This window comes from Hibiscus syriacus, unplaced genomic scaffold (assembly GCF_006381635.1).
Source record: "Hibiscus syriacus cultivar Baekdansim isolate YM2019G1 unplaced genomic scaffold, ASM638163v2 tig00110430_pilon, whole genome shotgun sequence".
Classification (NCBI taxonomy): domain Eukaryota; kingdom Viridiplantae; phylum Streptophyta; class Magnoliopsida; order Malvales; family Malvaceae; genus Hibiscus; species Hibiscus syriacus.
In genome coordinates this window covers 528,260-592,303 of record NW_024062734.1, presented here as the reverse complement: position 1 = coordinate 592,303, position 64,044 = coordinate 528,260, and the positions used below count along the sequence as shown (strand labels likewise).

Here is a 64,044-nt window from a genome sequence, read left to right as displayed (position 1 = left end):
CATTGGATTACATGAAATTTTAGCAAACATGAGGCCTCAAATTACACACACATTCATAATCACTCAATGAGTCAAGCTGAGCATACCAGATACCAGTGATCTTCACATCCTTTGGAGTCTTGGCTACCAAGTCAGTGTCCGATAGCTGAAGGCTCTCAAACACACCGATCACTTCACCGGTCTCCGGCTTGCTTTTCGTAACACTCAATGTGATTTTCCCCGATGAACTAGCCGCACTCTTGTTGTTCTCCTTAGCTAGCTCTTCCTCGTCTCCTCTCCCGCCGGCAGGCAAGGCAACGGCATTGTCGTAACCGGTTGAACCGCCCCTTCCTTTTGGGTCCAAGAAAGACGAACCACGGTAGGAGGGTAAGAGAAAGTCTCCACCGAAGCTCTCGGGTTTGCCTGATGCAACCAGTTGCTTGATGGTGAAAAGGAATGGCACACGTTTTCCACCAGGGAGCTGAACTGTAACAGCAGCGTAATAGATTCCATCTTTCTCCTCGAATTTGACAGTGCTATCGGTAGAAACTTCAAAAGGACTCTCGATTTCGTCGAGGGTGTAGGTTAAACGAGCCATCAGTTTGGTGTTCTGGAACTCTGGAGGGGCATTCTTGCTAACACCCTCAGCTTTGACAGTGAAAGAACAAAGAAGTGGGTTCTAAGCAAAATTTCTTGGCGTAGTATTTGCTGGTTTGAAGGCGAATGAGTCGACACCACCGTCAATGGTGGGGCACTGGTTAGCAGTTCCTGTTCCCTTTACTTCCATGTATGTTTTGCTTTGGATTTCATCATAGGTTAGCCTCTTTGGAACTCCTTCAGCACTAGCTCCCTAGTCCCTTCACAAACAAGGGTTCTAATTATCACTACAGTACATCGAAAATTTGCAAGATTTCCGACCTATTAATTAAGAATTACTTATATATGCTAAGAAAATTCTGAACTATTAACAAAAACGAAAGTGAAAAAAACTATACCGAGACAACAAGAGCATAAGTAGCAAGAGCGAAACCAGCAATCTTGGTAGCATCAACGCACTTTTGGGCCAAGTCTTTAAAGTCAGTTTGCAAAGAGCAATTTAGCCTAGAACAGCAGGCTCCAAACTAAATGCCTTAAAAACGCTGGGGGAGGACCTGAGCTGCAGCAAGCTAGTCCTAGATGGAACACCGACCTTGGCTGGTTGCATGAGGGTTGCTGCTGCTTGTAGTGAGGCTGCCATTGTTCAAAATTTTTACAGAAAAAAAAAGAACTCTTTTTTCTATATTTATGTGGAGAAACTTATATTTGTGGGAAATATTTGGGGTATAAGATAAGGGGATCGGATAAGAGGTGATCTTATCGGTGGAATGAAATACAGAGAGCAACGTAAATGGGATAAAAGATACTGTTGGTTCATAGGGAGATGATGCGGAGAAAACTCGAGATTTCTATGGCTTTCGGGCCATATAAATTTTGGTTGGTTGTCCTTACTTCAATTCAGGGTCACTGTATAATGTATATTGTCATCCCAGGCTGAACTGGGCAAAGTCCAAATCTCTTTCATCGTCTTTGATGTGGTAATTTTAGTTAGGGTTAACTACATAGTTGATCACTTATATTTGTGTTTTATCTACATTTCCTCACTGATTTCCAAAAATATAATATATGGTCACTTTCGTTTTTATTTAATTAAGAAGTGGTCATCACGAGCTAACTATCGTTAATAGTTGATAGATTAGGCGACGTGACAGTTAAATATTTTTATATATTCACACATTTGGTCTCTATTATTTACATATTCTCTCAATTTAATTATACTTTTAATAAATTAAAATAAAGTTAATCCTCCAATCGAATTATGCCATGTGTCATAATAATAAAATATATTTTTAAAAGTTTAGATAAGAATAAAATATATATTTTTAAATAAAAATAAAACATCTTTAAATTAAGTTAATAATAAAATTTATTTAATAAATTAATATAAAAATATCTTTTAAAGTTAATATATATAAAATATTATGAATTTAAGTTAAGTATTTATATAAAAACATATTTTTTTAAAGTTAATATATATAAATAATGGCACGTGGCATCATTTGATTGGAAGGTTAAATTTATTTTAATTTATTAAAAATATAATTAAATTGATAGAATATATAAATAACATGGACTAAATGTGTGATTATACCAAAATATCACGTCACCTAATCTATTAACTATTAACGATAGTTAATCCATAGTGACTATATCTTAATTAAATAAAAACGAAAGTGATTGTATATTATGTTTTTTGAAATCAGTGAGGAAAAGTGGACAAAACAAAAATATAAGTGATCAACCATGTAGTTAACCCTTTTAGTTAATAATTTTGCCTGGTAATTTTAGTTAATAATTTAACAATTACTACTCGAAACAAGATTAAAATAAAATGATAAAATTAGAGAATTTTATTAAATTTACAATTTATGCATAGTATGAGACTAATTGCAAAATAGAAATATTCAAAAAGAGCAAAGATTAAATTAATAATTTATAATTATTAGAGGGCCTAATATCATAATTTGACCAAGTCCAATTTAACATCCTATCGCTTCTAAAAATTATCATATTATTATATAACGATTAAATTGCCTTCAAAATAATTTGATTCTCGCTTGCATAATTTCCTCCAAATTAAAATATTTAATTTTCAAATTTTAAATTCTATTACTTGATAAGATATTTTTAATAATATAAAATAATTTATAAGATAATATATATTTATAATTTTCTTAATCAATTAATAACACATATATTATACAAATGTAATTGTTCAAATTCAAGATCTTTAGAAAGAATAATATTTTCTTTTACCACTGATATCACTTATAGGTTCAATTTAAATATAAGTTAAAATTATAGATAGATTCAGTAAAATTTCTTAAATAACGCAACAGGAAAAAAGAATGACACAAATAGGATGATGATGAATTTCTTTTCATCAATTAGGATGTTTGTTACAATACAAATAGAAAGATTTGGGGAGCACATCGCGAAGATGTTTGAACGACCTAACGATTTTTAAACTGTACAATTTACCTAATTGTATATAATGGAGGAAGACATGTGTCTTCCATACATCCTAAGGCATCATGTCATCTCAAAAACGTCAAATACTCCTCACATTTTTCTATCTATATTATAAACAAATATATATCTTAGTTAAAAAAAAATTAAATTCTTCGTCATCTCATTTAAGCCATTCTTTTTCACACTAGATTATCTAAGAAAGTTTGCCTGCTACATATATGCTTTCTTCACACTCTGACAGATTCCTCTCCCTATGTTTGCTTTTTCAAAATTTGATGAATACATAAAAGATAAATATTATCTGCACTAGAAATGTTATTTCCACTCAAATAAGTAAATAATTTTGACTTGGTGAAATAACAGTTAAAGTAAAGAACTTGGAATAATAATTTATTTATACAACAACAACAACAACAACAAAACCCAATTCCCATATGTATGGGGAATAATTTATTTATGATATTTATTTTGTAAGTTAATTATTACATAAATAGGATATATGTACATTTGGATAGCTTATAATGTTATTCCCACTCAAATAATTGAATTATTCAATAATAAAAGAGAGTACTGTTATTTTTAGAGATTTTAAATTAAAACAATCAATTACATCACGTTGTGAATGACTTAAAAAAGTTTTAAACTAGTATTATATTACTTCAAACTATTAAAAAAATAAAAGAAAAAACAAATAAAATAAATGGTACGAAAATTGAATGGTGGAAATAATAAAAATAAAAATTTTAATTATTCAAATCAAATCAATTATCTAGATAAATAAATAAATCAATTTATTTTTCGCTAAAATTGGAGTTAATTAAATTTATTTAACTGACTGAAGTAGCCAGTTGCACATCACCGGATATAAAAATTTAAAATCATTAAAAATATAGCGGTTGAAAGAAAAAGCAGAGATTCAAAATTAATAGTGATTGAATCTCATCACATCAATTTCATTAAAAATATAGACATTCAGAATGATTAGGAGGTGATTGGTCATCACAAATCTCAGACTTCAACTAATTCGTCCTCATTATGCCTTGCACAAAACTAATCCACTTTTTTAAAAACGAAAAAATGAATTTCTCTCAGACAAATGCCTCGAATTGTCGTCACGATTTGAAAGAATGGAAAATCGGACTCGTCATCGTATTCGATCATCACAGGGAAATCGTAATCTTTCAGTTCAATAAAAACTCTGAAAACGGAAGAGATAGCAAGGGGAAAAATACTTTCCCGTAGGACTCGTCAGATTTAAGCAGGAAAAAAACTAAAGTGAGGCTATGACAAGAATTGCTTCAGAGTTTATTATATAGACGAGATGGGATTTAGGGTTAGGGTTTCCACTTTCTACCGTCTTTCAAAATTTTCCTACTTATTGGCCTCATTTCATGGCCCCTGCTTTAAGCTGTGAGGATGTGGCCCAACCAAGTTCAATCCTCATATTTTTTTTTGGGTAAACTATGTATTTAGTCACCCAACTATATAATATGCTCCACTGCAGTCATTCAACTATTTTTTATTTCAAAATCATACATAATATTACGTTTTGATTTCATTTTGGTCACTTACCATTAAAAAAGTAATACAATTGCATTTTTTTAAATTTTTTTCAATAATGACATGAAATTATCTTATGATAACACGTCAGTATCAACATTAATTTTTGGCTTAATGTAAAATTAAGTACCTAAAGTTAACTTTATATGCCTAAAGAATTTTTACTTAAAATAAGTGTTTAATATTTCTAACGTTATACTTTTAGGTATATATACATAAGGGTCGTAAAAAATGTTATCTGACACGTGTTGTGTTTATATTTTTTAAATTTTAAAAAAAACAAAAATATTATCTAAAAAATTTAACCCCCACGTGTCTCCTACCTCCCTTCCCTTGCGCCGCGGTTGGTGTCACCAGCCAAACGAAGCAGAAATTCTTCCTGTCGTTCATGTGGTGTTAGGATTAAATTGCAAACGATTGGCCACGCATATGCGAATTCCCCGTCATATTTTGTGCTAGTCCCCCCGCCCGCGTTCATATATACCCATTAAAGTGTGCTAGTTCCCCCGCCCCCGTTCATATCTACCCATTAAAGCATACCAAAAATTAATGAAATCCCTTGTGTTCATGTCTACCCATTAATTAAAGGTTATGGAGCTTGACTAAATCCCCTTGGTTTGTGTGTGACCGGTGAAACTCCTATGGAAAATCTCGCTTGCTTTGTGCATGGTCGGTGAAACTCTGATGTGGGTATATTATGGGTTTTAAAACTTTAGGAAATTAGGGTGTAAGGATTTAGTGATTTTGGGTGACGGAAAGAACAATGGTAAGTTAGTGGTTCGACGTTCAACGGTAGAGATGGTTGCCGGAGATGATCGGCGACGACTGGAAATATGATTTGAAATTAAAGATTTTAGGATTTTGGATTTAAAAAAAAAAAGAATTAGGTCTTTTTTTAAAAATAATAATATTTTTAATATAAATTTTTCAAAATAAAATATAAACATGACATGTGTCAAATAATAATTTTTTAACGATAATTACAGTATAGACACCTAAACGTGTAACGTTGAACATTTTAGGCACCTATCTTGAGCGAAATTTTTTTAGGCATCTAATGTTAACTTTAGGTTTGTTTAGGCAGTTATTTTTACATTAATCCTTAATTTTTTAAGGGTAGATGAACAAAATGTAACAAAAAATTTACGTTAGATATGATTTTGAAACAAAAAAATAGTTAAATGATCAAAACAAAACCGCAAGAATAAATAAATGACTAAATATGTAGTTTACCTTATATTTTTTAGAAATAAGCATATCACCTAAATTTAAATTGAATTATTATTTGGTACAGAAGTTATCTAAATTTTATTTTATATAATTTATTTATTTAAATCTTAAATTTCAATATATTGAGTCCTGAATTTAGACCTTAAATTCTAAAATAATGTTATCTTCATAAAAAAAATTAAAACATATAGTATATGTGAATAATAAAATCCCACATTTACAATGAATAATAATTGTAATAGTTGGATTGGAATAATATTTATTCTTTCAACAGAAGTCCCAACTACATATACAAATGAAAGTTTCCAAGTGATTTACTTTCCTGTACACATTTGCAATGCACCATGCACAAGATTATATAACTAATAGTACTTTGATTTTATTCATCCATACATTTTGAAAAGGAAAAAAAAAGAAGGTTACTGTCAACAGTACATTGACAATTATGAAGCAGAATTACAATGTTTTTAATTTATGGAGCACCCGACATGCACTCAGAGCACTTATGAAGATCGCTAGTTGCCTGCAAAAGAAAAATCCATATGTAATTACAACAATGCTTTTTAATTGGAGCTGTAAGTAAAAAAAAACTAATTAGAAAAGAAAAAACCAATAATACTTGAAGCTCGAGTTGCAGTGGCTGCTTGATTGGTGTTTGTTGCATTATTTGTGGATGGGGTGATGGCAACAACGCCGGGCCATGATCGGCACATGCAGCGTTTTCCTTCATCGATGCTCGCATATAGCGTCGACAAGTGCTTGCTGCAACCGGCCCAAGAGTATTTGCCACATTGCTTGCAATCCACTTTATAACACATTTTTTTTTCTCTCAAACAATTATCTGATATCAAAGATGGTGCCGATACTGGTGTTCGTTTCCGATTTTATAGTGAAAACATTTTGCTTTGATGTAATCGACCCATTTTGTCACATTGTTGGCTTAATTAATTAGCTGAAACAATTAATCGCTTAGGCCTTACTGGTTGTATCGCTTTGCTTAGTTTAGATTCTTTTATTGGATATGATCGAAAGATTGGGATTGACACCTTCTAAGCTCGAATTTCAGACCCTTCCAACATTAGCACTATACCTTAACAAGCACTGCTCCTACTACACCTACAGCACATGTGTAATGCTCATGGATGATCAAATTATTTGAATTTGACATGTTTGACTTAATTTGATATAATCCTATATGATCATGATTATTTTAAAATTTTGGTTTAGGACAAATTTTGTGAAGAAAAGAGAAAATCAAGATTAGAATAAAAAAATCATAAATTAACCCAATTCAACAAGAAATAATTATAAAAAATATCTTATATATATTTAAGGATAATTATTATAGTATATATATATATTCAATTATCTCTATGTAACGCCTCGATTTTCTAAGTCAATGTGTGAAGGTTGACTTGAGAGATATACGGAACGCGTGGAGTTGATAATTGAAGTCGTTCGGTTGAATATGGACCCAATTATATGTAAATTGAGCTCTATTGAGTATTGACCATAAAATTGATTTTTAAATATAAGGCAAACGAGAAAGGACATATAGTGCAATTAAACCCTTGTTAAAAAATAATGTAGATTTTGTAGGATTACGGGAAAAGGTGACGAGCTTTTATATCTCTCACCGGCTTCTTCTTCTTTTTCTCATTTTTCTTCCCCAAGTGACATAGTTCAAAGGCAAGTGTTATGATTTCCATTCATGCTACTTTAAGCTCTAAAACTCGTCTTATAGTCTTCTTACAACATCTTTAGTAATTAAGAAGTCATTCTTTTCTTGTTGCTAGAGAAAATTGGGGAAGAATATTTAAGTTTAAGAGGATTTGAGTATTTAATCATTTTTAAGGGTTTTGCATGATCCATACTATAGATGACGTTTATATTGTCAAGTTTGTGTTTTTATGGTATTCGATGACCTTATATATGTAACTCCTTTAAGTTTTAGAAAATGATTTTTGCTTAAACTAGAGTATTTAGAAGAGTTTTAAGGTTATTTTGAGCCTTATTTTGAGTTTTTTTTGTATTATCGATATCATATGAAGTTAGCCTTAAAATATGATTTTATAAAAATATTATCAATTTTGGTTCATATAATATCGATATTATTCATAGAGTTTCAATATTCCATTCAATAGAATGAGTACTGCTCACTTCATAGATTTTTTTTTGTATTAATACCATTAGTATTAATATTCCTAATTTGGTATTGATTCTATTAAGCGAATATTGATGTCTTTAGTGGTCAATTTTTTAATTTTCTCCTTTTTTTCATAGACAAGAAATACATTATGGTCAACTCAAAATATGTTTGGATTAGACATTGATACCCATTATGAGTGTAGCTACGTTGGACAATGCTTAATTAGTACTAAATAGATTATGAACTAATATGATTGTGAAGAACGCTCATTATTTCAATAATGTTTTTATCCAAAATGTTATGAATCTATAAATATCTAAATAACAAGTAAGAACAATAATTTTAGGGTGAATTCACGAGATAATGTTCTCGATTTTTTTTTTCACGATATGGTGCACATCCCAGATTAATTGCTGGAATGGGGTGAATTCAACAGTGATCGCCATAGGACGCCATGTAGTCCCGGCGATCTTGTAAGACGCCATGCAATCCAGGCGACATACGGGGTGACAATACGAGGGTGACATATGAGCCATAAACGAGCCATACGGGGTGACATACGAGGGTGACATACGAGCCATATACGAGGGGAGCATGCAGGAATAGAGAGGTCGCCATGCAGCCTAGGCGACCTTGTAGGTCGCCATGTAGTCCCGGCGACCTTGTAGGTCGCCATGTAGTCCCGACGACCCTCTAGGTCGCCATGTAGTCCCGACGCCATTCCCATCATCCATGCACAACCACATAGATTCCTTCACGTGCTCCCCGCTGCATGCCTACAGCTCCCAATGCATGCATGTGAACCATTTGAGCCAATGCATGCATGTGAACCGTTTGAGCCGTGAATTATTGGTACAATAATTGAACCATTGCTGCGTGAAATCAGCTGATGCTATCATAACTGCAATTGTACAATTATTGGTGAAATAATTGAGACAGCCGGTTATAAAAGAAAAAAAGAAATGGAGAAGAGATTGCAGAAGAAAGGCAGCCGGGACTACATGGCGACCTATGGCGATCACTGTTGAATTCACCCTATTCCAGCAATTAATCTGGGATGTGCACCATATCGTGAAAAAAAAAATTCGAGAACATTATCTCGTGAATTCACCCAACTTAGTAAGGATACAAAATAAAGACATAAGATAAAGTCAAAACTGCAATAAATATACAGGGTGCTTCTCCTAGAATCGAAGACCATAAGCCTCTTCAAGAAGAGAGTAACTTTTAAGTAGTCTGCTTCATCGTCAAGCTCACATAAGCATGTTTAATCTCACTCCCATGGCGATATCTGGGTTTGTTTTTAGCCTTTCATTTCAGGGGCAAGTGAAAGCATCACCCATTTCCATCCACTTCTCTTGACCTTGTCCCGAGCTTTCAATCAAAGCCTGAAAAGCGCTTTGCACTTTGCTTTTACGCTTGTGGTAACGGATACGCCTGAGAACAACTCCCTTGTCGAGGCCTTCAGATGAAGATCGACCTGAGGCTTTTATCTGAAGCTGCCTGCTGACTCCATTAATGACTGCTTGAGAACCATCGTTTTCTTCTGGGCTATAATCCACGTATCTCTGAGCTTTGGAAACCATGAATTCCATTTTCCATGTTAGGAAGAAACTAAAAAGAGTGTGATGAGTGAAGATAATTAATGGCAGATGGGGGCTGTATTTATAGGCAAAGATTGGGTTTAATAGTTCGGTGATGTTTGGCCGTTTTCTGGTTTTTTGTTTTGTTGCATGCCCCCATGGTTTTTTGGGAAGTTAGTGTTCTCCAAACCAGTGGCGAATAGAGTGGTATAGGTATTATGAGATTGGCCAACTGAAAGTGACAAGGATGCATACCACGGCTGGAGCCATGGGTGGGTTACTTGAAACCTGGGGCTATGGGCCTATAGAGGCGGCTCACTGCTGTTGCTGTTGAGGACAAAGATGGCGACGTAATGTTTGTGTTGGGGTACTTGAAATTTTGGTTCAATCTGTTTCGAATTTCAATAAATTTTATGTTATATTTATGTATGAAATTTTGTGGTTGAATATTTAATTTTGTTATTTTTAATTACGAATTTTAGTGGATATTGTGAAATTAGTTTATTATTGGGTTTATGGACTTATTTAATATTAGGTTTGATTTTGATCAAAAGAGAAAATTAGTTGGATTGGGAACTTTTATATTTAAAATTTAAATATTTTATTTAGATCATATTTGAATTTGTGTATTTTAATTTGAATTCAGACTTAGATTAACTTGAAATTCCAATTGTTAATTGAATCAAATTTAAACTTAACAAAATTTGATTCGTATCCAATCAATTGCCATCCTTATTTCACTTTTGATTCATTAAAGCCAACAATTTGTTGAAACTCATTTAAGATGTCGTTTGGTTCATAGAATGTAATATTATCATTAGAAATGAGATTATCAAAATGTTACATTACTTAACACATTACTGAGAATTTTGTATTATCTCGTTTGGTTTATTTGGTAGGAATGTAAGATTTCAGTTTTTAGTTGAAATAATATAAGATAAGAAAAATGTATATTTTATGAAATTGTCCTTAATATATATTTTCTTTTTTAACAAATTGAATTTTTATATTAAAGTTAAAATATTTACACGAAAGTTCATAAAATTTGTACACAAATAATTTAATATAATTTTTTGTTTTTAATTTTTTATTTCTTTGAGAATACAAAAACATACTTACACCGGTGCAACTTGTAAGTATGTGTTAATTGCTACGCTTTTTTATTTTATTTATGTTACATGTACGAGTTGTATAACAAAATATCATGTCAAATTATTTGATGAAATTAATAGAAAATATAAAAAATTTAATATGGAAAACCTTTTATTTTATGCGTCATATTAATTTATAATAAGTATTAAAAAATTAGAACTACAATAAAATAAATTTATACCAAAATAATAATATTTTTCTTTATAATATCCAAAATTATATAATATCTAACCTAAAACAACGACTAAAGGAGAAAGTAAATTATAGAACTAGGGATTATCATATGATTTAAAGGAATAAAGGATATGATAGTTTTGAAATAATTCATTTGTTTAGTAGTAATTTTGTCCAACCCAATGAGAATTGACAAATACCTGAGAAATTAGAGGGAATGAGATTCCGGAAATCTAAGCCAAAATAACTACTCTAGGTAATGTTTCATTACTTCCATAAAAGAATGTTTTTGAACCAAACATGGTATATGATTCCGAAAAAGATTATTAAGATTATTTCCCTAATAATCTTTTCTTTGATTATTAAACAAAAAAACAGACAATATTTATTAGGGTCTTTGGCTCTATATTTTTAAATATTTAAAAATATTGTTTCAATATAGATATTATAAAAGTATAATATTTTATAATTATGCATGTACAATTATTGGTTTAATTATCTATTAGAAGAAAATAATTGACGACAAGAGTATAATTTTACTTCAAAATCAGTTTAATTATTGGTGCTACGAATATGTAAATATTTATAGTGGAGAAGGGAAAAAGATTGTCATTCGAAAGAGCAAGGATTGCATATACTAGTACCTCCAAATCCTCTCCAGGGACTTCCTAATCTTCCGGTCAGACTCCCGGATTATTTAGCAAGTGATTTTGAATTGCTAAATTTCAGAAGTTATGTCTCGGATTCTTCTGTGACAGTTGGGTGTACCCTCTCTGATGAAAACCGGGTTAAGGAACTTTGCCACAAAGACCCACAACTTATAGACATCCTCAAAATTAGTAAGGAAGCCGAGTGAAGCTGTAACGACTTCAACTCTAATAAACCCACTCTTCCCATTATGTTGACCATTTTTCAACGTGCACAGCTCTATATCCTCCAAATTCGAAGATGCTCGTTGTCGTGGGCTATCTAGTATCCGTACGTGATTGAGGAAACCAATACCAAGAGAGATACCTTCCCTTTAAGCCAACTTCAGTACAATCTCTGGATTAATGAGTCCCCGGTTTCGATCCCTCACATTGAAAGCCACTGCTGCACCCCTTTCATACTTTATTTTTGGGCCATAAATGTAAACAAGATTCACCCTGCCATCTCCATCTGAATTAGGTAACTTGAGATGCAGTAACGAGGTTACAAGCCAATTAATCAAAAGCCGTAATCTAATACTGGTTTTATTGAGCCCTAACATATTAATTTGATCAAGATGCCGACAAGTTATCTCAGGTTCCCTCCTGTCCCAATCTTGCCCATGACCATATTCTCCATCACTACTGGTTTCTTCATTATCAAGGCTGGTTCCAGATGCTTCTCCTGGCTCCAAAAATACGAGTTATGTGCTCTTGATGACTATCCTCTATGCTAAAAGAGACCCTTCTTCCCCTACTAGGATGTTCATCTTCTAACCCTAAAAATCTACCTCCATTATACTTATTTCCTTCCCTACTCCCCAGTAACCTAAATTCACCTTCAGTTTCTCTTCTTATGGCACTGTCTTTAATCTCGGAGGAAATTTCCGATGTTAAGCCATTATACCGAAAGACAGAAGAACTAGATACAGACTCTACAGACAGTGGTTTGCTGGTACCCTGCTCTTCCTGGATTTCCAGAAGATGCGAGCCGTCTGAAGCCTTCTTATGATTTCGTGGGGCAATGCTAGTTCCTGCAAATTGTGCTTCACCGGGGATATCCGCTGTGCGGTCCAGTTCCTGCGAAACTGATCGAATGGCAGAATCAAATGATAACACATGCTGATTGTCATACCCGATAGTAAGATCTTTATCATCATATATCGAGCTGCTATATATAGTTGATGTTGGCTTCGAAGAGAGCTGCTTGTGGTTCTTCCTGCCACTAAACCAAAATGGTGGCGAAGGGGAGGATATTTTCTGTTTATTCCACTGGCCTGCATTATCAGACCCCAACGGAGTCTGACCCAAATCAATCCAGAATGAGTTGTCCAAAGACTCGTCTACACTGAAGATGGGGCTTTTCATCACTTCTCCGAAAGAAATACTCTCCGTTTCTTCAAATATGGTGCTTGCACCATCTCTGTCAGTACTATTATCTTGATCCATTTCCGTCTCAAATACGTCCTGTACTTGAGCAGGCGTGTAGGCACCAGAAAAGGCAGGCAACTGCGTTTCTGGATTTCTGAGGGCTTATCACCATTCGCACCAACTTCATTGTCCGTGATCCCACTCAACTCGTCAAGATCATCCACAGAATCACTCTGATAGAGAGGATAGTCGGGGGTAATCTTCACCATTCCAGAACCAGTCGATCCAGACTGGTTCTGAAGGCTTCCCATGACTGATTTCTTTATAAGAAGGCATCCAAAGCCGGTTGGATCATATCCAAACACTCTATAGAATGACGTGATAATGAAATCCGGACCAAACAATGACATGCCAAGTGAATCCATGTCTTTTGGACCCAATGAACCAGCAGCATCAAGCAAGACATGCCAATTGTTCTGCTGAGCCAATGCCATCCACTGGTAGGAATACTTATGCCCCGTAACTCTAGACTGCACCGGAAAAACAAAAAGGCCAATAACACAATCCTTCTTCCTCCTCTTTTTATTCGAAATCGCTTTCACAAATCAGCAGAACAAAGTTTAAGAGTTGGCCGTTTAAACCAAGAACTGTATACTTTTGCACCCTTTTCCCGAGCACTCTGAACCATCCAATTCACCGACTGACTCTCGTAATCAAACATCGTCAACAATTTCTTATTCGTTTGAAATGGATAAGAATCAGCCAGCAACTTAAAAGCGGACCCTCTACTTACAGTAAACACAAGACCATATCTATGCTCGGGAATATTCAAATAATCCATTATCCTACTCTTTATATCGTACTCGACAGTGCCTTTCTCAGCAGCACCATAAAGTGTATGGTTACTCAAATTTGCAGTAATCTCAGACAAGCTAAACGTAGAGGACTCCCAGTAATGCAAAGTTTGAACATATGAGAAAAGCCCGAACCCACAATAATCAAGGCACACCTTCGGTGACAAATGTGAATACTCATCCGATCTCAATTGATCAAATTTCTCTGATGACTGGTACTTTGGGTACATTGTGAGGAACTTACCGAATGCCTCGTGGACATCAGGGATGGAATCTTCACTCTCGAATGTGCGCTCGGCAGCGAGAGCGGTGGCTCGCAAGAATTCACGCTAAGCATTGAGCCTTGCAAGGGATCTTTATCGTCCCAAGCTCTCATCTTGATTGGCTAGGGAATCGGTTCAATGTCCTAGGACTTGAACAAAGACCCTTCTTCAGGCGCCTCTTCGAGAGCTTCCCTGAGCTTGTTTTCATGGAGTTTCTGAATAATTGAAGGGTTCTGCTTGGTTTCAGCATCTGATTCAGACCCATCCCTTCTCTTGTTCTTCTTGTCTAAGATCAGAGAAGCACAATGAGCTATGGGCTTCCAAAGTGAAAAATGCATCAAAACCGAGAAAGTTGAGATAAAACCCAGGAAGAAAACAAGCTCAAGATTTACCACAAAAAAGTTTATTTTCAACACAAACCCATATCCTTCGTTTCAACTAAGTGTGTTCAATCTTCAAACTTTAAGCCTCAAAGCAAAAGGGGTTGCTCAGATCAAAGAAAGACCTAAATTCAGCCAAAAAGGATTCAATCGAGAGAGAAACAACCCATATTTCGAAGTCAAAAGCCAATTCTGATGCAGGCTGAATTTCAAATGATCAAGAATTAAAGGAGGAAAGGTAGACGAAAGAGATTAGATAGAAGAAGAAACAGAAAAGAGAAAGAAAATTCTGTTAAATCGGTCAATCACCTAGTCCAGAACAAACACTTAACAAAAAACGACAGCGTATTAAATGCATTTTATAGAATTTATAAGGGTAAACTACACAAGGTCACTCCTGTTTGAGTAAGTTTTTATTTTCCCTCTTAAATTTCAAAAGTAATAAATTAGGCATTAACTTTTATCAATTTGTAATAAAATGATAATTCAACTGTCGTTCCCATTAAATTGATGACGTGAAAATGTTAAAAAAATTAATATTTAATTTTAACCATAAATTGCTGTTAAAACATCAACTAGGTCCTTAAACAATAATTTTATATCTAATTTACCTCAAAAAATTTTAATTTTCAATTTTTTTTCAAACATCTAATCCCTCCTTATATTTCAACCGTCTTTGTTACAAAATGAAAACCATTAAAACAAACCCTCGCCAAAATCAAATTTAAAATCTATAAAAACTATTATATTATATTACATAAAATAAATAAATTCAAACAGATGAATCATAACAACAACCAACATACAAAATAAAACACACATAGCAACACCATCACTCATGTTTTTCTTCTTCTACCATAACATTGTTATTAAAGACATGCAATTATTTCAATTTAACATGTATTAGCATATTTGCATAACTATACTTTCATTATCAAATCATTTATTCATCAATATATCTAAGTCATATTTCACACAAATCAATCACATCATGCACATTACCAAACGTGTCTCATTTCAAGCATATCTTTTATTAGTCTGATTATATCAGCAAAATTATGTAAGATAAAGTACACAAATTTTGGAATTATGCATCATACTCATTTTAACATGGTATGAGTAACATAGGCATCCATTCATCAAATATTAACAATTTTTTAACATGTCGTCCAACAAACCGACATGCTTCTAGGCACTCTAAATTTGGACATAGTAATCATAATCGTCTGAATTTGGATTAAATACTATGGTTGAATCTGGAAAAAAAAATTGATTACCAAAATGACCTTAAAATAATATGTTGACCAGATTATATTAAAATAATTCTTTTTATTTTTAAAAATTTATGAGCTCATTGAAGTTCAAGTATATAGGAAACTTAATAATCCCTAGGCACCTCAAAATAACACATTGGGTTGGCCTGCATTATACAATAAACACTGGAAACTTAGCCTAGAAATGGGATTGGTCACTTTATCTAATAGGGTGGATTTAGTCCAAATTGGCCTTTGCCCTTTTGGGTCTTCAAAAGCAACTTAAAATATGGCTCAAAACTCCCATTTCTGAACAATTTACCAAACAATCACCAAGTTTCTACCAAAACATTCTTAATTCAGCCCACAAATCCAAACAAAACTTTAAACCTAAACTGCATATTTGACCATATAATATAACTAATGGCCAATCAGTTCCACCCTTACGTAGACAAAAAGCAAAGGCCAAAAAGTTCATAACACACGTTGAGAAAATTTTACATCATATTGATCACCTACCTTACATCAAACAGTCCTTTGCATTACAACAAGGGTCAAACCAAATGCCAACTCCATATACACAAGTTCACAAGTTTCATCAAACTGGACTTATATACTCTCACCCATTTAAGTTCTCGGAATCATAAGATCGAAACCAGAACAAACCAGTAGCTATGGCTATGGTGAAAGCTTGGAGTTTTGGTTTGGTTCTTTTGTGGTTCAGTACTTTGAGCTACTACTATCCGGTTAATGCAGCTGATGATAACAATAGCACTTTAGGAGCTTCTTTCATCTTCGGTGATTCCCTCGTCGATGCGGGTAATAATAACTATTTATCGACATTGTCCAGGGCGAATATACCACCGAACGGAATCGATTTTAAAGCAACAGGAGGAAACCCTACCGGCCGATACACTAATGGTAGAACCATAGGTGACATTGTAGGTGAGCTCTATGTACCTCTTTTTCACTTTTACTTTTCAATTTTCATTCGTGTCACGTTTTATTAACATATATTATATGTTAACAGGAGAAGAATTGGGAATACCGAATTATGCAGTTCCATATCTTGCTCCAAATTCTACCGGGAAAGCTATACTTTATGGTGTAAATTATGCATCAGGAGGAGGGGGGATTATGAATGCAACTGGAAGAATATTTGTTAGTTTTAGAATTAATATTTTTTTTATCCTTCAAAAGTTTATTCAATTCCAGACAAATTAAATCCATTTTCTTCTGCAGGTTAATAGGCTGGGATTGGATATCCAAATTGATTTCTTCAAAAACACAAGGAAACAGTTCGATACATTGTTGGGTGCATCGAAGGCCAAAGAGTACATTTCGAAAAAATCGATTTTTTCGATCACAATCGGAGCAAATGATTTCCTCAACAACTATCTTCTCCCGGTTCTCTCCGTTGGAACTCGGATTTCTCAATCTCCAGATGGTTTCATTGATGACATGATTAGTCACTTGAGGAACCAATTAACTGTATGAACATCGAACACCATTCAACTCCCACCTTAATATTAACCAATGTTTCATTATCACTTATCAACTAAACAAACGATGTTTCAACAGAGACTTCACCAGCTCGATGCTAGGAAGTTTGTTGTCGGAAACGTCGGTCCGATTGGCTGCATTCCGTATCAGAAAACCATCAATCAATTGAACGAGAACGAATGTGTCGATTTAGCCAACAAGCTGGCAATACAGTACAATGGGCGTTTAAAGGATTTACTTACTGAAATGAACGGAAAACTCCCCGGTGCCGTTTTTGTTCATGCTAATGTGTATGACCTAGTGATGGAACTCATCACAAATTATAAGAATTACGGTATAATACCATGCAGCTGGAATCGGTTTTCGGTCTCTTTTTTCGGATTATTCTCTCAAACCCTATTTTTTTATGCAGGATTTACGACGGCAAGCAAAGCATGTTGCGGTAATGGAGGCCAATTCGCAGGGATAATCCCGTGCGGACCGACGTCAAGTATGTGCGATGATCGTGACAAGCATGTGTTCTGGGATCCTTATCATCCCAGTGAGGCTGCCAATCTTATAATTGCTCGACAACTTCTCAATGGAAACACCAAAGTTATTTCTCCAGTGAATCTTAAGCGGCTTCGTAATCTTTGATTAAATTATCTGGGATTTTTTATTTCTTCATTCCCTTTGTGATTTATGCAAGTTTCATATACAGTACTTTTCCATCATCCGTGTCTATGAGATATTTTATTAAATTTAAGCTTTCGAATGTTTAATGAATCCATGAACATTTTCATCAAAGTTACAGCATGAGGGTGGATTATCGGCTTTTCATTATATATTTATTCACAAAATCAGCGGAGGTGGCCTGTTCGCAGTTCACCTTCCTTCTTGAATAAATACAAAGAATTAATTTCGGTAAAATTTTGAAATCTTTTATCCAGGCTCATTTGATGGTACAGTCTGGACTAATTCAAATAACCCATTTTATTATTCTAAAGATAATAAAATAATTTGAGATTCAATTCATAATTTAAACCATAATCTATAAATGTTTAATGCAATTAATTTTAAAATTAAATACCATAATCTATAAATGTTTAATGCAATTAATTTTAAAATTAAATATTTCTAAATAAAATCATTAATAAGTTTCGAATGTTTTTATTATTAAACTTTTCTAATGGGATTTCCTAAAGGTATAATGATCAAATTAGTCTCAACGTTTGCACAAATAATCACTTTGACACATATTATTTTTTAAGAACATTTTAGCTCTTAATGTTTTAGTTTTAGTTTTTGTTCAAAATAACCTATGTTGAATGAAAATCGTTTTTACATGTGCTTAATTGGTAATGTGATATGTGTCACTCATCAAAATAATGACATGAAATATATCATATCATCAATTAAACACATGCAAATTTTACGTTAGCAACATGTATTTACTGTTAGTGAACTAATGATTTCTATCTAATAAATGTTTATTTTGATAAAAAAAATGAAATATTATAAGATCAAAATGTTTCAAATAAAAAAATTAAAATTAAAATAATCATTTATATAAATATTATGAACTAATTTTATCATTATTCCTTCATGTAAACGTGCAAGAGATGGTCTTCATTAGTAGTAGGTATTTTGTTTATTTTATTTCCCAAGGGCAAAAATAATCATGATTCGTGATATATTGTAGTTGAACCCGTGGTCATTGGTCATTGCCATGCTTGTGATTTTAAAGATATTTTCTTTTGTGCACATTTTTCAACGACATTAAGATAATAAGGTCAACTAGGATGAAATTACTTATGAAATTAGAAGATTTAAAATTTTATTTAATTATTATTTAACATATTAATAATTATAAGATAAAGATCTACTCATATGTCTCTTATTTTTTTACTTAATAAAAAATATAATTTAAATTAATAATTTTATTTTTGAAGTTATTAATATTGTTTAAATCATTATAATTATACTCTTGTCTCTCTCAAATTTATTGGTTTAATTATTTTTAAGACTCCTTCAGTTTTAAAATAAAACTATGTGCCATCAAAAAATAAATAAATAAAATTATGCGTTGAATTTTATTTTTTTATTTAACTACTCTTTAAGATTCTTTACTTTTATAATTCATTTAAAATTTATTTAATTTCAAAGACTATTTATATTTTAAAACTAATTTTTTTCTGTTATAGTTTAATTTTAATTCTATCTTTAGACATAAATACATAAATTTAAGAAAATGTTTAAAGAAAGTCATATGTGAAAGAAGAGGGGAGAAAAGAGAAGAAACAAAATGGAAAATAAGGATTTCGTGGTTGCTTGATGTTGTACCGGTAGATGACCATTGAGAATGTTGTAAGTGAGATTTTTTTTGTTGGAAAATAGAGGTGTTTAAGAATTATATTGAGATATAGGTTATTTGTTACCGTACATATGAAATTAGTAATGGAGGTGACAAGTTTTATAAAATATATTAAAAAATAAAACTCGTCATATAAAATGAAACAAAGTTGTATGGAACTTGACATATAGGACTGTCGAGTTACAATTATTTATTATATTTTATAAAATTCGTTATATTCTTGTGACGAGTTCCATGTACATTATAACAAATTACGTAGATCCCAAAATAATTTTCACACCCCGTTTTTTCAATTTTCCCCACCTACATTATTTAGTTGAAGAATTTACTCTTTGAGGGCAGATGTAGATTCATACTTATAAGGTTTTGTTCAAAAATATATTTGTTAATAAAATTATGTTTTCATTAAATAAAAGGTAAGATATAATAAAAACAAAATTTAGTTGAATGCATATTTTATATTTGAAAAAACTTAACATCTATTAATAACCTTCACGCCTCTATCTAAATATAGATATAATATTAATGAAGACATGGAGATTGAGATAATCAAATTGATAGATTATTACGCGATTGATTTAAATACATCCATAAACTTTCACGGACAAAAATTAACTATACAAGATCATTGAATTCCATAAATAAACAAATAAATATGATTTTAAAAATTTAAACAAATATAAATTGAATATAAATAATCTCAAAAATAAATAAATAAAAACAATCTCGGTTTATGACACCCCCTGCTTAAAATGTGAATGATTGGACTTTAGGTAATAAAGGTGTGTGAAAATGTGAAAGGTCGGTAAGCTGTGAGCGGAGAAGAGGGAACAGTGGAAGAGTAGGGCGGAGGTATCTGATAATGACAGGAGCCCTCCGAAATCAGAGGGGAGAATCTATCATTGCTCCCCACGCTGCCCCGACACTCATCATTATGTCTCTTACCCAAATATCAGATTGAATTCAATTATGTCCATGACGATTTGGGACAGTAATCTGTCAACTTTGTCATCTTCCATTCATGTATCCCAACTGGAATATCATTAACCAACCTTCTTTGACTGCTTATCCATTTAATCATTATCGTCTTCTTTTGCCATAAACCTCTTGTTTTGTCGTTTCTAACACAGCACTGTAAAAGCCTGCTCACTTATTTCCTCTCTCTCAATTCACATAACCTTAGGGACATGTTTCTCTGTTTTGTGTTTATCACAACATTCGTTACTCCACTATATAGATGTCATTTTCTCATCATCTTCTTCTTCTCAATATATTTCATTCACAAGAAGTGAATCCGACAGCTTAAAGCCCCCTTTGTTTTCTCTGAAAATGGCGTCGGATCCAAACAGGCGGTCAACGAAGGCCATTAACACCGGAGCCCCACCACCGGAACAACAACAGCTTCCTTGTCCTCGATGTGATTCTACCAACACCAAGTTTTGCTACTACAACAACTATAACTTCTCTCAGCCTCGTCATTTTTGTAAGTCATGTCGACGTTACTGGACTCATGGTGGCACCCTCAGGGACATCCCTGTTGGTGGTGGCACCAGAAGAAACGCAAAGCGTTCACGCACCACCACCCATGGAACCGTCGTTTCTTCTTCAACCAATGCCACTACCACCACTAGTTATAATGACTTCCACTTGCCAGCGGCTGCCACTCAGGTTTTACTGCCACTGTCAGGCAATCAGGGAGAGTCCAAGGGCAATGGTTTTGCTTCATTGTTGAGTAATCATCCTCAGGGTCCTGGTTATCTGGCTCTTGGTGGGTTCGGGCTTGGTATTGGTCCAGCACTCGAAGATGTTGGAGTTGGGGTTGGAAGAGGAATGTGGGCTTTTTCCATGGCAGATGGTGTGGCTGTTGGTGGTGCCAATGATGGGGCTGCAACTGGAATGGGGAATCCATGGCATTTTGAAGGTGGAGAAGCGGGGAGTGGTTGCTTTTCTTGGCCTGAACTTGCTATTTCAACCCCTGGGAATTTGCTCAAGTGAATCTTATCTTTTTTGTTCATCTTTGAAGGACAATTAGTGTCTCGTAGTACATTATTAGGTACATGCAAGTATAAACATACTACAACCTTTTTTGTATCGTGTTATTTGAGGTCCCAATGTCATTTGATTTGGTTTGTTTTGTCTATTTTTATTCGATGAAGCGGATAAAAAACACTTACTAAAATTCACAAATAGAAATGCCATTGTGGGCTTTAAGTTTGAAGAATTTGTTAATTCACAAGTAAAACGATGAATCTAAATTCATTATATTCGAATTGATTTAACCATTTAAATTTTAAAAAAAAATTAAAATCAAGTCCCAAGATTACTGTAGCACCCATGTTCTTAAAGTTCCATTATTGAAAAACTAGCATCAATATCATATACTAGCTCATACATTTCATTTTTGCTTTTTCTTTTAATATTATATGGGATCTTCAACGGAGATCACTAAAGATTGGTATGATCCCATTGAAAGAACCTCAATGTTAACTAAAATGATTATTAGTCCAATTTCCATTGATAATGGGATTAGATGAAATTATCTAAGCTTATGCGTCCAGGTTATATTATTTTGATTTTGGTGAAAAGATGATTAGTACATGTATTTTGATATTATGAAGAATTGATTCCATTGAATTGAAGAGAGAGAGAAAGATTAATTTTCTACTGTCCATTAATGGATGATTGATGAATAAGAGAGAGAAAAATGTAAATTCTTTCAAATCCTTTAAGTATTTGACTGAATCAAGCTTGGTGTCATGTTAATCTTTAATTTCAGAGCTTGTTAATAATTTATCAAACCCTAAATTTAAGATTAAGGTACATGCATGTTGTTATACGCTTTAATTTTGATTTTTGTAGGTTTATGTTTTGACTTGTGATTATATATTTTGAACGAATAAAAAATTATTGGTACCTCTAATGAGAGAGAAAAATAGAAGCTATTTTAGTAATCCATTAATCTGTGGATTATCATAAATTCAAATTTGATTAATGTAGTCAAACAACAACAACAAAACCTTATTCCCATATGTAATGGGGTAAGGGAGAGGTAGAGTAGTAGGCATGCCCCTAACGCCAGGTTGAGAGTAGCTTCCGCGGAAGACCTCCGGTAGTCAGAAAATTAAAAAATAAGGATAAAATGCTATGCATGTATAAATAAATAAATGAATAAATAAATACATAGTTGAACAGTCTTCATATGCAGTCTTCACATGCACGTCTATAATGGGAAGTAATCCCTGCAAATAAATCCCTGCGTAAAAATCTCTGCATATAGACAGAAACGTAAGACCCGACTAAATTTAAAAAGAGGAAACAAGAAGAGAATGATACACAGAAGTCAACGATAGCCAGCTACGAGAAGGAATAAAGTCAAAATGGGTTAAAACCAAAACTAAGGCATACTACTCCGCTATCCTAGTTCTAAGCCTTCATAAATTCCAATGACATGAACGTATAAGAAGTAGAAGTCATGGAAATTACTACAAAGGCATTAAAAGAAGACGGAGATGATACACCCTATGGATGTGACCCGCACTACTCGGCTACCCTGGTCTTAAGTCTCCATACTTTCCTATTAGAGGTCATGTCCTCAGTAAGGGCTAAATCCTTCAAATCAGATCTCAAGCAGTCTTCCCACTTCCGCCTTGGTCGTCCTCTCCTTCTGGGACCGTCGACTGTAATCGAATCTACCCTCCTGACCGCTTCCGAATGTTGTCTCCTAAGGACATGCCCAAACCACCGTAGTCTTCCCTCCCTCAATTTTTCGGATACATGCACTACCCCCAAGGATATTCTAATAGCAGAGTTTGGTGTCATGTCCCACAGAGTCCTACCACATGCCCATCGGAGCATTCTCATTTCTGTTGCCTCCATCCTCCTTACGTGATCCTTCTTGATTGCCCAACATTCTAATCCTACAGCAGCGCTGGTCTTATTGTCATTCTATAAAATTTTCCCTTAAGTTTTAGAAGCACCTTCTTGTCACACAAAACTCCAGTAGCATCCCTCTATTTTAGCCATTCCACCTTTATACGGTACCCTATCTTTATGTATCATAAACTGATTTTGACTTGTGTAAGTATTAGGTATGGAATGTCTAAATTATGATTTTGGCTCTATTCGAGCACTTGGACTAACATGTCATTTGATAAGTTATTATGTGTTTTCGTTATGAATTTTTGATGAATTTATATATATCTGAATGTGTTAGTATTTATGTGTGATATCTGAATTGTAATATCATATGGAACTATATTAATTGCCATGTTTGATTTGTACAAATGAATTAAATGTTCTATTTGATAATAATAATAAGTTGTGTGCTAATCTAATACTAAAAGAATGGTGATTTTTTATACTTTTATAATGTGATTACCGAGCCCTTGATTATTAGTTTAGTGCTAGATACAATTGACATGTCATATGGTCTATAGTGTTTATGTGCAAATTTATCTAAAAACTTTAATTTTGTCAAAAATGAGGATGTTAGATTATTTAGGATTGTATGTCCCGATGAGATAGAAAGATATTATGTATTGTATCATATGATGCTTGACGATGAGGTGAGATTCAATTATCCGTAGACTATTAATAGTTCATCATATTATATTTAATAAAAAAATATGCTAAGTGCATTAATATAATTATGTAAACTTGGGTAAAAGAAATGCTAAGCTATGTACAAATATATATTATGTTTAATTTTGATATGTGATTATGTTTGATATGTTACGTTTAATTTATGTCTCGACTATCTCATTGGTCCTTTTGAAATTCAATATGTTTGCTTAACTATTTTTGCATGGGTTTGATCATATTAGTGCTATAAACCGTATTTTAGGGTTTATGAGTCAATTTTTAATATTTTATCAATGTAAATTCTTTTGTTTCTAAAACTCCTAGGTATGTGGCTTGTATTCTGAGGTCTTTGTGACCATTTGGCTCGTGTTTATATGTTTTGTTATGTTAATTTCTTAATTACCAAGTTTATGTTATATTTGGATGATTTAATATTTTTGTGATTGATGAAAATGTTGTAAGAGCTATGGTAATGTGATAAGTATACACTCTAGTTTAATATGAGATAGTTAAATGATCTAAAAATGATGATGAATTCATTGACTGACGTTAATGATTAAAAGGAGTGTTCTTTTAGATTACGAGTTCAAGTAATTACGCGAACGAATGAACTGATAAAAGAAACAAGTGAAACACTTGGATTCCTTTTTGTCGTATTGTTTTTGTTAATATATCATTATCATAAAAGAATTCAATAATCTTTCTGATGGAGAATCTCACTCCAAACTTCCTTTCTTGTATGGTATATGTGAGAATTGCTCTAAAATACGAATTTGGCAATTTAATCACAATCATTGCAGGCTAACACCCATAAATTTTCTCTATATTTTTAAATTCTGTAAACTGAGCGATCTCGCCACTCTCGATGCACAATTGTTTTCCAGCATGGAACGTTTCATGCATGGTAGTAAGCCCAACTTTCCATTGGTTTTCTATATCAATGGACGAGTTAGGTACAACTTAATTTGATCTTACTTAAATAAAAAAAATTAAATTAAGTCAAATCAAAATTTGTTGAATTCTAATAAAATTATCATCACCGGTTCAGACCAACAATGTTAAAAGAAAATACTTTTATTAAAATTTTATAGGGGCAACATCAATTGTGGTATTTAAAAAAAATGAAAATCTCCAACTTCATAAAAAACTTATTGTTTGTAATATTAATGTTATATGTGGATGCTTTTATATCGATAATATCTGAATCTATTCTTGACCCACTCAAAAATACATTAGCTTAGAATTTATGTACTTAAGTATCGCCTGATCTTTTGGACTTGTTAAGCGGTTCTTGCTAGTTAAATATAATATTTTTAAAAAAAAATTAGATTCGAACAATTAATTCTGCAAAATATATACATGTTATCAATAATTTTAAAAAAGTCTAAAATAATGATCTATATCCGATCTAAAAAAATTAGATATCTGAATTTTTGGATATCCAAATTTTAAGATCGGATATTCGAATATTTAAATATAAATTTAATTTGACAAAAAATATTTTTTTTATTTTGTGACTTAATGTAAATTATTCGATACCTTTAGTATATTACATATATATTTAATTACTCACAGACAACAAATAATTAAATATCATAATTTTTATTGGACTAGAGCTTTAATGAGTTAGTGGGTTAGTCGTTTATTGGACTAAAGACTATCTAAAATCTAAAAGCCTAGTTTCTTTTAAATTTTCGAATAATCTGAAATTGAAATTGATCTGATCCAGTTATCTAAATATTTTTAAATTTCTAATCCAAATTATCAGAAAATTAAAAAGTGAACCGAATTAAAAGATCAATAAATCAAATTGATTGAATCGAATCGAATCCTTTTACATACTTCTAACTGTAATAGAGGGCAAAAAAACCAATAATACAAAGCAAAAATGCAGCTGATAGGTGATGGGGCAATCAAAAAAGAAGCACAAGACAGGAAACCCCATGGATCAATGGGAAGGCTGCCCCCATTCCACTTTGATGGCGACTACATTATCTCCCCAAATACAGGCTCAATAAAATATTAATATTTAAAAATTATTTAAATTTATTTATAAAATAATATTTATTCATAATATTTTTAATTATTAATAATATACAATTTAATTATAATTGTTTAAATCTAAAATCTTTGAAAAGAAAATATCCTCTGTTATTAATTAGCTCGTTAAGTGGATTTACATACCGAGAGATTTATATTTAAATCATTCAATTACAAATATTTGTAATAAGATGATGTCGTTTTCCAGTGTATCAGATAAAGTGGGGGGAAAGGGCAGCCGGTCTCGCGCACCGGACGGCACGCGCGGTCAGGTACTTTCAGCTGTTGTTTTTGCAAACAATAATTTTCTCAAAAACTACATAATTCGAGAAACACGCATTTTTTGCTTTCCTCTTCAAACTGTTTCCTTTATGGAAAAAATTAAAAAGGCTGAATTTGAGTTTTCATTTTCTTTCATTTGCCTTTTGCATTCTCATTTCGTTTTCTTCATTTCTTGGGTGTGGAACAGTTAAGCTTTTAGCATGTGTTCTCTCTTCTTCATGGGAAGCTGATTTCATTTTCGTAACTTTGGTCTTTTTCAGACAAGATTTGGACATCTCCAAATTCCCACCTTAAAAGAAAATATATATTCATTGTATCAAAGCGAAACTTAGGATTTCTGGACCACCCCCCACTGTATGGTATAATTTCTCTTTCACAAAAATGTCGTTTCCATGCAACTTGATTGATATTGTAACACTTAATTTCATGTTGGAAACTTTAAGGATCCGTTTTAATATACATGTAGTTATTTTATTTTATTCTTGCAAAAGTGGTGTAAGATAAAACAATGAGATTTTATATTCAAAGGAATGATGCTTCGTAGATTAAGTTTGAGCCTACATATGCTCATGTGTTTTATATTAATGGAGTCGACAAGTTAGGTTAGCTAATCTAGTAGTGGAATGTAATTGAAAGCTAATTCCTTACTCAACTAACTACAATCTGATTAATTTTTACCAGCTCATGAAAATTAACATTAATTAGCCTTGAGTTTCTTCTGTTTTCCATGTTATGTTTTCGTGTGTATTAAAAAGCCCAAAGAATATAAAATTTAACACAATGCTAAGAATATAAAGTTTCTCACATGGGAAAAGAAAATTGTTGGTGATGGTTTATGTATTATCCTTGTTTTTCCCTTTTTGATTGAGTATTAGTGGGCGTGTGAGTTCAGGGGCAGTCACATAATTTTATGTTATGGGTAAAAATAAATTATCAATAGAACTAAGTGGATGTTGTATTTTTTTTCGGAGATGACATTAAATTAACGTGATCAAATAACCAATAGATCTACTATCTGATTAGATTATTGAAAATTTGATTGATGAATTCGGACAAGATTTGACATGCCCTAGACTTTGTTATAATTATAGTTAGGGTTAGGTAATGCCAATATTAGAAAGTCATTTAAACATTGTTTCCCTCTTTCTATAGTCTCCATATATAATCCCCCTAGTGATAATTAAAAGATTTGTTTCTTGACAGTTGGATGATTTTAAGACCGTGAAAATGGCGATTGACAAATTGGATCGACAAACTTGAGACATGTAGACCCCGCCATTCCCATCTGAACCTTTCATTTTCAACCAATTTTGATCTTCTTTCTTAATTATTTTCCTGTATACTTGCGTCATTGAAAGTTTCCATTTTGTAAAACCATCGAACGATGCTTCATGTTCAAGACACAAACTGTTTTCAGACAATAGAGAACTGTGTTTGCCAGCTTCATACATAAACACAAGAAACATTGATTTCATCACTTTCAAGTTTGATTCTTTTTTTTTTCTTATTAAATTCGTATTCAATTAATTAAATGTTTAAATAACTAAATTTTAAATTAAATTATCTCACCTAAACTTAGAATTATCATTTGATATTTTTTTTAGCAATATAGAATTTAAAATTTATTTAGAGTAGGATGAAACTCATGAACACGTTGTCCAACGACAGCAATGGGTTTGTAGTTGGAGGTGGGGACTTTCAACTTTACACGTTCTTCAATGTCATTTGTGTTTCCTTTTGAACTTGGAATCGTATGGTTTTTCAACCCCAGCCAAAGCTTCTTCTTTTAGGAAACTTGATTACGATCAATCATTTCTCAATTTAATGTATTAAAAATAACATATTAATTATTAGTAAAATTCTTAACCACTACTATCACTTTCCAACTATTAACATAATTGGATTACTAAAAACACCCACAATAATAGATTATTGATGCACAACAATACCTTCTTTATCCGCGACCATATTTATTATTTTTTTAGAATATAAATTAAACTGAAAATTGATGACTTAATTTCGAGTGTGCAAAATTCTATACAATTTGACTCATTTTTTATAAATAAAATTTGAATGATGAAATATGACTCGCCTTAAATATTCACTCCTATTTCTTCTTATATTTGACTCTTCTATCATTTTAAGTTCATTTTCATTCAAATTTAAATTTCATATTCCTCTAACGCTAAAATATCTATGCAACCTCAATTTTTATACAGTATTTATGTAACTTCAATTCTTATTCTTAACAATAAATTTATTGTTTTTACAATTAAATCCCTTAACATTATATTTTATTTAATCCTTTTGTTGTATTTTTCTTTTACAAATTCTTTTTTCACATCAATACTTTTTCACAATAAGTTCTTTTAAAAAATAAAATTATAAATATATTTTATAATTTTAGATGATTTTTGAATATTTATAAATAATATTGCAATGCAAAAAACCTATGAAGAAAAATGTATGTATATCTTATATGGTTAAAGAAAGTCCTTAAATTAAATCAATTCGTACCATAGATTTATAAATATTTGTAATTAATTTTTTTACGTGAACTTAAAAATTTGATTCGGTTCAACTCAAATTTCACTCAAAGAAAAGATTTAAATAAAATTTATATCCTAAAATATGACTTGTTAATTCAAAATTTATTGACTCGATAAAATAATCATCCATAATTTAATTAGTTGCATTGAATTTCAAGTTTTTAATAATTTTATTTTGATTTTTTATAGAATTACTTTTTTTTGTTAATAGTTGAGTCGAAAATTAATAATGATCGAATGGCAGCCATTCAAATTTGACAAGATTGAATACAAGTCACTTCCCTCCAAGAACAGCTTAGAACCAAATTTATAATCCAAAAAGAGTTGCTTTTGAGCTAGAAAGGCACTATAGTGAGCATTCTTCTTCTTCTTCTTCTTTCTCTCATATTGATATAGCAGAGGCTATATTAAAGAATCCCCACCCTTTTATCCTCCATTCTTTTGCACCCACAAAAACAGCCAAACCAATTCTTCCCTACTTTAGCTTTTCAGCCACTAACCAAAAATAAAAACACTCGCCATCTTCTTTGCCTTTTTTTTTTTTTTGGATTTTTGTAGATCTACAAAAACATGATTCAAGAACTCCTTGGAGCTTCGTCCTGCTTAAACTTTGGAGGTGAAACAAAAATCTCCATCAATGGAACCATTTTAGAAGGAACCCCAACTTCTTCTTCTTCTCCATCACCATCTCCGTCCCCTTCGTCTTCTCCGGTGACTATTTCATCAAATTCGAAGAACCACCAGAACTTGAGGTGCCCCCGGTGTGATTCCTCCAACACCAAGTTCTGCTATTACAACAACTACAATCTCACTCAGCCTCGTCACTTCTGCAAGACTTGCCGTCGGTATTGGACCAAAGGAGGCGCTCTCAGGAACGTTCCTATAGGCGGTGGGTGTAGGAAGAACAAAAGCGGTGCCGGTATTGTTTCGACATCATCTTTGGGGAAATCAGCTTCTTTTTCCGAGATGAAAACTGTAGTTTCTGAAGTTAGTAGATCTGGGTTCGATCATGATCAGCTTCAATCTACTACTCCGGTTCTTTGGACAACTACTTCACCCCAGAATTCACATCTTTTATCCTTATTGAGAACCACCCAAAACCCTAGCCCTAACACTTTGTCTAATCCTGTTGGTATCAAGGAAGAATTGAGCTTGCTTGGATCCCAAGTGATGAACGAACAAACAACGGTTGCAACTGGTGCACTAAATGCTCGAATCCTAGGCTTGGATCTTGTTAACCCTTTCTGCAAAAACAATCAACAACAACAGAATAATAACGGGTTCCTAGTAGGTGAAGTTCAAAACGCAGGTATGGTCCAAGAACTGTATCAAAGGTTCAAATCATCATCTCCATCAAGTTATTACTCTAATACTTCAGCAGTGATCCTAAGCAATGTGGCTTCTTCTTCTTCTTTATCGTCGCCTTCAACGATTTTGGAGTCATCTCCGGTTGCAGGAGGAGAACTGGGTTACTGGAATCCGGCATTTTCATCATCATGGTCTGATCTTCCAACAACTAATGGTGCATATCCTTAAAATAACCTCTTTCTCATATGATAAATGTTGTCGGTCGGTTCTTCTTGACTAGGTTGTTTCTTTTTCGTTTCGGTGTGTTTTTAAGGTGTGTTTTAACTATTTATGAGAGTGTTCCAAGGATCGATGTAGAACTAGTTAGAAAAAAAATGTTACTTACAAGCTTTTCTCGTTATTTTACAGTTTCGATTGTCCATTATTGTATGTAAGGGGTTAAAGTTGCTTTGCTACGGTTGTTTTTAAGGCTAAAAAGAAACTATCAAACCATAGAGATTATTTACATGCTATTGAAGTCATTGAAGTAATTGAATATATGTGAAAATATTACGTCAACGGTTACGATAAGTATTAACCGTTAATCACAAATATTGGCTAATTTTGTCATTATGCGAAACTTTTTTAGGGTTGAAGTTTGTGTGACGAAGTGGTGGGTAGCATATGAAAGATTAAAGATTCTGTAACACCCCAATTTAGGGGCTAAATTTAATAAAATATAAATTGGTGGATTTAATTTGGTATTTTGAAAGAAATAAGGGATTAAATTGTAAGATTTCAAAGTTGACAGACCGTTTTAAGAAGTGCAGGAAGTTCAGTGGCTAAACTCTTGGTTTAGCCATTTTTAATTATGAGATGTTATAAACCCCCCAGACTCCCGTATGTTTCTGGAAAATTTTCCAGTTTTCCTCTCCCGTTCTCCCTACTTCCAACTCCGATCTACTCGCCGTCCGACCTCCAAACGACAAGCCGAAACAACCATCGTGTTCGTTGTCAACCGAGGAACAAAACCCCTCAAACCTTTCGTCATGAATCATCGCCGTTCGTCGTGAATTTCAGTCGGAAGTATCGTCGGTAATAACTCGGTTTTAGTTGGTTTTTCATCGATTCACGACGATCGGGTCATCCGTTTACGACACCTCCCGCACCATCGTGTTCCTTGTGCCGTTCCGAGTCCACCGGTGTTCTCCTTTTTCTCCGGCGGCGGCGGCGCGTTGGGAGGTGAACCGGTCAAACTTCCCGATTTGTTGAAATCGAGCTCTCCGCCGTTCAAAATTATGAACCGAGCTTTGTAAGTATCTCGAAATCGCTCAAAATAATTTTTAGAAATTTTTCCGGGATTTTATCACTGTTCACGCGCCCCCACGCGCCGCCACTGCGCGTGGGGAAGGGAAAGTGACCGGTTTGACCGGTTTTGGAACTGTTTTGACCGGTTTGACCGGTCACAACCCGACCCGACCCATTGACGGACTCGACCCGTTTACCCGACCCGGTTACCCGACCCGACCCGTTGACCCGACCTGTTGACCATTGACTCGTTGACCGTTGACCGAAGTTGACCACTGTTGACCAAAACTTTGACCGGCTTTGATCGGGCATTAAACGACCTTTGACTTCGACCGAGTATACCTATCCTGACATTTTTCGACGTTCCAAATTCGATTCCGCTGTCCGTTTTTCGAAATTCAAACCCGAAGACCTCGAAATTGTCAGTCAAACCCGTTGACTTTGATTTTGACCAAAAATTCCAAATTTCCGAAAAGTCATATTTTATGCTTTCGACGTCCTGAATCCGAATCCGAAGTCCGTTTCGCCAAATTCGAACCCGGTAAGCCGTCTTTCACTGATTTATCACCCGATTCGATCCGTTTATCGTAATTAAGCTCCGTTTCTGATATAATTTATGTTGATATGTATCTGAGGAATTATTGGAAGTTGAATTGAAGATCAAAGGCATTCGAATGGAATTTTTATGGTCGATCGATATTGCACGAAAATCGAGGTAATACTTTACTACCTCTTTATGCTTTATAGAACATGTTGGTATTGGTAAATGCATGAATGAAAATGTTTGGTCTCATATGTGTAATTAATGAAGTTCTACACTCGATCTGAATACGGTAAAAAGGTTCAGTAATTGATTATGGTTCAGATGACTTTTATAAGAAATTAAGGGATTACTAGAATTAAATTACAAGTTATGTGCTTAGTGGTAAAGAAATCAACCTGGATCTGTAACTTGTAATTTATTTCATCAAAGGTTAAATGTTAAAGGCATTTGGATGTGAATTTATAAAAATACTCCGGTAGGGTAAAATTACGAAAATACCCTTGTGTTATAAAAGACAAGATTGGAATATGGAAGTTAGATAAGAGGATTTTACAGACATATTGATCTGATAAAAATATTGATGTTTATAAGAAATGATAGTTATACGTAGACATTATGGATAACCGGTTTTTAACCCCAAGAGGGTTTATGCAAGATACTAGAAGTGTGTTAAGGGAATTATTTCAAGATCAGAGATTGTTCAAGAAAGCAATTAATCATAGGATCTCTAAATTATATTATTTTCGTTAAGAGCTAATATCGAACTTATCTGGTTAAGAAATTACGGAAATGCCCTTAAGAGGTAGAATAGTCTGAGGTGACTCTGAATGAGAAAATACTTAGAGGATTCGTACTTAACTCGATTAAGTACGGATTTAATTGTTAAGATCCCGACTTAGTGCAGGAAAATTTATGATATTCCGTTTGTAAAGTCTGAGAAGACACTTGACCTAAAAATATTCGAATAATGAGTAAATACTGGAAGAGTAATTTATCGGGGGTGTTCTGTTGTCATAATTGTTCGAAATGACTGAAATAAATGATAAGATTGAATTTAATAGTAAGATCGGACAGAAGGAAATGATTGAAATACGCTGAATCTGTAAATGACCAATACCCTGTAATGGAAATGAACCAAGAATATCACCAAGCTCAGGAATGATTGGATATCCTCGAGCTCTGAAATAAATGGAATAAAAATGAACACCAAATTTACCAAAATACCCTTGTGTCCTATTCTAAGTAAATGCCTTGGATTAATTAAGGAATCCAAATAAACATAGGTATTGGACTACCTTAAAAAAAGTATGGAACACAACTTAAGTAAGCCGATCAACTTTAATGATATGTCAGTACCTGAACGACATATATTACTTGAATGCTTGTTCGTGTACTCAAGTTTAGCTTGATGATAATTTTGGAAGTATTCAGCTCAGCTCAACCCTAGATCGCATTCAGTATTAAGAATTGGGCGTTTGTTCGACAAATCAACCAAGAAGACCAAATTGAATGGATCTGAAGTACAATATATATCTGAAATACAGGAACGTTTGTATTACTCTGGAAAATATCGAGGTAATTGGAATGGACTTGAATGCTAAATGAACTAAGTAACTTCGATGACTGAGGATTAAGTAAGTGATTAGGATAAGCCTGGAAATTCGGATGAATTTACATGATGTATCGTCCTTATGGAACATGAACTACAAATCAAGCACGTCAGTATTTCATGATATCGTGGAAGCTTGGAAATGAAATAAAGACCATTGGAATATCTATTCAGCGATGATTCTGAAGATGATCTATGGACAAGAATTTGTGGTATTAAGAGTGAATACCCTTCTGATTACGTACAACTTCTGAAAACTGTCCGAATAAGATACGATCCTGATAATTCACATTCTGAATAACTGATGATTCTGTCAGTTAATGAACTCTTCCAATAGTGATTCTAAATTCCAACATTCTATCGACATACTGAAGAACTGTGTTTCTCTGCCTGATACAGTACCTCTAAATAATTCCTGTAAATTCTGGTGTGTTCCCTAATTACATGAATATTTTATCTGATTTCAAATTTGAATTATGTTATGATACCTGACCTGGATTCTGATCTGATATTGACATGGATTCTGATCTGATACATGACCTGAATTCTGATATGATACTTGACTTGATATATGTTTTGATTTTTGATATATCCGTTACGGACGGAACATGTTTTATTGGGGGTATTGTTGGAGGAAGATTACTTGGAGGTTCCTCGGCTGTGTGCTCAGGGCCTTACTTACCGGTTCCTCGGCTGTGTGCTCAGGGCCTTACTGTTAGTGACGGGGTTGTATGGTTCTGGGGAACCTACACATTTTGTTCGTGACGGATGGGGGTATATATATATGTTTTAAAAAGATCTGAAAAGTTACATGGTTTTTTTTTTGGAACACACTAGAAAACCTATTCTGATCTCCTGAACTCAGTCATCCGAAATATTTCTCTGAAACGAAAGCTCATTGTCCGTTACCACCTGAAATATCAGTAGGATCTCTGCTCAACATAAAAATCTGTAAATATCTGAACCAATAAGGAAAATATTTATCTATATCTGCACGTTCATCAGCATCATCTGGTAGTTCTGTATTACTGAGCTTTTCGAAGCTCACTCTATTACTCATATTTTCAGGTTAAAAGAATTGTACCAGAGCATCTATCGACTTCAGTAAGGGAGTTCTTCCGGCGTTGTTGCAGAGTATGGTACATGTGATTAGGGAGCATGTAATTGTATTTTGATTTATATACGAGTCTGGAAATATGTTTTATTTTTAAATAGTGACAAATGATTTTATAAGTTTACATGTTCGGATAAAAAGATTTAAATTTTCCGCTATTTTTACAGTGGGTCGCTCCGGTGGCCCTAATGTGACTTCCCGGATCGGATCGGGCTACCCTTATCGGTCTGTGGGGGTTACATTTAGTGGTATCAGAGCTATGGTTTGAGTCAAAAAATTTCAAGATAGACCGGCCGGTCGAATATCAAAATATGTCTGATCAGTACATGCCCCTAGACTGTAATCGTACCTCTCTGAGCCGGAACTCCAGGGCTGAGTCCCTATCTGTAACGAGTAAACCAAAGTTTCTATCTGTTAAGGCTATACTTGTACAAAAAAGAATAACAGTAACATCTATCTAAACGTTGTAAAGTACCCCTGATCCATGTGAGAGTTAATTATCTGGGAAATTCTGACTCGACTCCGGAAATGAAATTGAGATATGTTGCTGCTCTACGAGCCTATTCACGTATCCAATGCTGAATTGATTTCACAAGAATAAAGTTGTTGTAATTATTTACTTGGACTGAGGGAGAATTCTGAAGAGATTGATTACTCGAGAAAATTTTAAATTCTTTTATTGAAAAATAGGAAAATTTATGATAAGAATGTATGCTCAACTGGTTAAGGATAAGTGGAGGAATCGTACTTTTATAAAAGCTATTGATAGATTTGAAAGAACTGATGGAAGTTTCATTTATGCAATTATGTGACATGAATGAATTTCGAGGACGAAATTTTTTTTAAGGAGGGGAGAATTGTAACACCCCAATTTAGGGGCTAAATTTAATAAAATATAAATTGGTGGATTTAATTTGGTATTTTGAAAGAAATAAGGGATTAAATTGTAAGATTTCAAAGTTGACAGACCGTTTTAAGAAGTGCAGGAAGTTCAGTGGCTAAACTCTTGGTTAGCCATTTTTAATTATGAGATGTTAAACCCCCCAGACTCCCGTATGTTTCTGGAAAATTTTCCAGTTTTCCTCTCCCGTTCTCCCTACTTCCAACTCCGATCTACTCGCCGTCCGACCTCCAAACGACAAGCCGAAACAACCATCGTGTTCGTTGTCAACCGAGGAACAAAACCCCTCAAACCTTTCGTCATGAATCATCGCCGTTCGTCGTGAATTTCAGTCGGAAGTATCGTCGGTAATAACTCGGTTTTAGTTGGTTTTTCATCGATTCACGACGATCGGGTCATCCGTTTACGACACCTCCCGCACCATCGTGTTCCTTGTGCCGTTCCGAGTCCACCGGTGTTCTCCTTTTTCTCCGGCGGCGGCGGCGCGTTGGGAGGTGAACCGGTCAAACTTCCCGATTTGTTGAAATCGAGCTCTCCGCCGTTCAAAATTATGAACCGAGCTTTGTAAGTATCTCGAAATCGCTCAAAATAATTTTTAGAAATTTTTCCGGGATTTTATCACTGTTCACGCGCCCCCACGCGCCGCCACTGCGCGTGGGGAAGGGAAAAGTGACCGGTTTGACCGGTTTTGGAACTGTTTTGACCGGTTTGACCGGTCACAACCCGACCCGACCCATTGACGGACTCGACCCGTTTACCCGACCCGGTTACCCGACCCGACCCGTTGACCCGACCTGTTGACCATTGACTCGTTGACCGTTGACCGAAGTTGACCACTGTTGACCAAAACTTTGACCGGCTTTGATCGGGCATTAAACGACCTTTGACTTCGACCGAGTATACCTATCCTGACATTTTTCGACGTTCCAAATTCGATTCCGCTGTCCGTTTTTCGAAATTCAAACCCGAAGACCTCGAAATTGTCAGTCAAACCCGTTGACTTTGATTTTGACCAAAAATTCCAAATTTCCGAAAAGTCATATTTTATGCTTTCGACGTCCTGAATCCGAATCCGAAGTCCGTTTCGCCAAATTCGAACCCGGTAAGCCGTCTTTCACTGATTTATCACCCGATTCGATCCGTTTATCGTAATTAAGCTCCGTTTCTGATATAATTTATGTTGATATGTATCTGAGGAATTATTGGAAGTTGAATTGAAGATCAAAGGCATTCGAATGGAATTTTTATGGTCGATCGATATTGCACGAAAATCGAGGTAATACTTTACTACCTCTTTATGCTTTATAGAACATGTTGGTATTGGTAAATGCATGAATGAAAATGTTTGGTCTCATATGTGTAATTAATGAAGTTCTACACTCGATCTGAATACGGTAAAAAGGTTCAGTAATTGATTATGGTTCAGATGACTTTTATAAGAAATTAAGGGATTACTAGAATTAAATTACAAGTTATGTGCTTAGTGGTAAAGAAATCAACCTGGATCTGTAACTTGTAATTTATTTCATCAAAGGTTAAATGTTAAAGGCATTTGGATGTGAATTTATAAAAATACTCCGGTAGGGTAAAATTACGAAAATACCCTTGTGTTATAAAAGACAAGATTGGAATATGGAAGTTAGATAAGAGGATTTTACAGACATATTGATCTGATAAAAATATTGATGTTTATAAGAAATGATAGTTATACGTAGACATTATGGATAACCGGTTTTTAACCCCAAGAGGGTTTATGCAAGATACTAGAAGTGTGTTAAGGGAATTATTTCAAGATCAGAGATTGTTCAAGAAAGCAATTAATCATAGGATCTCTAAATTATATTATTTTCGTTAAGAGCTAATATCGAACTTATCTGGTTAAGAAATTACGGAAATGCCCTTAAGAGGTAGAATAGTCTGAGGTGACTCTGAATGAGAAAATACTTAGAGGATTCGTACTTAACTCGATTAAGTACGGATTTAATTGTTAAGATCCCGACTTAGTGCAGGAAAATTTATGATATTCCGTTTGTAAAGTCTGAGAAGACACTTGACCTAAAAATATTCGAATAATGAGTAAATACTGGAAGAGTAATTTATCGGGGGTGTTCTGTTGTCATAATTGTTCGAAATGACTGAAATAAATGATAAGATTGAATTTAATAGTAAGATCGGACAGAAGGAAATGATTGAAATACGCTGAATCTGTAAAATGACCAAAATACCCCTGTAATGGAAATGAACCAAGAATATCACCAAGCTCAGGAATGATTGGATATCCTCGAGCTCTGAAATAAATGGAATAAAAATGAACACCAAATTTACCAAAATACCCTTGTGTCCTATTCTAAGTAAATGCCTTGGATTAATTAAGGAATCCAAATAAACATAGGTATTGGACTACCTTAAAAAAAGTATGGAACACAACTTAAGTAAGCCGATCAACTTTAATGATATGTCAGTACCTGAACGACATATATATTACTTGAATGCTTGTTCGTGTACTCAAGTTTAGCTTGATGATAATTTTGGAAGTATTCAGCTCAGCTCAACCCTAGATCGCATTCAGTATTAAGAATTGGGCGTTTGTTCGACAAATCAACCAAGAAGACCAAATTGAATGGATCTGAAGTACAATATATATCTGAAATACAGGAACGTTTGTATTACTCTGGAAAATATCGAGGTAATTGGAATGGACTTGAATGCTAAATGAACTAAGTAACTTCGATGACTGAGGATTAAGTAAGTGATTAGGATAAGCCTGGAAATTCGGATGAATTTACATGATGTATCGTCCTTATGGAACATGAACTACAAATCAAGCACGTCAGTATTTCATGATATCGTGGAAGCTTGGAAATGAAATAAAGACCATTGGAATATCTATTCAGCGATGATTCTGAAGATGATCTATGGACAAGAATTTGTGGTATTAAAGAGTGAATACCCTTCTGATTACGTACAACTTCTGAAAACTGTCCGAATAAGATACGATCCTGATAATTCACATTCTGAATAACTGATGATTCTGTCAGTTAATGAACTCTTCCAATAGTGATTCTAAATTCCAACATTCTATCGACATACTGAAGAACTGTGTTTCTCTGCCTGATACAGTACCTCTAAATAATTCCTGTAAATTCTGGTGTGTTCCCTAATTACATGAATATTTTATCTGATTTCAAATTTGAATTATGTTATGATACCTGACCTGGATTCTGATCTGATATTGACATGGATTCTGATCTGATACATGACCTGAATTCTGATATGATACTTGACTTGATATATGTTTTGATTTTTGATATATCCGTTACGGACGGAACATGTTTTATTGGGGGTATTGTTGGAGGAAGATTACTTGGAGGTTCCTCGGCTGTGTGCTCAGGGCCTTACTTACCGGTTCCTCGGCTGTGTGCTCAGGGCCTTACTGTTAGTGACGGGGTTGTATGGTTCTGGGGAACCTACACATTTTGTTCGTGACGGATGGGGGTATATATATATGTTTTAAAAAGATCTGAAAAGTTACATGGTTTTTTTTGGGAACACACTAGAAAACCTATTCTGATCTCCTGAACTCAGTCATCCGAAATATTTCTCTGAAACGAAAGCTCATTGTCCGTTACCACCTGAAATATCAGTAGGATCTCTGCTCAACATAAAAATCTGTAAATATCTGAACCAATAAGGAAAATATTTATCTATATCTGCACGTTCATCAGCATCATCTGGTAGTTCTGTATTACTGAGCTTTTCGAAGCTCACTCTATTACTCATATTTTCAGGTTAAAAGAATTGTACCAGAGCATCTATCGACTTCAGTAAGGGAGTTCTTCCGGCGTTGTTGCAGAGTATGGTACATGTGATTAGGGAGCATGTAATTGTATTTTGATTTATATACGAGTCTGGAAATATGTTTTATTTTTAAATAGTGACAAATGATTTTATAAGTTTACATGTTCGGATAAAAAGATTTAAATTTTCCGCTATTTTTACAGTGGGTCGCTCCGGTGGCCCTAATGTGACTTCCCGGATCGGATCGGGCTACCCTTATCGGTCTGTGGGGGTTACAGATTCTGTGTATTGTTTTGTTCAACAAGAAAGTAATGAAAATGTTCTCGTAAACAGCAATTTGATTCCTGGCAGTTGGAAAGGAGGATTCCAACTGCAGCATGTTATAGATCAGTTGGTATGTCGCCCTCCCCCCTTCTTTTTTCTTCTTATTTCACCTTTTAAATTCAATTATTTTTTATATTGGATCTAGTGGTACGAATTATTAAATCTTTTACATAATGAAAACAATTAAAATAAAAAATCATTTCGTAAGTTATATTTGTAATATCTATTCTAAAATACTCTAAGCTTTACCTATACTTAACATTCACCTTGCTTTCTCTTTACTCTTGAATCTTGATGTTTTGCTCCACCTTTTGTAGCTTAATCTCGACCCCAAGCATACACCATGTGATCTCATTTGATTTACCTGTCTTTAATGAACTCCTGTATCAAACCAACACAAACCATTAATCCTTATGAAAATAACTTGAAGAGACATCCACAAGTAACATAGATAATTTATATCGAAACCAATAAAAAAAATGATACTGAAAAAGGTTTTGTCATTAGATTAATAATTTGTTCATATGCAGGAACCTCGTTACCATTATCATATGTCCACAAACTCTTGATACTATGATTTAAAACTTATATAACTTTATATAATTAAATCCCTTGGAGCTAATACAGTACAACTGATCAAGTTTTCCATCACATACAAATGAAAAAACACATACAAACTCGAACATTTTAATCCACATCTACTTTCTCTGCAACCAAACACTCTCCATGGGTTTATAACTCAATCTAAGGGCGAATTCCAACAGCTTTGCCACAGGTAAGACATTAGAAGGAATATCGTATTCGTGGTAAGACTTCGCACAGGGTCAAAGACTCTTAAGTAAAATTGTTGTCCAGATACTGTCTTCCCATTGTGCAGACCTCAGGTTCCACATCCCTTGGTTGTCCATGGAGATCAATATGGCTGTCCAAGAATTTGGATAAACCTGGGAAGGAATAAAGGCATCAGTAGCAGAAAATACAGTATCTAACACAGGCATGTGGCTTACCTGAGTAGTGTGTCTCGTAAGAGCATCGACTAGATTGTAAGTTTTTCGTTATGTGGAGTCCATTGTCCATAGCCAAACTGTATGTATTATAATAGAAACGACAAGAACCGAATCAGAAACATAAAGATGCAGAAAAAAGACAGCAAGCAAACAGGCCAGTACGACTCCCAACGACCCAAAAATCATAACATCAAGATGCCAAGATTGCAGGCTGTTTCGTTGTTCTGAAAGACAACTTCAAGAAAATCGTGGATAGAACTGGCATAACAGAGGTAGCTACGGTTGCAGTAGCACTGGGGAAGGCCTTGGATGGAATCAATGGTGAAAACTCCAGGAATGTTAAAATGATCAGCAAGCTTCGGAGGGGTATCCGGATTAATGTAAGAGACACCGTTCACAGTGTAACGCAGCTTCCGTTTATTAGGGATGCCGAATTGGACAACACAATGGTCTTAGTTGGTGTTATCTTCCATAATGGAATGAACCCTGGGGATTAGGCCTGGCTGCATTTGATGTTAAATTCCACCTTTCAAGAAAAAAAGGAAAATGTTTCAAATAAGCTTATCTTGAGCTAAACTGAATTCAAGAACAAGTAGTGCTTCAAAACTAGTACCTATATGTTCTTGCTTGCTGCATTGACCAATGAAATTGGAATGAGGAGCTGCTGGCAGGGGTCCAGAAACCGGTGTTTGCGAGTTCGCATACTGCAATACCGCAGTTGCAGTAAGAACGGTCCTAGTAAATCTTGTTGATGCGATATGTAGTATTCTTTGGTGGCTGATTCAAGGTTACTAACACAGCTAAAGATTGTCCAACATGAACATCAAGAGAATCATATAAGTTCTGAACACATGAGATCCTTCAACCTCAACTAGCTTCATTGTGTGACCCTGAATCCTGAAGTTCAAGAGGTGGATAATCCAACATTTGAGATCCTAACCATGTAAGTTTTCTGAAATCACAAATAAACTTATAGGTAAACAAAACATCTTAAAATTTACAAATATATCAAATAATGACCTTGTTCGCCACTAAATGTAGTTCGAGTCTGGCCATTTATAAGGACTCCATCAGGAAATGGAAGAGGCTTTCCTGAGTCCAAAGATTGCTGCAATATCTGCAAAATAGGAAATATATTTGAGACAATTAATCAAACCTAGACAACAAGTCTTAATCCTGTTTATAAAAAAACATCAGGAGGTGAAGACGAAGATACTTGGCAAGCGAAAGGAAAATATGAACCTTTGGTAGCAAAAATGAAGAAGAGGACACTAACCTTATGGCGTTTTGTACCAGTCACCAATAAGTAAAGTGAAATCTCCATCGGGTTTGCATAAGGTATTGGGATCACACTTCTATGGTATATATTGAGAGCTCCAAATCCCCAGCAGCTTTATGCAACAGAGTTGAGGGAAAATATTGTAAGAACCAATTTGATCCTTGGCCTGGAACTTGTAGGTGTAGTTGAGTTTGGAGGGATAGGGCAATTGGTTCCCAACACCCATCTTGCCATGAGTTCTCCTTTGCTTGATGCCATTCCTGTTAATCATTATCATTTGAGTGTCCGATACTCACACTCCAATCCGAGTATGAGAAAATCAGTAGACTCACCATGTCAACAAGAAAGGCTGGTCCAGCTTGTTAATGAGGTTCAAATGTTGTTATTAGTCACAGCTTCAAGTTTTGGTCCTGGAAACTGATCATTGATAAGGATAACCTTCCAAAAAACAACAAAAATACTACTTTTTCAGTAAACCCAGATCAAATCTCCCCACCAAAGCACATTACTTTCAACAAAAAGTGAATTCATATTATACCAAACTGCTGGGAATTCCAAGAACAGAACGAGTGCCATAAGTAACAGTCCAAGTGTAATAAAAATAAGGGTCATTGAATTGAACCAAGAATTGTTCAATAGTAAACTACAAAACAATACGCGTAATTGGGCTATCAGAATATCACCATTTCAGCATCTTGAAGATAAACTTACCCAATTTCAGAATCCTTGGAAAGTTGACGATTCCTGAAGTCACAATCTAAAGATTAGAATTTTCTTATAAGAACCAAAGCAGAAAGCTGCAAGACATACTGGTCCAGTGCTTTATTAGAAAAGTAAGGGAAAATCTTTTTTCTAACGTATATATAACCTCTTTTTGAATTATAAAATCTAGAATTAATCCCGTTACAGGGCTTTATTATTCATTTTTTTAATTTATTGTAACACCCACAAAAAGTGTGCATCACTTATGGCGAAGGTATGTCTTTCAAAAAAAAACGAGCCTTCAGCATAATTGTGAGAAAAGAAGAAACACGTCTATAAAACGTGTATCTCTTGATTTTATCACTTTTAATTTTCAATTTAGATTATCGATTTATGATTTTAGGGTTACGAGATATTAAGAAAGGGATATTTTATCATAAAATTCGGGGTTTTATTATATCTATATTGTTTATATTATGTGATTTTCCCCTCTAATATTTATATCAATATGAATTATTTAAAGAACATGGAGATTCTCTTTATAATGAAAGATCCGATATAATTGTATGTTAATTATTCTCTTTTAATTTTGATTTGAGGGAACTCATATTCATATACCTTGAAGGCATAAAGATAGAATACATCATCCGTGTATATCATGTAACCGATGTTGATATATGAAGTGCAACTATAATCGGGAGACAGAATATTTGAAAGAAGCGACAATCACTATACTTGTATTCCAGATTATCTCAAACGAGTGATGAAATACTTTATGTAATTCGCGTCATCTATGTAACATGAAAATTTTAATTAGTACCTGAAAAAAATTAAATTAACATCGAGTTTGAGGTGCTATTAATTTTGCTAAGTCAATCTTAAATTAAGGTCAATAATGTACTTGTTTCCATCTAAACAATGGCTTATTTGCTAGGTGTATAATAGTTTACTCATACGTTAATATGTTAATATGTTTTTTTACGTTGACAATTATTGATAAATGACCAATCTACTTTAAAGATAAATTGATAGTCTCTGTCAAATTAATTTATATGACCATAACTATATCATCCATCGTATGTCTGAGTTCACATTTCCTTCTTTGATGTTGGCTATGTAGTCTTGGTAGTGAGATTTTCTATTTTAACTCTTTAAGCGTCTTCTCGAATCATTCTAGTAGTTATTCACGCATTACATGAATGTCCCGGTAGAATTGACGACATTCTCGAATCATGCGATCATTGTAAGATGAATTTCCAGTTTGACAATTGTACAAGGGATGTATTTTTTCATAATGTAATAAGCATGATAGCTCGTTATAATATTTGTCATGCTCCTCGTACAATCGTCTTTTAATTTTTATTTTAAGTAAATTATGTGTGATAATTCTAAATTTTGGATTGAATGTATTCTTGCCTTGTTATGTGGGTGATAAAGCAACTGGTAGTTGCAATTAAGTGATGCTCGGCGCATTTCACGTCTTCGTTATGATAATAATTACTTGGCCTTTAAACTTTTTCTTTTTTCCTAACACGATTCATTGCTTCCTGCAATTTCGCCATTGATTATATCTTTCTTTTTTCTCTTTTTGACTTTTTTCTCTCTTGAAATTAAAACGAAAGATTGATTGAAAAGAAGGTATCTCAACTATGCAATCTATTTTGAATTAGATTCGGCAAAAGGAGCCATGTAAATTGGCAGGGGATCTGTTAACCATAAAGCTCAGCAAGTTTTGGGTTGAAGATCTGCAGCTTTAGAATCAACTTTAGGATTGAAGATTTCACGAAAAAGTCTAAATGAAAATTAAAAAAAGAAAAAAGAAATACACGTATCTTCTTTCTTTAGTGATAAGAAGAATATTGTTCTCTTTAGATATATTGGGTTCTAATAACTGAGTCTGTATAATACGTGCCTTCATAACATAAAACCGTAATATTTTTATAACCACGAAAAGCGCAACTGTAATTACCGCGGTTACGAGTTTGGCATGTTCATAACCGGGTTACGAAGCCAATGAACTATGAAGCCCAGATTTGAGTCAGAATTTGAGTTGGTGCGCGGTTTTTGCTGTTGAATTTACCGCTGCCAGTTTACTGCCATGCAACGTTAATAGAAGCCCTATTTCTTCTGCTCATGGTGAGGCCAGCTTCTGGTTCGCTCAAGCTAATATCTAATGGTAATCAACGTGTCCGCTGCCTTTGTGAGTTTTGTGGCCATTGTGCGTGACCTAGGGCATCTTTTGTGGCTTCAAATCGTGCTTGATAGTCGCCACACCACCAAAGTGATTCTTTTTAATTATTTTTTAATATTAGCGTAATATTATCTTATGATAACACGTCAATATCATTGTAATTTTTTAAATAATTGGTGACTAAACATATGTTAGATATAATCTTAAAGAAATAATAGTTAAATTGTTAAAATAGAAACTAATTAAATTATTTTTTATTTCAATAAGATAATGAAAATGTTACCATTTGATTGGATGAAAAACAATAGTTTATACAAGATTAAAGAAAAAATAAATTTAAGTTTTGTATATTTCAAATTAAATTTAATATATTTTTACATTTATAATTAATGATTATTGATATAATCTAAAATTGATACTTTTTAATTTAATTAATAATTCACTTTTTATTAAAAAATAAAGTATATGATCATTATATTTTAATTAATTTTTTATTGAATTGTATAATAAATTAAATTTAATACTCCATATTTTATTTATAATTTGATGATTATAAATATAATCTAAAAATTGATATTTTCAATTTAATTAATAATTTTAATTTTACAAAAAAAATAAGTATACAGTTATTTATGTTTTAATTATATTATGGATTGCATAGTTTAAATGTAATTAGAAGTGATTGTAATCGCTGTAAAATTTATTAAATTAAATATTAAATAAAAATAACCTTAATTCAATTTGTGATACTGTAACTATCTGATTAAATAATTAAATTTATTGAATTAAATTAAAATCTTGACTAATCGATAGACTATATAATTATTAAAGATCAAATGTATATTATACTAATTTTATTAACTATTATATCAGTTCTTCCATTAAGTATTAACACCAAGTAATTGAATGTATTTAAATAATTATATAACATTGAAAAAATTTGAAGATTGATAGTCAAAGTAATAAAGAAATTGTGTCGTGGCTTTGAATCTTCTAGTTTTCATTTTCAACGTGCAATAAATTAGGTTGGGATAATCAAGCAGCTCATAATTTAGCTAGATTTACTTTGTTCGGAGGTTCGTATGTTTCTAGTTGATGGTCTATTTTTTTATTCATATTAATGATCATGATATGTTCTTTTTCATGTTGCTTATTAGGAAGGTGTTGCTGAAGGATGGGTCGATTTGGGTGGCTTGGGTTCACTCCTACATTATTAAGGACAATCTTTTTAGAGTATCACATACCCTCAGCAGTATAGCTGGACCAGGCGCACTTGTTACACCTCCGAAATAAAACAGCAACTGTGCAGGGTTTCTTGACTTTGCCTCGGTTTCCATGATTTGGAAGGAGATTCGTAGTAAGAAGAAGGTTCCTTGGGAACGTCTTGTATGGCACTCGGGGCATATCCCAAAAAATTCTTTGATCTCTTGGATGGTTGTTTGGATCGTTGCCTACTAGGAGTAGGCTCTCCTTTGGCCTTGCTGTTGATGGGGAGTGTGGTTTATTTTTGAGGGATAGTGAGACTAGAGACCATTTGTTTTTCGATTGAGAGGTTTCTCGTTCTGTTTGGCATGAAATATTGTCTTTGTCTGGTTAACATACCGGTTATGGACTGGAATAGTGAATTGGCTTGGGCATATAGTTTTAAGGGCAAGTCGATCCGTTCTTGGGTGTTGAAGTTGGCGTGGAATAGTTATATTAATGTGGTTGGAAAGCAAGGAATCACATGCTGTTTGCTGGAAATCTGACTTTTGTCTCTGGGATGGTTGATCGGGTCAAGGAAATGCTAAGATTGAGATTGTGGGGTAAGCAGGTTGACAGGGAGTCCTGTTAATAGGGATTTTTGTATAGCTTGACGATTGGATTAGATTTATAGTGGTTTGTTTACAGGTTTTTGCTGTTGTAGTTGTGTTGCAGGGTTTCCTGTTGGAATAATAGATCGTTCATCTCAGAAAAATAAATTCTTTGATATAACACTTACCAAGTATTACAAAATTACCAGTATTCACTTTATTTTTTGAGTTGTATCATATGTTCTAAAGTATAATTCTCATTTTAAATTTATTTTTAAAATTTTAAATATTTTAATCTCATCCCTAAATTATGACTTTATTTCTAAATTAATCTTTAATTTTTTTTTAATATTTCACTTTTTATCTCAAGTTATACCTATATACTGATCGCATTCTTCATTAATAAAATCGTGATCCAACTTGTATCTGTATATCATATTTTATTCTGTTTTTAGAAATAGGAAAACGGTGCTGCAGTTTGTTGTCATCAGAAAAAATTTAAATAGACGACAACCGAATAGAACTGATTAGAATAAGAATTTAGGTAATCCAAAGCTTTCACCGACTGTTGCCCTTCCACGTTGTTCTTGATATTTCTGCACGTGTAACCAAACAAGTGCTGCTTCCTTCTTCACTTTCTTATCACGAGTAGCCATTTTTCATCACTTTAAGAGCAAAGAAAAGGTCCTAGAGAACAAAGTTTCCAGCTTTCTTAGTTTCAGAATCACAACCATGTCTACCGTCACACCACGATCTTCATCGCCTGCATTAGGTAATCTCAACTATACCTGCAAGATGGATCAACCCAAGCTTTTCTTATTCATATATTAATTATATCTTTATTTTTTGTTTCAGATACTTTCAGAGATATAATCCTATGGAGGAGAAAGAAGGTGAGCGCAACACTTCTTCTCGTTTCAACAGCGACATGGGTATTCGAAGTTTATCAGTTCAACTTCATCACTGTCGTTTCATGGCTGACCATCTTCATCCTCGCTTCGGTTTTCCTTTGGGGAAACATTCTGAGCTTCTCGGCAAGTAAGTAGTTCAAATTTCCCCTTCAAACTACATCGAAAAGGAAACATTGAATTGAATCGTTGTTCGTTTGGTTTTTAGAGAACCACCAAAGTGTCCAATTTGGAGTTATCGGAACAGACAACCGTGGAGATTACAAACATCTCGAACGGTTATGGAAGATGTTTTGAGATGGATGTTTCGTGTGACTGTTGAAGAGAACTGGTTTGTTTTTGCAAGAACACTGGCTGGGCTTCTGTTGCTTTCATATGTTGGAACCTTCTTTGATTTCCTCACACTCGTTTACATTGGTAAGAACAAAAAGATACTTGTGTTTTGATCTGTGTTTTCCTCTGTTGTTATTACGTTCATGTTATTTTATTGTGGGGGGTTTTTTATAGGTATAACGGTGTTGATGACGGTGCCTCTGATATATATGAAGTATGGGGACCACATAAAGAGACATGGAGAAAGGGTGAAGGGTCGAATGAGAAGATTTTGAGATGTTTGATGAGAAAGTGTCGAAAGATACCGAGTAAATTAGTGAAACAGGAGCAGGAGAAGAAGGTTGAGCACGAGAAGAAAGTTGAGTAGTGGCTTATATGTAATGTTATTTGTTTTCATTATGTTTTTCGTTAGCTGAACTTTCATGAGAAGCTCAAATTAATTAATTTAAGATTAAATAAAATTTCAAGAGGATAATGTTTATACCATATATGGCCCACTTCTTTGTTCGCTTTCCCGCCTTGTGCAAATAAGCTCGGGCTAAGTCATGTTGCTCGTGCCACTTCTTAGCAACGTTGTGTGCTGATGGATTGGGCCCCTCATACTTGGTAACAACCGTATTGGGTGTTAACGGTTGTTGCCCGATTACGATCTTAAACGAACTTTAGTTTGTCGTCTCACTCCGTTGCAAGTTGCATGAAAATTGGGCCACATCCAATAATTTTGGCCAGTCCCGTTGGTTGGCACTCACATAGTGCCTCAGATAGATGTCGTCCAGAAAGATCAGTATACATTTCTTTAGAAATGGCCAAAAAATTTCGTTGGCATTTCTCAACCCGACGAGGAATTTGTAATGCCCCTCATTCATGGGTGTGGAAGGTTGTCTTTGGTACATCTACAGATCGGACTCTGATATGATGGCACCCTTTTAAGAGATCAAGTTTAAAAAAACATGGAGATGCTACAAGCTCATCAAATAGTTCATCTGTTGTATGAATAAGAAACCTATCTTTGACAGTAATGGCCTCGGTAGTCTAGTAGAACCTTCATGTGTCATCTTTTCCCTTTACTAGCAAAATCGATAAGGAAAAAGGATTGTTACTCCTCCGAATCAATTGTCCTTTCAGCATATGTTTTGTCTGACCTTTTGAAAATGTGGAAATCTATAAGGTTTCACATTCACTAGTGGCTTTTCGAACTCCCAAGTGCATAGCATGGTTTGTTTCCTTACTGGAGACTCAGTCTGAGGTGCAGCAAATACTCATTCGACAATTTTAGTATTTCTTCTCCATTCTCTTTGACAGTTTGATATAATTTTGGAGGCATTTTTAATTCGACTGTATGGTCTAATTCAGGAGGCATTTTAGAAGGAATTTTTGTTAAACCATATTCGGTTATGCCTGTTAAACCATATACGGTTAGGCTGGTAGTCGGTTGTAGGATTGTTACAACCGATCATGCAACAGTTCACTTTCAGCTTTAAATAGTTGCTCATCTTTGTAAAAAACACATGAATGCAATACCACGTTTTTTGCATTTCTTTCTTGTTCATTTTCTTAAGCTTCATGTCATAGTTAACATGGTATCATTCGCCATTAGATCCTGAAAAAAAAAAAAGCTTCGTTGTGTGCCATTCTTTCTTCGCTCGTGCTTTCTGGTTCTTGTTTGTCTTCAAAGAACAGTCATGGTTCAAGGCATTACAATGATGGTAGAGGATGAACAGCTGACAGAAGCCAGCTCGCATACCTTCGCTAATAAAATAATCAATGTATGCTTAACCGACTCGAACTACCTTCTTTGGAAGCAACAAGTGATTCTCACAGTCAGAGGGCTCGGTCTTGAAAGCTTTCTTGAAGAATCCATGGTGGTTCCAGCAAAGCTGATACTCAACGAGGTTGGAGAACAGACTGTTAATCCAGCTTACCTTCGGTATGTCAAGCAAGACAGTTCTTTGGCCTCTTGGCTTCTTTCCACTGTTAGCACCAACATTCTGCCTCAATTGGTTGGTGTCGAATCCACTGCTGCAGTTTGGAATGCCATCACCAGGTTATATTCCAAACTATCTACCACAAAGATAATGGCTCTGCATTGTCGTCTTAGATCGATGAAGAAAGGCTCTCATTCTATGAGAGATTACACCATGGCCATTAATGAAATATGCGATCTATTGGCCACGTGTGGTAACCCTATCTCAGACATCGATCACATTGCCACCATTCTTAATGGACTGCCAGTCGAATACGAGCCAACGGTGGCTACGATCACTTCAAGCAGAGATCCATTTGCCCTTGATAATGTAGTTTCTATTCTTATTGATGTTGAATCTCGTCTTGATAAATCATCAAGGTTCCCAATAGGTGTTAATTTCACACGCCACAACACCAATCAGGTTTCTGATACACAACAGTACAAGAGTTGTGCGACTTCTAAACCCAACAGCACCACGAGCAACAAATATAAAGGAAGACCTAAGCAGCAGTGTCAATTATGTGGGAAGCTAGGCCATCTAGTTGACAGGTGCTGACATAGGTTTGATCAAAATTTCAAAGGAGTAACCGCTCAACAAAACTCCTTATCTAATGGCATGCAGGCAAATACGTTTTCATGTTTTTCACATACACCTGACTACCATTACAGTCCCTTTGTAAGTGGCAGTGCTGGAGGTAAAGACGCATCTGCTGTTGAACCAAGTGATAATGTGCAAGTCAATGCGTTAATGGCTAATGGTCCTTTGAATCATGCTAAATGGTTTCCTGATTCAGGAGCCACACACTATGTGACTGGCACCACCTCTACATTCTCGAGCAAGCAAGCATACATTGGCAGTGGTAAGGTTCATCTAGGTGATGGTTCTTCTATTCCAATCCTTCATATTGGTAGGAATGCTTTAAAAACTGTCTCTAAGGATCTCTTGTTTGATCAAATATTGCATGTCCCAAATATTAACAAAAATCTCTTATCAGTTTCGAAATTCACACAAGACAATTCCGTTTTCTTTGAATTTCACAAAAATGCTTGTTATGTTAAGGATGAATGCACAGGAGTCATGCTGATACAAGGAAAACTTGATGGAGGATTGTACAGTTTTGATTGTCAGACTATGCAAGGAGGAGCAACACTCAATAACATTGTTGTTAGCAATACTAATGAGTACTGGTTATGGCACAAGAGGCTCGGTCATCCAGCACCTGAGGTGGTAATGACAACCCTCAATAAGAGACTCAGTGTAGACAAAAGTGAGGTTTGTACAGCCTGTCAGATGGAAAAAAGCAAAACTCAACCTTTTCCTATGTCACAAACTGTGTATATAAGTAGCCTTTCGAGTTAGTTGATGTATGGGGTCATGCCCCTATTGTTTCTAGTGGTTTCAAATATTTTGTGAGTTTTGCAGATTTGTACTCAAGAAACAGCTGGGTCTATTTGCTATGAAATAAAAGTGAAGTTGATGTGTCTTTTGAAGTGTTTTCAGCCTTGGTTTCTAATCAGTTCAAAACTACAATTCTTGCTTTACAAACAGACAATGGAGGAGAGTTTCGATTTCTAGAAGTTGTCTCATGCAAACTAGGTGTTAAACTCAGGAAATCATGCCCACATACCTCACAACAAAATGGGGTAGTGGAAAGAAAACATAGGCACATAGTTGAAACTGCCTTGACTCTGCTAGCAAAAGCTTCAATACCCCTAACTTTATGGTCTCATGCAGTTCTTAGTGTTGTGATCTCATCAACAGGATGCCCTCCAAGAACCTTAGTAATGTGTCTCCTTATCAGAAGCTATATAATAAGCCCCCTGATTATAGATTTTTCTAAATTTTTGGATGCCAGTGCTTTCCTAATCTCAGGATGTTCAATACTCACAAGTTGGACTTTCGATCCAAGGCTTGTGTCTTTCTAGGGTAATCTCCTATACATCAGGGTTATCAATGCATGGATGATCATGACAGAATTTATGTTTCCAGGAGTGTGGTGTTTCAATGGAAATATCTTTCCTTTTGCACACAAGGCAGCAACCTGCAGAAGAAGTAGTAATGAAGCAGTTCGATCGAGGGTCATTCCAGTTGTTCTCGGTCCACACGAGCAAGCCAGAACTGCCAGGACTGCCCCAGGCTCAAGTATTAATGCTGGACTTGGTACTGATCAAACGGTTGAAACTAGCAGTACAAATCATTATGCAACTGCAGGTGATGGACTGCATGTACACACTGAAGAACAATCAGTAAACAACGAATCGAGCTCTCTTGCTCTTGAGTCTGCTGCATATGCTTCTTCTCAACATGATCAAGTTGCATCTTCTCAGCATGAGCAAGCTGCCTCTAGTGAACAAACTCAGAATCAAGAAAACATTCCAGTTGTTAGAATGACTAACACTCATGCTATGACAACTCGAAGTAAACATGAGATTTTTAAACCGAAAATCTATTCAACTCAATGTAAGGAAGTGCTTGGTGATATTCGAGATGCCCTCAGAGATGATGACTGGAGGACAGTTGTTATGGTTGAATACAATGCACTACTTAGCAATGACACGTGGGACATTGTGGAGTTACCAGCTGGTAGGAAAGCCATTGGCTGCAAATGGCTCTTCAATGTGAAGAAGAATGTTGATGGCTCCATCCATAGAAAGGCTGAAGGCTAGACTGGTTGCCAAGGGGTATTCCCAAATACCTGGCTATGATTTTATGGACACTTTCAGTCCTATGGTTCGTTTCTTCACAATCAACATATTGATGTCACTGGCTGTTTCATGCCACTGGCAAATTAGGCAGGTGGATGTAAACAATGTCTTTCTAAAAGGGGATCTAATCGAGGATGTGTATATGCAACAGGTTCTTGGTTTTGAGGAGCAGTCTAGTGATGGAACTATTTTAGTATGCAAACTGAAGAAGGCATCGTATGGCCTGAGACAAGCTCCAAGAAATTGGTTTCTCAAGCAAAGAGAATTCTTACTTAGCTTAAAGTTCAAGCCCTCGAGAGCAGATTCATCACTGTTTTTTAGACAAGTGGATTGTGAAGTTGTATACATGGTGGTATATATATGGATGATATCCTTATTATTGGAAGTTCTCAACTTGAAATCAATCAAATTGTTCACGCACTACATGAGAAATTCTCCTTGAAGGATCTTGGATAGCTTAAGTAATTCTTTGGTATCGAAGTATATCGGTCAAACAATGGCTTGTTCCTCAGCCAGAAGAAGTTTGTCACCGAACTGCTACAAAAGAATCAAATGTTAAATGTAAACTCAGCCTCTACTCCCATGGCTACAACAATGAAACTTAGTAAAAACGATGGGGAAGTGTTAAGTAAACCTCATCAGTATAGAAGTGTAGTAGGGGCACTGCAGTATGTCTGTCATACAAGGCCAGACATTTCTTTTGCAGTCAATAAAGCAGCACAGTTCCTACAAGAGCCTACTGAGGCATACTGGCTTGCTGTAAAACGTATACTGAGGTACCTAAGAGGAACACTAGAGACTGGCCTCTGGTTTGCAACTCAAGCACAAACGATGGTGGCACTCAATGCCTTTTCGAACTTGGATTGGGGAGGAGATATTAATGACAGAAGGTCGATCTCTGGATACTGTGTCTACAATGGGAATCATCTACTGACTTGGAGCTCGAAAAAGCAACGTGCAGTATCTAGGTCCACTGCAGAAGCCGAATATAGAAGCCTTGTTGATGCCACCTCTGAAGTCGTATGGATTAAGGCTGTGTTGAATGAGATGAATGTTACACTGCCCGAAGAGCCCAAGGTGTGGTGTGACAACACCAGTGCAGTAGCTATGGCAGCAAACCCCATACTACATGCAAAGAGCAAGCTCATCGAGCTAGACTTACATTTTGTGAGTGAAAAGGTGGCAGCTCGTGAAGTTCAAATCAACTATGTGCCCACTAATAGCCAAGTAGCAGACATTTTAACTAAGCCCCTTCCCTTGGTCAAATTTGATTTGTTTAGAAGTAAACTATGTGTTTTTGAGTTGAAGGAAGTCTGTAAGAAGCAGGGTGAATGTTAAACCATATTCAGTTATGCCTGTTAAACCATATACGGTTAGGCTGGTAGTCGATTGTAGGACTGTTACAACCGATCATGCAACAGTTCACTCTCAGCTTTAAATAGTTGCTCATCTTTGTAAAGACACATGAATGCAATACCACGTTTTCTGCATTTCTTTCTTGTTCATTTTCTTAAGCTTCATGCCATAGTTAACAATTTGTAAGTCGTCTAATCGATAGAATTATGCTATGAAGTTAGTGCCGCTCATTCGTCGTAATGCCTCTCAAATTATGTACATACTCGTTGTTTATATGCTAGCATGTTTATGTTTTATAAAATTCATGATGTTATTGGATTAGTGATATACTATTTTGTTTGTGAAGTTCAATGTTCGAATGTTTTCATTCACATGTTAATGAATTTAAGTAGTTCGTGGAGAATCGTCATTGCAGGATTTTCGACATCTATTCTTAAGGTATGATATCTTAATACTTTTAGTGAGCTTATGTATCAATAAGTCTCTTACATGTATTTAGCGTATAAACCTTATTTATAAATTAGGATTATTTTGTTAAATTTGATAAACAAAGTTCCTATTTGTAAACATATTTGAATATTTCTATAAACTCTGAGTTGAATCTATTTATGATTTCTTATTTTGATTAGTAAACATGTTAAATTTGTTCAATATTATTGCCTACTTTAAACATGATAAAAAAACTTAATATCATATGACCTCATAAATATAAGATAGACAGCAAACGTGTATGTGATTAATTGTTGTCATGTTCCAAATATTAGGAAAACAATGTGTTGATAATTTAAATATAATATTATTTAAATATTACCTTTTAAAATATTTAAATATAATATTTTAAACATGTATTCACTAAATGATTAAAGATAAGATCTAGGCTTATATCATAAATAAATAATTAAAGTATATCATTTTTATCATTGAAGTATCTTAAGTATTTTTTTTTTTATCAAAATAAATATCTAAATTTATCTTTTTGGTCAAAATAGATACCAAAAGTATTTTTTGTTAACATCAGTATTTAAAGTATTCAAATTTTTACATCTAAGTATTTAAAGCATTTTTTAACCGATATCACATGTCAACTTTTTTAGAATTTAGATAATTATTTTTTGGATAAATCGTTAGTATTATATCCAAATAAAACAAACAAAGCTGTTACAAGAGAACATGAGTATCAAACAAAAACTTGATAATCATGAATACCTCAACCTGTACATAAATAAAAATTTACAAGATTCCCCTATCAATTTCTTTCCCTGACGCTTAATATAATATAAATTTATACACTTATTTTGACAAAAAAATACTTCGATTACTTAAACGAAAAAAGAATTACCTTAGATACTTATATATAATGTAAGTCTAATAAATAATATATATATCATTTGACTTATATTAACATGTCTTAATCACATATGATGTGTCTTTCTTCTTTTAAGATAAAATTCACATGATTTTTCTAGATGGCTATCACCTAAATAAATGTATATTTATATGATTGTTTTAGGTGTCTATCACGTAAATAAATATATTTTTAAAAAATTGATAAAATGTTTTTCCATCTTACGTTATACGAAAAGTGTTATAATAAAAAAAAGATACTATTTAGGTAAAAGAAAAAGAAAAGAAAAGAAAATCCTCATTCCGAAGATAAAGTAATGAAATTCAAAGTAAAACAAAGACCAACGCCATGTTAGAAAAAGTGAAAGCTACTGAATATTATATCATTCTAATTCAATGTTCAAATGCATGAAGTTCTTCATCAAACCCCAAAAAAACAATGCTGACTTAAGATCTCTGAATCAGTCTTTCTCTCTTTGTTCTTCTTCCCTTGTATGCTGCAGTAAAAAAAACACTAAAAAAGAACTTTAAAAATTGTTGAAAATCTTCATGTGGATGAAAAAGCACCCATGGCAGAATCGCTGTTTATGGTATGAAAACAAAGAACGCGGATTAATTAATGGTTATAGAAATACACTGAAAAGATAGAACTTTTCATTTCCCTTGACAAAAATAACAAATGCAAATCTTATACAGGAGCGCTGACTGAAAAAGTCTGAAAGTTAATCTAATCCCAATGTTAATTAAGTTTTCTTCTTTCGACAACACTCTGATTTATTTTTTCATAAAAACAAGTTTGAAATTTCATGTAAAAGGAAGCTATGTACTGTTGTCTTTCAAGGCAAAATCTGAGAGGATAAGTCAAGATGATGGATTTGATCTGCCACAAAAATTCACTGTTTCGTCTTTTGGAGAAACAATACAGGAGTTTTGAAGAGCTAAATTAGAGCAATTAGTGATTCAACCCATACTGATAAATGCTCGTTCATTTCTTTCACGTCAATCCAAGACTGTCATTTATAGCTGATGAAAATGGGATTATCCCACATCGGTGAAAAGACAATAATTCTCTTTACCAACCCTTCTGCCCTTACAAAATCAAGAGTAATTTCCATCTTTTTACTGCCATCGTATGATAGTTTAACCCAATTTATGAAAGAAGAGGATAAAAAAAAAGCAACATCCATTGAATGGGAAGGTATCAAACACCCGAATTCATAAATGCAAAGCTTATCTAGTAGTATTTCAGAACAAAGTCCTCGTGGATAGGCATTTACCATAAGTTAATAAAACAAAGAATAAATGATTAATTAAGTTTAACTAGATTTAAATTTTGTTGAAGGCAGGCAAAAAAAGATGGGTTCTTTGTTAATTTATTCAACTTGGCCAACACTTCTTGCCTCATCATCGCTGCCTGATCTTTGCGGAGGTTGGTCTTGTTGTGACTGAAGTAAAACCTGTGCTTGAAGTGGATGGTGGTAGCCTCCATGATAAGGGTTTTCAAAGCTTCCCAAAGCCAATGAAGGTAGAGACATGGTGGCGGCTGCAGCAACAGAACCAGACCCTTCAAACCATTGTTAAACCTCACAATCTCATGTTGTTGGCCGCCATGATGTTGTTCATATAACATCTCTTGTTGTTCCCTTGCTGCTATTAACGCTGCCAATTGTTGCTGAGCCTTGAAAACCTGTTGCTGTTGTGTTTTTCTCATCACTAGCGGCCCCGAAGCCACTGTTCTCCTGGCAGCTGTAGAAATCCCCATCAACGGCATCATATTGTGTTGCATAACAGCTGAAGAAGATGAAGGGTTTTCGAGATGATGCAAAAAAACCGGCGGTTGTAATATAGGAAGCATTGCTTGAGGGCCGATATAAGTAGCCAACTCTTTCTTGGCATTGTTGAGATCGTGTTGCATTTGTTTGAGCTTCTGTTGTAGGATCGAGATCAGGCCGACACAGCCGTAGACGGGGTCTCGGAGACGAGCCTCGGCTTCGTAGGCCAACGAGGTGACGGCGTCTTCACGTTGGGTGGAATTGAGTTCGTTCAAAAGCTTGGCCACGTTGCTGGCGCCGAACACCTTATGAACATTGGCGAATTTCTGAGGGTTGTCGGGAGGGAAATACGGTGCAAAGATGCATTCTTGGGTGCATTTTCTGCGAAGGAACTTGCACGCCGCGCAAGGAAAATTGGAAGATGACATCTTTTTCAAGATCTTATGAGATCTAGAAGAAAAAATTGAAAAAAAAAGATCGTACAAGAGAAAACTGAAGTGAAATTAATAAAAAAAATCCTTGCCTTTAGCCTTTCCCTATGAAATTACTTGTAGAAATGGATCCTTCATCTTCCAAACTTATAAAAAAAAACCTTAAACGCAACGACAAACAAATTATATTGTCATTTCTGGGCAGATCTTGTTCTCTCAACAAGCTTCTGTTTGTTTCCTTTTTTTCCTCAGAAAAATCAAACAGATGGCGCTTTAACCTAACCCTAAAGACTAGAGACAACAGGTCCCTTTAAGATCAAAATCTGAGGTATTTATTTTTGGTTGTCAAAAAAGAAAGCTACTGAAATTTTGTTTTCAAGGAATATGGGATATAAATAAAAAAAATAAATGAAAAAATTAAAAAATTTATTATCACCTTAAAAGGGTTTTTCTTTTACTCTGGCCATGAGCAGACTATTTAATGCGTCTCTGAGTTTCCTCTTTGTCCCTGTGTTGTCTGCCTCTAATAAAAATAAGTTTTGATTTTATGTGATGTGATTAGGTTCGAGTAATTATAATTTTAAATTAAGAGTAATTTAAATAAATAATTATTAAAATTCAATCAAATTCATATAAAATCAATCAAATATTACAGTTCAAATAAATTTGATTTCTTTAAATATTTTTATCATTTATATTCAAAAGTTGCCTTTAGTTCCTTGTTTCTGTTTTAGTCTGTCAATATTGGTCTAATAATAAATTGTTTTTTATAGCAAGTAGTATAAAAAGAAATTATTTAAGATCAGAAGTAAAAAGATATTTTACATACAAAAACAATGAATTAATTTTTCATTCTTCCAATTATTAAAAGTAATGCATTAAATAAAAAAATCTTAAATAATAATTACATAATATTTTAATCAGTGATACAAATTAAAAGGACCTTCAGATTAATTACTATTATGAAAAATTTCCATTTAATTACTATTATTGAAGATGTTTTATAGGTACAACTCAGTGCGAGTCATGAATAAGCGTTTTCCGATCCCACCGTGGTTGGGAATCGACAGTTGTCTCATACAGAAAGGGTGTGGTGGTAATTCCATAAAGATGAAGCGCATCGTTTCTCCATTCTGTCATTAATACTGTCCGCGTTTATTTAATAAATGAAATTTCTTGTTTACGAACACTCCCCATGCACGAGTCACGAAAGACGAGAAAAGAGCTTTCCATTGTCAATCGATCAATGGGGTTACCGTGTGAATCACTCAATGTTTTGGGATTTCGAGAGCAGCAGCATCTGCCGATGAGGACCGAGGAGTGGTGACTCAGCCTCAGGCGTCAACAACGACTCACTGTTTTCATATTGTTTGATAGATTCAACTGTTTTATCTTATATATTTTTCTTAAACACTTTCGCTTTTCGCATTCATTAAATCGAAATGACTAAACCTCAACTGTCAACTCAACTCCATCCCCTCTGCTACATCAGACCGTTACCCTAATTAATTCATTCCTCCCTTATTTTTCAATTAGAAATGTCAAAAAATTGGACATAAAAATGATTCCAACGTTTAATTGTTCAACTGAATAATTATTTTAACTCACGTTTTTTTAAAATACTTTAATTCTAATATTTTATTTTGAAGTTAAATAATTTTTGATTGGATGAATTTATTAATTAATTAGCGATTAATAATTATCGTTGACATGACAAGTTTTATGTATTTAAGATAATGACGTAACAAATGTCACATATTTAAAGTGATGATACAATACAAATTATTTATACATAAATATTGACATGACACATACCACACATATATATAAGTAATGATGTGTTACATATCACATATTCACTTTAGAAACATATAACTCGTTACATCAATGAAAAACATTATTCACTAACCAGCTAATAATTTTCATTTATCCATAAGTATTTTATCAAAATAAAATATTAAAAGTTAGATTATTTTATTTTTATGTACAAAAATATTTTATAATCATCAGGGGAAAATCTTTGCATTATATCAAAACATTTTATCTACGTAAGAAGAGTATATTACATTATAAAAGACGACAAATTCAACATAAAAATTAAAGAGTGGAAAATTGGATGTTACATTAGTTCTTATAGTTTAAGAAATTTAGAACAAGTGATTAAAATGTTTTAATTGATACCTCCTCTATTTAGATTATGAGTTCAATACTCATTAGAAGAATTTTGTATGTATGAATTATTTTAAAAAACTCTATAATTATTAAATTTATAATATATTAATTAAAGCATTAGTTTAATAAATTTTAAATTTAATCTTGAAAGTTTTTCTCCTCATAAAAAATACATTTTATAATCTTTAGACTTATTTAAACATAGAAGTGATGAATCACTTCTATGTTTATTTTTATTTTATTTCTGTTTCTTTCAACACAAGATATATGCATTTTACATTTGACTATAATAGATTACTTTTAAGATATATATATATATATATATATATATAACATTTTGATTATTTCATATAACCAACCTTGTTCTTATGAGAAAAATATATTCAATTCATTCAGTTCCAAAGATAATCAGGATCTCCATTTCAAGTCTTAACCGACATGAACTAAACTAATTAAAAAAATATTCAGAATATGTTTTAAATCAAAACATACTTAATATATATCATTTAAATAAATCGATTAAAAAAACAATTAAAGAATTTGTGTCAATTAATGTCACGTTGGCTTGTTTAGTGACTTTTCCGTCAAGATACGAGCAACTTGGTTCACCTTTTTATCATTCGAAACATTAAACGCTAATTTAATTTTAATTATTGAGAATAATAAAAGTTAACGAGTTAAAATGTAAAGATAATTCATAATTTTTTTAAATACTATTTAAAATTTATTAAATATCGCAAATTGTAAAATTTAAGTTTTAATCTATCAAACTAGTTAATTTGATGATTTTTATTTTAATTTGAAATAATATTAAATATAATTGACAATTAACTAAAGAAATTTGTAGAAAAGGATCTGTTGGAACATTTTTAAAATTAATTACAAGTGAACGACTAACTAATTAAGAAGTTATGAGTGAAAGATTACAAAAGTGAACTTATATATTTAGTTACTAAAATTATACATCTTGATTATTAATTAGTGATTATTTATAAAAAAAAGAAATAAAGAGGTAATGTTATTCAAATAGATGTTTATTTGAATTATTTTACTATTTTATTGCTAAAATTGCAACTATTTAAATATATATTAATTTAAATAATTTTATTTGTTGAAAAATATATTCTATCGTTAATGGATAAAGTTACAAATACAAGTTTATATTAAATCGTGCATTACTCTAGCTAACTAACAAACTACAAACAGTTACACTAATTATTCTAATTGAATTAGTTTTGACACTCTTCTCAAGTTAAAAACACCCTTAACCCCAACTTGAAAACTAAATACTCATTGTTGTTTTTTTGGAAAGGATTTTGTATAGTATTAATTGAAACACATACAAAATGGGACAAGACATGGGTCTCGTTAAAAAAATCTCTCTACACCTAAATGAAGGAAAAATAGTACACCATGAATTGTCGAAAGAAAAGCTCTCTAAACAAAAGCCTAATAAAACAACCAACAACAGTAAAAACAATCAAACAACCCAAGGTTGACTACCGATCACACAACTAAAAACATGCTGCAAAGAAAAGGAAGGCACTCTGGTCATGGCAAGAACCATAAACCCTAAATCTAGAGCTTTAAAAAACATGTATGTCAATTGTTTTTCAGAAGTAACATGCTCAATATTGATCGACCATTCTTGAATTTTTCCATGGACAAAATGACAGTCAATCTCAATATGTTTGATGTGTTCGTGATAAATCGAATTTGCTACTATATGTATAACCGCCCAATTGTCACAAAATAGTTGCACTCGTTGTTGATTAAGAACTCCCAATTCTGTCATCAAACTATTTAACCATTTTTTACTCTCGATATTAGTTTCCTAGTTTTTTTAGATGTTGTGTGGTTTCAAGTCAGCCTTTGGAGTCAGATTGAGATAGTTTGTTCTGCTCGCTAGATGTTTGTGTTAAAGCCTTAGTGAACCAGTCTTTTTTTTGTTTGAAAATACAGTATGAGGGTGAGTGTTTCAGGGATTCCTTTGGAACTGCTCTTTCGTTTGTGGATATCATACCATTCTTTTTCATTGGAAAGGTTATGGCAGATTGTGGGTCGCTATGTGAGATTCTATGTGTATACTTTCCAAAGATGAGGAGTCGAGTAGTTTCGAGGTTTGGTTTCGTTATTGATGTCGATTCTGATAGTGGTGTTCTCAAGGTTTTAGCATCAGCATTTTTGGTTGAGTTTGGCTATTTACTTGCTCGTTAGTGTTGCTTGTAATTGTTGTCCATCGTCCAATCTTGTGGTTGTGTAATACTTTGTTGTCTTTGCGATCTGATTTATGTGTGATCCTCCGTAGTTTGAGGAGCTGGGTGATGTGTGTTTCTTGCTTTTGTGGATGGGTATTGTAAAGGGGAGGCAGAGTTTGTGCTGATGTTTCCATAATGGATTGGGTGTGATGTGATTTTATTGTTTTACGTATTGCAAGAGATGTATTGGGTCAGCTGGGAATGAGTCAATAGTTTTGGTTCTCTGGTATCTGCTTATGTCCTGCTCGAGATTTGGCAGCTTGACTATTTTGGGTCGAGCTTCTTTGTGTGGATAAGGCAGTGGGCATCGTTTCCTCAGCTTTGACAGGCGGTGTTTCAATAATCGGGTGATTGACTTCTCAGGTATGCATTGTCTTGGGTATTAGGAGGTTGCCAGAGATGGTGCTCTGACATGCGGTTACCATTCCTGCGTGCTGTTCTTTTTATAGGATTCAAGGAGTTTGTCGGGTGTATGCAAGTCCTATTCGAGCTCCAAGGCTATTTTATTGGATTAGGTTCAACTAGTGAGTTTATTTTTCTTAGAGCGTTGCCCTTGGTCAAGTTATGGGTGATTCTGCAGTTTTGATTTGTTGTGTAGTTTTATTCCTCGGGTATCGTTGTCTGTGTATGTTTCTCAGTGCGTTCTTTATTCTTATTGTCAGATTGTCAGTGGTGGTCGTATTTTTTGTCGGATTGGGGCTTGTAGTAGGGTAGAGGTACGGCCTAAATGTTGTAAGAGTTTATGTGTTTTAATCTTTACCATCTCAAGGTACACTCTTTTTCCTCCATTTAGGATTAGGGAGGTTTTTAATGAGGTCCTTGAGGTGGTTTACTTTGTTTTTATATAATACAAAGTACCATCTTTAAAAAAAATATTTAACCAGACTAATTTTGTTATCACAACAACCATACTTCTATATTTGACTTTTGTAGAAGACTTTGCAACCGTGTTATCTTTCTTTGATTTCCAGGAAATCAAAGACTTTCCAAGCATGATACAGAATCCTGATACGGATCTCCTTGTTATTGGACAAGACGTTCAATTCGAATTACAATGTCACTTGATTTGTCGCACCAGAGGTTTAGAAGTAAAGTTTCGTATTAGCCTCTCCATCATATGATATTCATAATTATTTTATATAAAAGTTCTAAAATAAAAATTAATAGTCTTGTTATTCACTATCTGATTATTATGTTCCTAAGTCAGAAATGTAAAAAGTAGGTTATTAGATTCAGCAAGACAAAGTTTTAGCGGCGTTTTTTTAGTCATATAGCCGCATTTTTAAGCGCCGCTAAAAACGTTTGTGGCGATTGGAAAAATGCCACAATAAGCGATGGCCATACCAGCGCCGCTAAATTTAGCGACGTTTGAGAAGAAAAAACGTCACAAAAAGTAGATATATATAGCAGCGTTTTTGGAACAAACGCCACAAAAGGTCTAGATCTATAGCGGCGTTTTTGGATACAAACACCGCTAATTACCTTTCTTTAGCTGAGATTAATTGATTTTTCATATTTTATTTCTGTTTTACATCACTTATATTTAATATCATGTAGCTTTATCTAATTAACAACAACCATACATTTTAATTAAGACACAAGTTATGCAGAAAAGTACTTAACAAAATAAATTAAAATTTATAAACATTAAAATTAAATGTAATGTAGTTTGACATTGTTCTCTAGAATTTAGTCTAGGTTCATTCACTTTCAATTAAAAAAAAATATTATTCAGTAGAATTTAGTCTTCATTGCTCATTCGTGGGGAAATGAAGTAAAAAAATGTTTTCCTTGTTTGATGAATCATCGTTAAGTTTTTCCTACGTGTAAATTGTATATGGAGAAACTCTACATCAATTTCACCAAATAAATCCCATTACTCTGGTTCACCAAGAAGACTCCTTGCGCGCTTCAATGTTTCACTTGGAAC

General features: G+C 33.9%; 4 protein-coding genes, 2 long non-coding RNA genes, 2 other non-coding genes and 3 pseudogenes across 9 annotated transcripts; 4 read left to right on the top strand and 7 right to left on the bottom strand.

The window, feature by feature from the left end:
- Positions 1-1,316, bottom strand: part of LOC120125390 — a 1,384-nt pseudogene extending 68 nt beyond the window's left edge.
- A 2,704-nt stretch (positions 1,317-4,020) lies between these two features.
- On the bottom strand, positions 4,021-4,090 carry LOC120125498. The gene has a single exon (XR_005516369.1). It is a non-coding gene; the product is annotated as a small nucleolar RNA Z105 (small nucleolar RNA).
- A 41-nt stretch (positions 4,091-4,131) lies between these two features.
- On the bottom strand, positions 4,132-4,217 carry LOC120125496. The gene has a single exon (XR_005516367.1). It is a non-coding gene; the product is annotated as a small nucleolar RNA SNOR75 (small nucleolar RNA).
- Positions 4,218-11,481: 7,264 nt separating this feature from the next.
- On the bottom strand, positions 11,482-14,683 carry LOC120125388 (annotated as a pseudogene).
- A 1,677-nt stretch (positions 14,684-16,360) lies between these two features.
- On the top strand, positions 16,361-17,917 carry LOC120125389 (GDSL esterase/lipase At2g23540-like). Its single transcript, XM_039143819.1, has 5 exons — positions 16,361-16,648; positions 16,734-16,864; positions 16,946-17,194; positions 17,285-17,540; positions 17,619-17,917. Exons 1-5 carry the CDS (start codon positions 16,378-16,380, stop codon positions 17,840-17,842), a joined length of 1,131 nt encoding a protein of 376 aa, XP_038999750.1. The 5' UTR covers positions 16,361-16,377; the 3' UTR covers positions 17,843-17,917.
- A 2,956-nt stretch (positions 17,918-20,873) lies between these two features.
- Positions 20,874-21,588, top strand: LOC120125392 (dof zinc finger protein DOF3.4-like). Of its 2 annotated transcripts, XM_039143821.1 has the most exons (2): positions 20,874-21,404; positions 21,441-21,588. In XM_039143821.1, exons 1-2 carry the CDS (start codon positions 20,889-20,891, stop codon positions 21,552-21,554), a joined length of 630 nt encoding a protein of 209 aa, XP_038999752.1. In that variant the 5' UTR covers positions 20,874-20,888; the 3' UTR covers positions 21,555-21,588. The 2 variants fall into 2 exon arrangements, with proteins under 2 accessions (XP_038999752.1, XP_038999751.1); XM_039143820.1 differs by having other exon boundaries at positions 20,874-21,588.
- A 7,788-nt stretch (positions 21,589-29,376) lies between these two features.
- Positions 29,377-30,713, top strand: LOC120125259 (dof zinc finger protein DOF5.7-like). The gene has a single exon (XM_039143736.1). The coding sequence runs from the start codon at positions 29,582-29,584 to the stop codon at positions 30,545-30,547; it is 966 nt and encodes a 321-aa protein (XP_038999667.1). The 5' UTR covers positions 29,377-29,581; the 3' UTR covers positions 30,548-30,713.
- A 9,748-nt stretch (positions 30,714-40,461) lies between these two features.
- On the bottom strand, positions 40,462-40,980 carry LOC120125260. The gene is made up of 2 exons (XR_005516354.1): positions 40,904-40,980; positions 40,462-40,840 (listed from the first exon to the last, which is right to left on the bottom strand). It is a non-coding gene; the product is annotated as an uncharacterized LOC120125260 (long non-coding RNA).
- A 942-nt stretch (positions 40,981-41,922) lies between these two features.
- Positions 41,923-42,269, bottom strand: LOC120125237. The gene is made up of 2 exons (XR_005516351.1): positions 42,180-42,269; positions 41,923-42,020 (listed from the first exon to the last, which is right to left on the bottom strand). It is a non-coding gene; the product is annotated as an uncharacterized LOC120125237 (long non-coding RNA).
- A 5,097-nt stretch (positions 42,270-47,366) lies between these two features.
- LOC120125272 (reticulon-like protein B13) lies at positions 47,367-48,492 on the top strand. Its single transcript, XM_039143748.1, has 4 exons — positions 47,367-47,640; positions 47,724-47,906; positions 47,985-48,193; positions 48,284-48,492. The coding sequence occupies exons 2-4, from the start codon at positions 47,746-47,748 to the stop codon at positions 48,382-48,384; spliced, it is 471 nt and encodes a 156-aa protein (XP_038999679.1). The 5' UTR covers positions 47,367-47,640; positions 47,724-47,745; the 3' UTR covers positions 48,385-48,492.
- Positions 48,493-56,854: 8,362 nt separating this feature from the next.
- LOC120125302 lies at positions 56,855-57,688 on the bottom strand (annotated as a pseudogene).
- Between the last annotated feature and the right edge of the window lie 6,356 nt (positions 57,689-64,044).

Coding starts and splice junctions, on each gene's coding strand:
- LOC120125389 (XM_039143819.1), top strand. CDS start 16,378: ATGGCTATGGTGAAAGCTTGGAGTTTTGGTTTGGTTCTTTTGTGGTTC. Junction 16,865..16,945: donor ATGCAACTGGAAGAATATTT/GTTAGTTTTAGA, acceptor TTTCTTCTGCAG/GTTAATAGGCTGGGATTGGA. Junction 17,541..17,618: donor CACAAATTATAAGAATTACG/GTATAATACCAT, acceptor TTTTTTATGCAG/GATTTACGACGGCAAGCAAA.
- LOC120125392 (XM_039143820.1), top strand. CDS start 20,889: ATGGCGTCGGATCCAAACAGGCGGTCAACGAAGGCCATTAACACCGGA.
- LOC120125259 (XM_039143736.1), top strand. CDS start 29,582: ATGATTCAAGAACTCCTTGGAGCTTCGTCCTGCTTAAACTTTGGAGGT.
- LOC120125272 (XM_039143748.1), top strand. CDS start 47,746: ATGGAGGAGAAAGAAGGTGAGCGCAACACTTCTTCTCGTTTCAACAGC. Junction 47,907..47,984: donor CATTCTGAGCTTCTCGGCAA/GTAAGTAGTTCA, acceptor TTTGGTTTTTAG/AGAACCACCAAAGTGTCCAA. Junction 48,194..48,283: donor CCTCACACTCGTTTACATTG/GTAAGAACAAAA, acceptor GGTTTTTTATAG/GTATAACGGTGTTGATGACG.